The sequence below is a fragment of the Molothrus aeneus genome, chromosome 1 (assembly GCF_037042795.1).
Source record: "Molothrus aeneus isolate 106 chromosome 1, BPBGC_Maene_1.0, whole genome shotgun sequence".
NCBI lineage: Eukaryota > Metazoa > Chordata > Aves > Passeriformes > Icteridae > Molothrus > Molothrus aeneus.
The window spans coordinates 104,883,811-104,955,899 of NC_089646.1; the positions used below are offsets into that span (position 1 = coordinate 104,883,811).

Here is a 72,089-nt window from a genome sequence, read left to right on the forward strand (position 1 = left end):
TCAAAAAGAACCCTCCGCATCCTTGCTAGAAGTATAATATGCATAAATAATTAGAGATGTTATGCAAGATCAAACAGAAGTGCTATTTGAGAAAGAACAGAATATTTAATCTCACAAATAGATGCAGGCACCAAACACAAAGATCCTGACCATTTGGAGATGCAGATGCCTTTTAAGGCAAAATGGGACAAGTTTAACACGAGGCTTAAATAGGATACTTGCTTCAGAATAGGAAATAATTACAGATCAACCACACAGTGACTTAGCACTCCATTTCCTTGAACTACTGAACTACTATACTGGTATGTAATTTGCATTATATCTAAGGAAGATCTTTCACTTTTAAACATCAATGATTTTATTAATAGCTTCTGGAATATTAAATAGAAATTACCATGACAAGAACTACCCACTTATTCAACTAATGCTTAGAATATTCAGATTCAAAAGAAATGTATTAGGGATTAAAAAGAAAAAACTATGTTTTGCTAAACACCATGTTCTTAAAATAGTGATCCAAGAGCTTCAAAGTAAGCAAGTGACTAATACTATTTCCAATATTAACTACTTTTTTTAATATGATAACAGAGTACAACGAGCAATGGGAACTTTGGACATGAATTTTAGGAGGTGCTGCTATAAAATACCATTGTTTTCTACACTTTCAAAGCGCAATAGCTAGGATGAGGCCTTGACTACCTCAGTTATTTCTCAAAAAGAGGGAATTCATTTAGGTCCAGAAATATTTTTTTACTTTCAAAACAAAAAAAAAAATTTTGTCCATGAACCACTGTAATGTTTTTTTTATTTACTCTGAATTGCAGAATCCCACCAAGTGTTTTCAATAATGTGTTGATGTTTTCAGGTTACTACCAGGCGTACCATAGATAAACTTTTGGAATGTACTGGCAAAGCTCTTCAGGGAATCAATCTATCCATCTCCTTCAATATCTCAGGATGCAAGTCCTGTATGCCCCAATTACAAACCACTGAACCCACATCAGTGTTTGAAATATTTTAGTCAGCCTGTCTCCATCTCTATTCCTCTGTTCCTCCTTCTTCTTGCTCTTACACCTGTATTCCCCCATATCACCCTAAAAATACTTTATTTGGCACAATATGTATTTGATCCTATCATATATTTTTGGATTTTTCAAAGTACTCAAACACATTAAGGATTGTATAAGTATAAATGATCACTTTAGAAAGTAATTCAAATATATGAGAATTTTCAAGGATACTACATGGAGAATGCCTGCCTAAACATAGGCTATTTGCATAAATCTTCAAGATTAAATTAATGACACACAGATGAGGAGTTAGTGAATGCTGAGCCTGTCTGAAGGGCTGTTTGGGAAACTGTGTTCAGCAAATGGTAGCAATGAACCCCTGCATCAGTAGCTTCTTACACTATACTCCAGCCATGCTAAACCATTCAAGGGCAGCTCCTCCCTTCTCCTTCCCTCACAAGGTCAAAAATATTAATTTAAAACAAAAGAATGAAAAAAGGGGAAATTCCTAAAAGCTGGCACTTGCCTTGCCTGACTAGTAGGTGAGACTGGTAGTTTTGGCTGATCCATTCAGTCTCCTGAGCGAATACCAAGCAGTGTCAGTCCACCTGCTCTGCAGCACCTTTGAGATCCCACTCAGGAACAGCCCTGGGAAGGGGCTTTACCCAGGTATCATGTGGCAGACATTTTTCAGGCTGCCTGACTGGCAGGCAAAAGGTGGCAATGACACTCCGAGTCCCATCCTGTGCAGGATTAATCAGGCTGAACTACCAACAGTTTGATCATTTTAAGTCACCTGTTCAACATTTCCTTATAAAAGGAACGCTGTGAGGAACACTCAGACTATCAGTGACAAGTGCAAGACAATTTAAGAAGCAGCCAATTTTTCCACTGCAATGAAAGCATGTCTAGCCTCCAAGACTCCCGACTCAGACCCTCATCTCTTCTTTCACACCCATATGGTGTGAGTCTGAGCCTGCTCTCAGCGATGGGACTGGTCAGCTCGTCTTCTCCCCAACTGCTCCGCTATTTTAATCACACTGTGCTTGAAATTAAGCGTGACAGTCTCTCCACTACCGACCAAGTCAATCACTGGTGCAGCCCCAGTACTGTCTGTGGCAGCCAATAGCACACATACACGTAAGACAGACAGCAGAGGACAGTTAGTAGCTCAGCCTTTCAGAAACTCACCAAATCATTCCTTACATTGGTCTTTAGGAGAGAAAGCAACAGGAGAGGTGTGATGAACTGAGAATCCCAACAAACCTTTTGGTACCACACGGGCATCGCCAGGTGCCGTGAGAAAGGACTACTCTATAATCCCGCCCAGCAACACCGAACCTGAAACCCAGACATCAAATTACAGTGACAGCTGGCAAGAGCCAGGATGTCTCTAACTATGAAGCTTTAGCCCAATGCCACAAAATTTCTTAGGTGAGTCATTTTGAAACGTCATGAAGATGGTAACAAAACTAGGTCTCGTGTTTTTCAGGTATGCAAATTTTATCATTGTGCTGTAGAACTAACCAATCAGCAACGCTTGCCTGTGTATACAAAACACCACAAATGATACTGGAATTCAAACTTCGCTCTCACTCAAGACCCAGTTGGAGTTGTGAAGCCATGGCTGACCCAGAGCTTCAACCAGTCTGCAAACTGTTAAGTAATTCATTGCCAAAGTCAATTTGTAAAACTTACAATTGCTGTTTAAATTAAAAATCAATTCTGTATAATGTGAGTTAGATTTCTGACTGAACAGGATATGATGAATTTCACCACTCTAAGAAGGTTACATGAGAAGCATTTATGGTATTGAGTCTCCAAATCTAGAACACTTCTTTTTTTGTATTTTGTTAACTGCTTAAGTGTATCTATGGTCCTCTAAGAGCAAATATATGTATATTTGCTTTATCCGAAATTAAAAAACACAAATGGTTTTATTCTGCAGCATTGCTTGCATAATAAACTGGACATCCTGACTCAATTATTTTTCTTAAGAACAAACTATATTATCATTAGTGATCAACACAACTCCTATTATCTGATCAGCCTTTAAAGAAAATAAAAGGGGGGGAGGTGTAAATTTGATTATTAGAGAGCTGAGAAAAATAAAAAATAATGCTAAATGAGAACTGCCGATTTGCCCATATAAACTTCGGGTCTTTAGGTTCATTTTTTTAATGTTCTTCCACTCCTTCCTGCAGTCTGCAGCTCTGAAGGCTAGATGCATTTGAACCACCTTTTCCCACGAAGCCCACCTTGACAGAAACCCAATTTTTTATTTCTTAAAATACGAAACACTGACTAATGGAACCGCGATGAGTGGGAAACCCGTAACGTAGAATTCCCCGGAGTTCCTGATGCGTAATGTACAGGCTCGTTCATCGCTCGGTGTTCGGCGGCAGGTCTGTTCCGCGGTGCCGCCCTGGGCACTCCCGAGCTGCCAGCGCTGCACCCGCACTGCCGGAGGGCCATCTTGCTCCTGTTTGACCCACAGGAAATTAAATACACCGAGCCTAAGCCGTGGCCCACCTGAAGACGCCCAGGCGAGGAGTTTTAAAAGTTATTTTTGTTCGCTTTTCACGCACAACGCCGAAGGGCTCTGCTGCCGGAATTTTTCACATTCAGCTTCTCTGGCAAGAGAGCCTCACCGAACTCACCAGCCCGGCACGGCACGGCAGGAGGATCGAGCCCGACCGGGGTCCCCGCGACCCAAGGCCGGGAGTAGGCGGCCGCCCTCGGGCGAGCCGCGGGGCAGGGCAAGCCCCGGCTCCCTCCCCGCCGCCCCCGCGCCGCTCCGCACGCCTCCACCATGTTGTCTCGGTGCGCAGCGGCGCGGAGGAGGGACCGCCGCCGCCAGCCCGGCTCCGCGGGGGCCGCCCGGCTCCTCCCCACGGCCTCCGGTTCGGGCGCGGAGGCGCTACCCCGGCCAGCAGGCGCGGCGATCCTGACCCGGAGCGCATGGAGGGAAACGCGGTGCGGAGGAGGGGCCGCGGTACCCACCGGAGATCCCGGCCATAGGGGCGGGGAGTCTCCTCCTCCTCCTCCTCCTCCTCCCGCAGCGAGGCTCCAGCTCCCCGCACGCACCGGAGCGCTCGGCTCCCTCCTCCTCGTCCCTCCTCCCTTCCCCTCCTCCCCGCTTCCCTCCCCGGGTCGCCGCGGCTCCGGGAGGAGCGGGGGGGCCCCCGCTTCCTTCCCTCCCCCCCTCCTTCTCCCACCCGCCACGCCGAGGAGAGGCAGGTGAGGCCCCGGCCGTGTCCCCGCTCCACCGCCCCACGGGAGCGGCGGCCGCGATGGCGGCGGCGATGGAGGCGCTAGGCCCCGGCCGCCCGCCCCCGGCCTCGCCCCGCCGCCGCGCCCCGGGGGCGGGGGGCGTCCCGCACCCCCGGCCCCTTCTCGTCCGCAGAAACTTTCTCGGCAACTTTCTCCCGGGCCCGAGCTCCTGCCCGCGGGGCCGAGGGGTCGGGCGGGCGGGAGCCGCGCTGGGCTGGGCGGGCTGCGTGGGGCGGGCTGCGGGCAGTAAGTTTGTGGGGGAGGGCCCCGTGACCCCTGCTCGGCCCGGGCCCCTCCCGGCCCCTGCCCGCCGCGCTGCTGCGGGCCGGCTGCTCTTCCCCCGGCGGAGGCGGCGTTCACCGCCCGGGCTGGTGCTCGGCGTGAGCCGCTCCCGGCTCCGCTCCTGGCGCGGGGACGGAGGATGTAAAAGGGCAAAATTCAGGAGTCGCCTGTAGCTTGGCCTGCGTGGTTTTATATGCTATTAGGTTTTTTTCCCCCCGCCCCACTGTTCTGGTTTATATCCTATTATCGAGCCTGAAACATGACCGCTGTACGTTTCTGAGTCATTAATTTAAATGTTCAATCATCACACTTCATCAAGGCTCCTTGTCTTCCTTACAATTTAAAAAAAAATGTGTTGGACACACACAGGCCCCTGTTCCTGTGGAGGCTGCACATAACTTTCTGCTCTCTGTGGACCCGCAGGCTTGATGTGCTTAAAGTTGTGTCCTCAGACCAAGGGCTAGTGTGACTTCTCCAATACTCAGTATTACAAATATGTGAAGTTTATGATGTGGTTATTTATTATATGAATATATGGGCTACTACGTGTCGTGTATGCATGTGATTATGATCATCTTGGCACTGGGAAAACTAGGACAGAAATATTTCTGAAGCTCATGTTGTAAAGGTATATTCAGATGTACCTGCTGGATTTAACCCTAGGCAGAGGCCAGTCATTAATTAAAAATTAGGTGTTTGGATTTACTTTAAGTGGCAGAATGTTCCAAAACCAGTTTTGAAGGTTGGAGTGTGTTGACAAGGAAAGTGTATTGGTTTTCACTTAATATAACTCATAGATAGCTGAATGATTTTTCAGCAGATTTTGCAAATGAAATTGATCTTAAGTCGGGAGCCAGATATGAAAATTTACTTCAGAGTCTTTTTCTTTCCTTTTTGGAAAGTAAGCATTGAAGAGGGATAGAATTGCCTTGTCAGTTACCTTTGCAGTTCCTCTGCTTGTAGGTATTCCTTGTTTGTAGCCATGTTTTTGTTGGCTTCATGGAAGTAAGAACATTTCCTTTCCAAACAACAAAACCTCGCACTTCCACTCTTATTTCTGATGTGTATCTGTAAATCTAGTTATAGAAGGCTCCTACTGAGGATAAGCATAGAGTGGAGACTCTGTGTGTTTTCTGCACAGCCAGGGTGTTGTGGTTAATTTTGGGACAAGGTAGCATCTGTGATGGCAACAGGGACAGCAGCATGGGCACTATGTTTCCACTGAATTTCGAAGAAAAAATCCTGTGGTACCAGGTGTGACAGTAGTTAGTAACAGCAATTGCCAGTAATTAATTATTCCACGTGCTTTATTAGCTTTATTTCTTTAACAGGTGCAGCTCAAATAGAGCTATAATCTCTGTGTGCCTTCAGTCTCCCTAATAACTCTTTTGGCTGTTAGAAGATTTCAAATAAATTTGGCAGCAGAGGTCTCCCAGGTGAGCAGTTTCTACAAAATTTCTGGAAGTAAGGAAGGCAGGTAGAACGGCGCATTTAACCTGCACTCCAGAGAGTTCACAGCAACACTTACCTCAAGCTGGAAATTGCTGCAGGAAATGGGGCCTCCCTGGTTTTGCTGCTTGCAGAGCTACTGGTCCAGTTTTCAATAGTTATTTAATAACTCAACCACCATACCATTCTATCTGGAATGAGACTGGTGAGCCCAAGGTAGCTTTAATCTGTATTTTGTATTACCATGAGAGATTTTCAAGGAAATTCTTGTTACTCAACGACAGTTCTTTGGGTACAAAACATATGAGTGGAACTAAAAGTATACTTAAATTGCTGTATTATTTTGAAATAGCTGGAGAAATACTTAATACATTTTTGGTGTGCTGCATACTGTAATAATTCTACTGTAATAGAATTATTGAAAAACTTCACATTATAGGGGTTTTTATCAATATTCATGCAGCAGAGCAGAGAACTATTCTTGTGCACCAAAGAAATGTTCTTTATTTTGTGCTTTGTGCACTTCTGCAGCTCCTGAAGGATGAAATTGTCACTGTGTTCAGTCTGATAAATCATGGCGTCATGTGACAGTGATGCAAAAGTCTGCAGTGTGGCACATATCAGATTATGTGGTCAAAGTTTACTTTATGAACGAGATAGCTGCATGGTTTTACTTTTCCATATGCGCTACCTGTGGACAAAAGCTGTACATTTTCAATAGATAATTCCTTGTGTTCAAAACATTAGTTAAAAGAAATACGTTCTTTCATTCATGTTCCCTACTTGCATCCAACTGTTTTGCTGCGTAGTTTGATCACAGTTTGAGTAAGATACCTTGATGTTAATTTAAAAATTGGTGTCAGTACTAACACAAAAATTACTTTAGGAACGCGTCCTTATTCTGCTGTGTCGCATCAAGCAGCCTTTTTCAGGTAGGACATGTTCTGTGCATATGTACACAGCCTGTGGTTTCTCTGAAGTCCTCCTGAAAGGTTTCAGGCTTCTGATGCTGCAAGTCCTGTGCCTGTGGATGGAACAGATTGATCCATGAGGGAGAACTGCAGTTTCTCTAACTACTATAGCAGAATGGGTTAGTTTTTGTCTTGGAGGAGTCACCTCCGAATACAAGTAGGTAACTCTAGTCTCAGGATTTATTTCATTTCTGTTCTCCTTGAGAGTGCCAGTAGGAGGCTGTTTTATAGTGATGGATTTTATTATGTGATAATCACTATTTTTTATATTTTTTTAAATACTAGCTGCTTTACAATTGCCATATGGGAACTTCTTTCAATCACTACAGTCCCTGGCTGCATTCACACCAATGATTAGAGCTGTAGGGTTCCAGATTGTATCACCAATTGCCAGGTTTTGAAGGTAAACCTGGATAACTTCCCATGTATATGCTTAGTTTACTAGAGAAAATATAATACTGAAAAGATGCTGTTAACTAACTGTAGGACAAGTTTAATTTTAGCTTATAAGAGGTCGTTCTTACTGCCTTTTTCATTTATGGGGGTTTATCCTTGATGGTGCCAGTACATCAAAACAGGAACTGGCACCAAAGTAATTGAAATGAGTGGGACTGCACCCTTAGGTAAAGTTAACACAAATGTCTGATTGCAGGATCAGAGATCAAGATGATAGTAACTTTAATGCTAGAAATTGAGTAAGTAAGCACTATTACTTATGCATGAGTTTTGTTCCTTTTAAACACATATTCTTTGAAAATGTAAAGGGTAGCTGGAAAAAGGATAGAAAACACTCTCTATTGTCATTTTAGATAGGCGCCGTGTAGAGCACTGGGCTTCATGCTGTGTCCTGTAAGTCAGTGCACCAAAGCCTTGCACAGCTGAAATCAAGCCCTCAAGCTGGACTTCTAGCTAGCCCTGGCTTGTATCCCAGCCCCAGAGCTCAGTGGGCTACTGCTGTAGAGATCATCACTAACTGCATTTAAGGCTGTGTTGACTGTTGTGGCCAAGACTGGGGTTTTGTTTCGATTTTTCCTGACTGTAGTATTAGGTAATGTTATAGGGCATGGTTGGAGAATGCTGAGGAAGTAAAACCTCAGACTGGAATAATTTGTATTTTAGCTTCTTGAACACCGTTAGTTGTTGAGTAGGAAATTGGATAACTTTTTTTGTTAACCTGGCTGTGTTTTATCTTTGTATTTTTGGAAGGCAAATGCTTTTATAGTAATGTTACATGAGACTTCAATAAGTAACAATATTGACTGCACCTATGTCTTAAATGTTTATGTCAATTTTGAATTCTGATGGTGATATTGAACATCAAATAATTTGTCTTTCAACTTTTCACTTCAGGTAGATGAAAAACTTCTATGGCTTAAAATGTTTCTGTGGTTTTCTTCACACCAGAGGTCTAGAGAAGTCTGGGAAAAATAAATGATTCTTCAGCAGTGATGAACCCTTTTAGTTGAAATTTTAGTTATCTACATCAGGCTTACAAGAATGAATAACTTTGTTTAATTCCGTTGACACTGAAGTTGAGTAAACACACCCACATAAGTAAATCTTTGTAGATCAGGGCCTTTAACTTTGTTTTAGAGAAACTTTCAGGAGAATTTTGTGGCATTAATCGTACATTTAAACTCAGTCTTCATATTGGAGGGGTTTGATTTAGTAGGGTTAAGTTCCTTTGCACATGCCCAAAGTACTCTGTAGTGTTGCAAAACTGAGACAGTAGTAGTGTTTTATTCATGATGTGAATTATGGAGTATAAATGCAGTCAGGCCTCAGGTATGCTTCCCAGGACTGACAGCCCCTGTAGAAAAGAAGCGTTGGAGTGGAGGATGGTGTTCATTTTCCAAATGTTTGCCCATAGTTCAGGCAAACATTTTGATATTGCATGCAAACTTCAGAAATAAAATAAAGTATCTGGGCTAAAGATTTTGAGATTTCAACCCTACCTAATGGCCTCACAGTTGTAAGAAAAGGCAGTGCTTGTGCGAAGTATTTAAAGAGTAATTAGAGGGTGCTATGGATCTCTTGTGTATTGCAATTGTATGGCATTATAACTGTTTTGGCAGTCAGCCAGGAAAGGGAGACTTAAAACAAATTAATAGTGAACAATCCAGTTTTAATAAGTTATTTTAAGTATGGTTAGATAACAACATTAATATTTATGCTTGAAGTGTGACAGAGAAAAAACAGGTCTCAGTTGTTATGTGTATCTTCTTGCTTTTCAAGAACATTTGATTGGAAACTAATATCATGACTGACACTTGTAACCACAGAAGAGTAAAAGAAAAACCCCCCAAAGTCCTCCTCTTTCTTTACATACTCTTCCATACTGTTTCTGGTTGATTTTTACCAGCTCAGCCTGTTCAACATAAATACTTTATTTTGCCAGTAGTAGTACCCCAAAGTCCAGAAGCTAAAAGACTGCACCAAGGACAGCATGACCACAGGCTTTCCTAATTCTTAGGCTTCCTTCCTGAGCATCCAGTATTGCCCAACATTTCAGATGGTGGGGGCCCATGGTGAACTTCTGGTCTGACTCAGAGGTCTTTGGGCTTGATGGGCTTCTGGTCTAATTTATAAAAACTGGCCTTTTAATAGGCTTAACTTAACATGTGCCTCACAGATGAACAATGTTTTTAAGGTTTTTAAAGTATGCTTCACTGAAAAATGAATATAGAATTAATGTCTAGAAAATATTCTTGTTTTCAAAGTGCACATTTATATGAAACTAGCATTTGTTTGCCAAACTTAGGAAAGAAAACATTATCAAAACTGAGGTTGAGGGAGGAAATGTAAAAATATATACAAAAGTTCTGTATTTCATTGTAAAGTGTTAAAAAACAAATCACCACAATTAGTCATACATCTTTTGAGTGCTCTTGTACCTCCTTTCTTTGCCTTGATTTTGATCTGTTTTTCTGGAGGTCTGCAGTTTGAGATAAAAACCTTGCATTACTGATTCCCAAACTGAGGTCTTCAGAAGAATATTAACAGAAAAAATATGTAGTGCTTCAGTTAGAAGTTGATCAGACTTAGTCTGTGCAAAAAACAGAGTTAAACGTGACATTTATGTCTGAAATGTGTATAAAACACGGGACTCCAAACATCTTAAAAAATTACAGATCTGCACCAAACCTAGTAGCAAAGTTCACATTTTAAAAATCTGTAGAGTCACGGCATTTATATTCATATGAGGACTAAGCAAGGGTGAGATGAAATGGGAGGAAAGCTTATGGTGATAAAAGCAAGTGGTTTGTGTCCTTCTTCCTGTACCTGGAGCTGAAAACAGACCATGCCAGTGGAACATTTTGCAACTTGTGGTGTTTTATTGGTCCCTGGTATTTAATGTTTGTGACCAGCTCCAATTGCAGTAGTTCAGTTGAAACACTTCATGTTTCCTTAGAGGTGTGAACTTGTAGTGATACTCTGATGAGGCTGTGAACATACTTAGTGATGCATCTTATGGGTTCATAGGTAATCTCTCCTAATAGAAAATCCTACAATACTTCACTGACAGGTGAATGTGAAAATACAGATTTTGTCTTCTTTTCTCCTAATGCAAATTTATGCAAGGCTTAAATAAGTTTTGCAAGGCAAAGACCATTCCCTGCTCTATGTGAAGGCTAGCCCAGGTGAGTTGTGTATTATTCTAAAAAGAAGACTCTCCCTTACTGAATGGGGATGGAAGACTTTTCGTTTTCTTGATTGTTTGAGGATTTTTATCCTTAATCTGAACAAAGCTTCTCTTTGATGCACATGTTCTTTAGCTGAAGCCTACTGAAAGAGGACTTGTTGTAAATCAGACCAGAAGTCTATCTAGGCAAATATCTGTTGTCTTGATTTTTTTTTTCAATCCACTTCATTCAGGATAAATTCTTAATGTTTCAAGTAGAAGTTCTTGGAAGTTCAGTTAGAGGCTAATTTTCAGAATGGGTTCTTTGAGCAACAGATGGTACTTCTTATTCTGCCTGTTCAAAATAAAAAGTATTCAGGTTTTTTCCAACAGCAGTGTTTTAAAATATGACTGTGCTCTCTGGCTTCTGAGACATGTGATATGTGGGATTTTTGCCAAAGTATTTTCTTTGGTTTTGTTTTTTTTTTTGGGATTCTCCCTGTCATATATTTTAGAGTATAAGTTGCATTATAGAATGACAAAGCCCTTAAAGCAAAGAGAGGATGGGCTTGTTTAGCTGATACTGGTGTTAAATATTTGTTTAATGGATGATTAAAGGTTATAATAGCATTGGCCACATCAGCTTGTCCATACCTCACTGAAAAACATTCACTGGTAAGAGAAAAAGGGTATATTAGTCTCACTGTAGACAGCCACGTTGAATTCTTTTTTCATAGTAAAGTTATTGTGTTCAGGAACACTTAGAGCATACAGCAAAATACTATTACTTTTGAAAACAATTATTCATGAAGAAAAGAGAAAGGAAAACAAGGATAATTCCTGAGATGTTACTACTAGTCGATTGGGGAAATTTTCTTGAGTAATATTTGTTTTCTCAAGCCTGAGAAGTAGCCATTGTATTAACATTCTGTAGTTGGTGGGAAAAAAGAGTTATATGTATTTATTTGGTGGGGTTTAAGGGGTGTTTTTTGGCTTTTTTTTGCTGTTTTTCTGTGGTTCTCAGTGAGAGAGCAAAATGCAAGTACAAAATTTTCAGGTTCAGATCACACAAAAATTAAATGCTAACTGTATATGGCTAGGAAGCAATAGTAATATGGGTACCTTTTTTTTTACTTTCAAGTACAATTCTGTACTGTATTTTAAGCACAGCTACACACTTAAAACACAATTCATAAATCATAGTGATTGAGGCTATTTAAAGTGATAAGCTTTCAAAATATCTTGCTGAATAATTGCACATTATGTAATTTGCTAAAGATATCAATCTTTTTCATTTTGGGAATTATTTCTTATCTTGTACGCTGTAGAAATCGTAGAACTGATTGATTCAGGCTATCATGATGTACGTAAAATGAGACAAGTGTTAGTTTATAGATGAAAAATTATTTCCCTGGAAACGTTTGACTTGTTCATGCATAGTAGGTGTATTTAAATATTCTGGAATTCATTTGCATTGGTTATGAAATCTAGGGCTCTTTGATTACCTCCCCTTCCCTTTTGCTTAGGTCTGACATATCATCAGAATACTATTTAAATCTGGTGCATACATGGTGAAGTCATAGCCAAGTTAATATGTGACTTACATTAACAAGCATGACACCTTTGTTTTATATGGTTATTTTAAATTACTGTTTTACCTCAGATTTATACTTGGGCTTCTTCGTTCTTTTCCCAAAGAAAGAGGTTGAGCCTTACTAGTCAGTAAACTGTATTGACTCTCCATATTAGGTTTACACTAATCCTGTTAGCTTTTTGCCAGGGGCATGGATTCTCTGTGTGTATATTTAATGTAATAGTAAAGTGTCTTAATAATTCTCTTAAGCTATATACATAATTATTTAAGCAATGACACTGCAATTTCTATGCAAGACATTTTAATTTCTTCCTAGTGTGTGTTCAGTGGCATTTGAATGGAAGTTCTGATTGAAACTCATATAAATAACCAGTGTTACATTTTAAAGTACAGATTAATGCATTGCTTCCTAGATAAGGATATAGAAGGCAATAATTCTAGTGCAAACCACATTTTTCTTTAAATCTGCTAGATTTATTTACAAAAGAGAATATTAGCTTTAGTTTGCGAATAATTTTTGGTCACTACAGCCTCTAAGGCATTAGAATAGATAGATCCCATACTTCCAAGTTTTTATTTTCTTTTAAAATAGAAACAAAACTCTCCTCTATCATTTAAACTTGTCTTTCCTAAATGTGTCTTAAGATTCTAGTGAACCAGTATCTAGATAACATTGGGGGGTGGAATATTCTTTACACTTGCAACAGCTTATGTTACTTTATATATTTGGGTATTCAAATTCTGATTTCAGGTGGTTATGAATTAGCTCTGCCAGTTTGGTGATTTAAATTTGTTTAAAGTTTTGGTGGCTAGCATCATAGTTTGAGTATATTTTAAAACTCAGTATAGGTTTTCCTGAAAGTAAAAATTTTCTTTCTAAATTTCAGTTAAATTTTTTTTTCTCCACATTAAATATTAAAAAAAAGCCATCAGAAGGGTAACTTACTATTATAATTATATATGACGTGTGGTCAGTCTGTGTATGACTTAATTTGGCTCCATATGTCTGTTGTACTCTATTTTTGCTGTTATACAAATAGAAGTAAACATTGTTTGCTGCATTATGTGCAGTACAGTGTAGCCAGGTAACCAGGTAATTTATGTAATGGAATCCAGTCATATTTAGGCCAACAGAGAGTAACCTGCAAAAACTTCTGAGCCTGTTGATTTATCACAGCATAAGAAGTTCTTGAGGAATCCCTGATTGCTCTGATGGAAAATTGAAAAGTTTGTTAGTGTTACTGCTGCAGGATTTCTACAGCTTGGAAACCATGCCATTAAACTGTTGCTTCTCTTAAAATTCCTAGATTTGATAGATTTTTACTTTTCCCTCGAGTTCCCCTAAAACTGAAAGCCGAAACAGATGCAGAATAGTACAGTTTTACAGTCAGAATATCCGAATGGAATCATTCTCTTTAAAAACATTGCCATGTAAAATAACTTCTCACATGCTTTAAACTGAAATGGAAATTAGATTTTTTTTTATTTATTAAAAGGTTTGTTTTAGGATAGTTTGTTTGTTTGTCTGGGGCATTTTTTGGCTAATTAGGAACTGGAAAATCAGAACCTGTTTTTATTCACAGATGTTTTAGCGTTGCTATTCTAGGATGTGATCCTTTTTCACACTGAAGTCAAGTGCAAAATTCCCCTTGACTTCAGGGAGAGCTGGATTAGTTGTACACAAAAGAACTAAATCATCCTCTGGGATAAGTGGAGGCAACTCTATTGAAGTACACTTCATTAGAGTATAAAATGAAGACAAAAAAATGTTGCCTGCCTTAACAGGCAGTGAAATTGGATCTGTTAGCTCAAACAGCTAGGTTAATTTAGCAGTTGAATCAAAGATTTTAGCCCTTTTTCAATTAGATTGTAGTTATATTACTTCACTGCATTGAGCAGTGAATAACATATGTCACTTAATCTTGACTACAAATATTTTACAGAAACTAGAATCTCTTTATGAACCTTTTTTTGGCATAAGAATTATCACTTGGTAAATGTTAAGCAAACTTTTGAGGAGTTTATCCTTAAGTAGATGAAAGGAATCTGTTTGAATTGCTGTTTAAATCTAGGCTTTATATGACAATTTGTGTGAGGTTTGGGGAGCCTTGTTTGTATTACTTCAGCCTCAGGCTGGCGTCTTGAGTGTCTTTATGTAGTCTTGCTGAGGTGAGAAGTGGGTAATTCATTTACACCGAAAATTGAACTGGATGTTATCTCACGTGTTTGCTGGTGGTGTCTGGAGTAATCCCATTGAGTTCCATAGAAGACTGTAGTGCCTTTGGCATCTTCCACTAATGCTTTACACAACGGTATCTGTTTTGTGTACACAAATGGTGAAGAAGTAATATTTGACAAATGAACTCAAATGTAGTGATTACTTATGTAATAACTTTTATACTTCTCATAAAATGTATGATTTGCACTCTTGCCTATCAAGTTTTTTTCTGATGCTTCTGGTATCTTTTGGAATCAGGAATTAATTCGACTGTCTGTGGTGATTATGACCTGAGCAATTTCTGTATGGGTTTCTTGTACTTTGAAATTTCACAAGGGGAAGGGGGGTGGGAGTATTGTACTCTCCTTAGAATAATTTGAGAATGAGCCCTTAAATGCTGCCCCGCATTTCTCTATTAACATTTCAGAGGTTAATAAAATCCGCTCCCTAGGAAGCTTCACAGGGCTCTTTGCTGTTTAGCATACATAGCTCTGAAAAAAAAATCCTCCTCAAATAACTGTTGCTGCAATATTTGGCTGGTGTTAAGGGGTTAAGTAGGAAACTTAAACTCTCTGAAACACTTGAAATGCTAAATTTACAAAACAAGACACGAGAACTGTTTTAAGATTAGTCATAGTTAGGAAGCTTATTGAAGCACCGGCATCTTCCTGGATACATCCTGTACTTTTGTGTCTTCAGCATGCTTCATCTATTCATGGTCCTGACTGCTTTTTGGGTTTTAGAAACTCTTGCTGCAACTTCTTTGTGACTAAGATGCATTGTCAATCAGTCCAGTCCTCCCCATGCCAGCCAACTGCCCCCTTAATGCAGCAATTCACTTGGATGAATAGTGCTCATACTTTAAGGAGACAATTGTCTACCAGAGAGAGAGTGCCAAGTTGATTTAACTTGGTATGGGTGTGAAAGAGTTTTTAAATGGGTGCTGTCAACTAGCATTGGCCCAGAGCATCAGCTGCTTGAAAATTGTTATAATTGTTATAATCTGATTTCACATGAAAATTTGTTCAAAATATTTTAGTCAATCACTAGGCTGCAGAGAGCCTTAGTACCCCAGAAGTGGTTGTCAGACAGTCGCCCGTGGCCTGTCAGAACTGTAGCAGACGTGTCCTGGCTGAATGTACAATACAGCTTTTAAAATGGACTCCTATTTGGCAGCACATCACTAAATTGGTGAAAGAATACAGGATTTATGTTGTAATCTGCTCTTCCAGTTCCATTTAATGCCACAGCGTGTGTTTGAAACACTTAGTTGGGTGTATAATACAGTGTAAAACCACAACTGTAGCCTGTCATTACTGTAGTGCCTACAGAGCTGAGCTACCGTTTAGCCAAGCCAGCTACTTGGATTATCCATTACCTGGAATTGTGTAAAAGTGGACAGAATTTATGAAAATTGCATCGCTGCTTTGCTGACTAAAATTTTTTGATGCATTTTTAGTTTTAGGTATGCAGGTTGAAAGGATGCATACCTTCTAGGTACACCATCACTTGAGTGCAGAGGGTTTAGTGCTGTGCTTGATAGTGTAAGGATTGACTTTTCCTAAGCATAATTTGGGCCCTGATATTTCTTCACTGCACTTTGGAGGGGAAGAGAGAGGGTGAAAAAATTAAGAAAAAAACGTGTGGAGAAAATGCTTCCTGAAATTCTTCATGTTTCTTTTTCAGGGAGGCCAGGAAATCTGAGAAAATAAGTTATTTCGGTCAAGAGCCTGACAAAATGTGGTTATTATCCTAAATGTGTAGAAAGGATGCTGTTAACAAAATACTCAGTTTAAAGGAGAGAAAATTTCTTACGGGCATAGCAGTGAGTAGTGAGTATATTTGGGGGCAGGGAGGAGGGTGTTTTCCTTGCTTCTCTGAGGTCATTAGGCCATTACAGCTGCAACAACATTGCTACTAGCTTACATATATTTGTGGAGAAAAAAGAAGCATTGTTGTTTCAGTGCCTGGCTGGAATAATAGTTTGTTAAGCAGTGCTGTTAGTTGTTTTAGGGACAGTTTGTTAAGCAGAGATTGTTGGTTGTTTTAGGGACATCTCCATTAGTAGATGTGCAACTGTTAGTAAGTGTATTGTAGACATCAAAAGAAAAAAACCAAAACAAAAGCTTAGATTGGAGAAGATGAAGAACAGGAGCTAGAATAATTTTCAAATATGAAAGACAAGATGTTGATTTGGATCTGTCAGCATAGCATGGAGAAGAAATCATGTTTAACCACCTTGTGTGATGAGATTGGCTGGGTAGATGAGAGCAGAGCAGTGAACATTGTTTATCTTGTCTTCAGTGAGGTTTTCATCGTCGTCTCCCGTAGCATCCTTTTAAACAAACCGATAAAGTTCATGCCAGGTGGGTGAACAGTGAAAGCAACTGGAAACTGTCTGATCTGATGGGCTCAAAGGGTTGGCATCAGTGGCACAATGTCACAAGTGGCTCAAAAGCTGGTGGCCAGTCACTAGCAGTGTACCCTGGGGCTCAGTACCAGGGACAATTCTGTTTAACACCTTTGATACTGACCTGGGGGTCCCACAGAGGTGCAACCTCACCAAGTTTGCAGGAGGAACTGATAGACCAAAGAGGGTTGTGCTGATATCCAGAGGGACATTGACAGAGGAATTGTCTGATGGGAACCTCCAGAAATTCAGTAAGGGGAAATTCAGTGATCCTGGCGAGGACCAACTCCAGGCTCCAGTATGTGGTAGGGTCTAATCAGCTGAGAAGAAAGTGCAGAAAAGGACCCAGGGGTCCTGGCGGGAAAGATTTGTGTGAGCCATCTATGTGCACTTGCAACAAAGAAGGCCAGAAGTGTTCTGGATATATTAGGAGAAGTTACCAGCAGATTAAGGTGGTGAGCCTTTTCCCCTACTCACCACTGGTAAGGCCACGCTTTAAGTGCTGTGTGCTTCTGGGCTTCCCTGTACAAGAGAAACATGGATATACTGGAGAGACTCCAGCAAAGGGCCACTAAGATGACTAAGGATCTGGAGAATTTCTCCTATGAGGAGAAGCTGAGAAAGCTAGGATTACTCAGCCTGGAGAAAAGAATGCTCAGGGGCACCCTATGTGTGTAAATAACCTAATGGGGTGGAATAAAGAGGATAGAGTCAGGCTGCTCTCCCTAGTTTCCACTGATAGTGGATGAAGTAATGGGCACAAATTGTAATACAGGAAATTCCATTTAAACATCAGAAAAAAGAGGGGTTTTTTATGTTAAGGGTGATAGATTGCTGGAACAGGTGGTCCAAAAAATGTTTTGGATTCTCCATCCTTGGCAATAACTCAAAACCCAGCTGGACACAGCCCTGAGCAAGTTGCTGTCATTGACATGCTTTGAGCAGGGGGGTTGGGGTAGGCATGTCCAGATGTCCCTTCCAGTTTCAGCTGTTCTGTGATTTTCATTAAATTATTTAAGAGGGCCAAACCAATAAGTGTGGCAGTTGAAATGAAACTAAATACAGGTGTTGAAAGGCAGAATATTTTTGTTTGTATTCACAGACAAGTTTGTTTGTTTGTTCCTCCCAGCTTTATTTTGACAGCTTGGGAAGAGGGGAGAGAACTCTTTGCAACTGCGTTGTTCTCTTGGGTATCTTAGCTTTCTGCTATTAATACCAAGGCTGTGTATGGCTTTATTGACAGCTGTGTCCTCTCACTCCTGCAGCAGCAGCAGTGAGGCTACTGTTAGCTTTCCTGCTGCCCAGACCACTGAGCACCACCAGAGGCTTTAAGACAAGGGAAAGTTTTCGTCTCATATCTGGAAAGATGTTTTCTCAACATCTGTAATTGGGGTAATTTTTTTTTCTTCTTCATAATGTAAAAACATAGGATGTGAACACTATGCTTGCTCCAATGGTCTTTTTACCAATCATTATGGTGTTTTTTAATTTTATTGTCTCCTTACATTTGATTTAAACATACTGAATTGATTCACCCATGCTGCTTTTCTGTTGGTATTAGAGCTACAAGCTTCTATTAGACTGATGCAAAATACAGAGGTGAAGAAGGAGATTAAACAGTTGCATATGGATTTAAACACTCTGTTATGTGTAACTGTAACATCCTGCCAGTAGAAATACGGTCACAATGAACCTAGTGTTTGATTTTGCACCACAGAAAGCACTTCATCCGTTTGTAAGACTAATTTTCAACTCTGTCTTTGGATATGTGAGTTAAAAGAGATGAAAGTTGGCACTATGTTGAAGAAAATTTGTGTGAATGAAAACCTGAAACTTAAATGGCACTTAAAAACTTTGTATTGTAAAACTTCAACTTCACACAAAATCGGTGAGCCTAAAAACACCTGTGTACGTTTTTTTAGTCCTTATCTCGAGTTGCCTGCTTGTTGGTTGTAATTTCCACAGAAGTTCTCAGATACAGAAAGATGTTAAATGCTGTCTCATTTGCAAATGAATAAGTGTGTCTTCACAAGCTCATTTGTATTTTCTGGTAATTAGGACAGCTATTACATAGTTGAATGGCCACTGCTGCACAGGAGCATGTATTTATGGAACTATTGTTTACAGACTGTAAAGATGAGAGTGACTTTTTGATGCAATTAAATATTTGTAGTATTACTGTTACAGTAAATGTTTATCATGTACTGCTCTTCCTAAAGATAATGCTTAAACCTCCTATTGAAAAAATGAAAACCACTTTCATGTATTTAGGAACAGTGCCTGCTTTGCACTTTCGAAGTACAGCTTTCCAAACAGCAAGCAAGCAAGGATCATTGTACTGTAGACAGTAAGAAACAAATATAACACCTAGCTGAGATATAAATCCGTGTGTGTGTGATCTATAGTATCCTAATCTGTATGTGACACTATTTTTAAAAAAGGCTTCCGGACAGATCTGGGCAAGTACAGATTACTAAGCCTGACATCTGCTCAAGTATATCAATGAAAATAATAATAATGAAATATTTGAATAATGAAACATGGATAAACATGATGTATTGAGGAAGAGTTAGAAGCCTGCTGTGAAGGGATGTCATGTTTTGCAAACTCGCTGGAGGTTTTTTGAAGGCAAGTACATGAATAAGCAAGATCTGACAGAAGTGGTTCCCTTGGATGTCCAACAAGCATTTGACAAGGGCCACCACCAAAGAATTTTGAAGAAACCAAGCAGGCACAGGATAGGGGGAAAGGATTTTATGCAGTTAAATTAATGACTAAAATAGAAGAGAAGGGTTGGAGTAAATAGAGTAGAGAGAGGCCCCAGGTAATAATTCTCCAGGGTTATGTTAGTGGAGCGTGTTCAAGTTAATAAGGTGTATAGAAGAAAAGTGAGCTCACAGACTTCACTGATGGATAGCAGATGCAAAGGCAGACCCCAGCATTACACAGGGACCTGACATTGCTCAGCAACCAGACATTAAAATGCGAGATGAAATTTCTCATAAATTGCTTCATGTGTTCTATTTGGAGGTAAGGAAGAACAAGCTTGCCTTCTCATCTAAAAAGATGACTTCAAAGCTGACTATTGCCACTAGAAATGGTTAGGAAGGAAAGGGAGAATAATGATTATAACTTCTAAGAAATTTAATCATCTTATGCAGTTTTCCCCTGCTATCCCTGTCATTGCTGTAAAAAGAACATAGTTGAAGTTTCAAGGAAGAGAAAATCTGAAATATGGGACAATGTCTGTAAGAGGAGCCGCATGAATTTGTTAAGGTGGAAAAGGTGACCAAAACTGGTGTGACAGCATCCTGTTAAGTGTTCAGCAACTAATGGGACAAAAACAGGGGATGTTTATTCACTGTCTTTTTTTAGTGCATGCACGCTAAGAGGTATCTAATGAAAATAGCAGCTAGGAATTGAAAACAGACAAAAGGAGGTAGTTCCCAACAGAACGTGTAATTAAGCTATAGAATTTCTTGCCTCAGGAATTTAAGGAGTCTAAACATTACATCACAAAACTGCTGTTTCGTGGAAGAATCATCAATTACCTACCTATTCTTGTTCAGGAAATCCTGCTTCTGCAAACCATTGGGGGATCAAAGAATATTCTTGGGAAACACTGCTATGTATTCTTGCATGCTCCACTCTTGGCTGCCGTTAGTGAGAGGCTATTTGAATGGACATGGACCTCTGGATCTTACTTAGTATAGCCATTACTTTGTTTCAAAGCCTGCTCCTTTTTTATTTTTATTTCTGTTATTAGTTTTCCAGAATCCTTTCTAACAGTAGTACTCAAACTTTAGCCCACGGTGGGGTGCTGAGATATTAAAGGAGGGTTTTAAAGCCACTGGTTACATATTCTTTTCTTTGTGAGACCTTGTGCGTGCAACCAAAATATAAAATCTCCAAAATATAAAATCTGATCATGTTCAGACCAGGGATAGGACTGCAGGTACGTGTCAGTCAATGGCTTAATTTCATAAGACTTTATCCTCTTACTGGTGCATAGAACATTTTGTTCATGTAATGTATGTTCTAAGGAAGAGGTGGTTTTGAATGTGTACAGGTTGAACAAATGCATGGCCTGGGCTAACTGTAGGCAGATTATTTCTGCTCTCCCTTCTGACTCTGTTGCGGTGATTTTGTATTGCACTTCCTCCTCCAGACATGCTTATTGGTAAAAATATACTTCTCTGTGTCTCTCATGACTATTGAAATAATCAAGAGATCTTGCTACTTGTGAATGAAGAAGTAATACTGTGTTGGATGGCAATATTCCATTTGAGTATCTTCACACTATTTGAAACAAGAGACTGCTATTTAGTGCAGCTGCCCTGTTCCTTTTGTGAAGGTGGCAGCTCTGCAAATAACTGGTTTTAACTGTTTGGTTCAATCATAATGGATTATTTTGATTTAGTAGTATACTTTACTATGTAGCTGACTATTATTTAGTTTCTGCTTTCTGTAGAAACATTTTTGAATTTTAGGCTGAGGTTAAGGAATTAGTAGACTTCATGAAATATTTTCATCCAGTTACACATCATTATCTGAAGATATGGATTTCCTGATAGCTTTCCTTATATAGTTTCCTTATTTTAAAATAATTATTTTATATTCAGCAGATATCAAGATTTGTACGAAGATGTCATAAGCATGTGTAGTTTTATTTGAAAGGTGTGATTATTTTTCCATGAACAAACTCCTCTCTGTTGTGCAGGGGGAAAATAATGGATGCTAATATTTACACATGACTTTAGCTACTGGAATTAGCTTATTTGTGGCAGTGCTGCTTCTCACCCTGTTGAAGGACAACTTTTCTAGCCTAATTTTTTGAGACTGTGGAAGGAGATGGCTATTAGGCATGCCATACCACTTAAACTTGTGCATTAGCTGTCAGGAGACAGGTTGGTTAACACCAGCTTTGGCTGCCTATACGTGAGCTGGTTCTGTAGGCTCCCGTTATAGTCAGTGGAGAGAAATAAGCACTTTCACTGCATGATTCATCTCACCCCCAGATGGATGTCTAAATTTGGAAGATGAATTCCACCTGAAGTCCATTACCGAATATAAATGTCATTAGTTTAAACTAGGGAATTATTTTTAAAGGACACTAGCTTGACTGGCACAACAATTGAGTGAAGTCTTTTTTTTTCTTACATGAATTGTGTTTCAGAGGTTTAAAATCAGCACTCTGAAGCCTGTTTCATATTTTGTGTTGTTTGAAGATGCTCTGCCTTTACAGCCGATTTGAAAGTTACAGGTCAGATATATTCACATTCCTTAATTTCTAAGTATCTAACTCTCCCAGGCTGTCTGACTCTTCCTGACAGCTGATATGATTGCTGGTATAAGGAGATGACAACAGGGTTATGTGCCCTGCTCTTCTCATTATGCTAGTCCCTGTTGTCAGAAAGATGTCTTTCTGCTTGTAACTTTCTGCTAAATGTTAGGAATTTAAGAAAAAAAAAATCCTGTGTCCTTAAAATCATTGCTCCTCTACAGGAGCCTGTGTCTCTACAATGGTTATAGATGAAGTTTGAATGAGGTATGAGGTGATCCAGCCTTCAAATTATCAGGAAGAAAAGGTAGGCAGTGCAAATACCTTTTTTGTTTCTGTTTGTCTGGAACAGACACTTGGTATGACTGGTATTCTTTTAAAATACTTGTCATGCTGTGCCATGCTTACACACACAGAAATCATCCCCCCCCTCCCCCCCCATTCATTTTTCCTGTTTATACATCTTGATTCCTTTCCTGTCATGGGCAATCTCCTAGACCTTTTTTTTTTTTTTTTTTCCTTTTGGAAACACTGCTTTTTATGTCATGATTTGTGGCAACTTTTTCCTCATGATCACACTGATCAAGTCCTGCCATCAGATTCTATCCTAATACTTGAATCAAATATAAAGAATTATTACAATCCCATTGCTACTGTACCACTTTTATTTTCCTATACCATTTACTATTCTTATGTCCAGTTATATATTAAGGATGGTAGAATTCTGTCAGGTCTGTTGGGTTTGGGGATTTTTTTTTGCATTGAAATGAGTTTTTTTTGCTTTGAAATTTTTTAGTTCCTACATCAACCTGAAGGTTCTAGAAAAGTAGATTGGGGTTAAAAAAATCACAAGAACATTTGAGGTTATGAGTATAATAGAAAAATATATCCTTTGGACATCTTACTCCACCAGATACAATCATGGTGGGAAGAGGAGTTCCTCACTCAGAGCTTAGAGGAAATCAGAGGCTGGCAACTTGGACCCAAAAGGTTATTGATGTTCCTAACTGAGAGAACTGGATGTTGTACAGATATGGTTTGAGCTCCTTACTTGTACTGACAAGTATGTAAAGCAGTTCTCAACTCTCTGAACAAAAATAGCAAAAGTCAGAAGTAGTAGCTATGTCAAGCTATGGAAAGATATGAGGGCAGGTAAAACAAATCACCAGCCCTTAGCACTAGCAGAGAATTTATCAAATAGAAATTGCCAGGCACTTTTAGAAAACAATATCCCCTCTAAGCTGGGACATAAAAAAGCTCATTAGTCTCTACCAGGTGGGAGTGGCTGGGTAATTCTTCCTTTTCCTAGCCTGGCAGTTTAATGCTGGGTGTTGTACGAGCAGAAAGTGCAAACCTGTCAGTTTGTCTGATAAGGAGCAATTGCTGAGCTCTCCATTGGATGTTGAATAGGACTTTGCTTGGGGACAATATCCCTTCTCCCTGTTGAGTGCTTCTACCAGTACTTGGTAGAAATATGAAGTGCTACCTACTGCTCCCCTGTAGACAGCTGCCAAGGGGTTACTTCCTTCCGTGTATTTCTCCTTTCTTCTTACTGTGTATTTGGGGTTTAATGTTGTATTGTGTATATCTTACTTTAGACCAGTCACCAATGAACTGTGTCACTCCTTTGGTGGCTGCAGGTCCAGGTATTTACCTCTAATTCTGCTCAGGCTCAGAGTTACCCCTCTTAGTACTACTCTTTGTGAATAGCAGTAGATTCTGGCCAGCAGTCCACAGATTGTTCCAAACAGCTGGACCCGTTTTTCAGCAGATCCATTTTGTGTTTAGTCCAAAAGACAGTGTTCAAAAATATGCAAAATTAATTCTTAAGGCTAACCTGTGGCATGATAGTATTGCATTGCTTCCTGCTGGAAAGATGATATTTAGAAGTATTAAGTTTATAAAGCTGGTAAGGACTTAAGGAATTTTGGAAGTTTAGGAGCTTAGCAAGGAAATCCCATTTCTGCTGGATAGGGATGACACATAACTTTCTCTCAGATACATCTTTTTTTCTTCAACTTATGAGAAGTGACAAATGCAAGTTTTTACACATCTGTAAACCATCAGTATAATAGGAATTAAAACACTGAAATAAGTAAGAAAGCTACATAACATATGTCTCCCCCACCTTCCAGAAGAGACATAGAACAATGGGAAGACTTTTTCCTTTTTCTTGTTTTATGGTGACATGATAAAATTATTATATAAGTTATTTTAAATGCTTATATTTTTATTTTGTTTTCAATAAATCCTTGGGTTTATTGAAATTTTCAGTCAGACATTCAAATCTGCAGTGAAGTGGTTTTCATTTAAGCTGTTTTAATCATGCTGCTTATTTTTGAAGATCAGCAGTTCTGTCATTGAAATATCTCTATCAGGCAACATTAGTTATTTTTGAATAGTGTAAATTTGTTGTTTCCTTGTTACTCATGACTGAGATCATTCTGACCTGTGACCAAAATTTTAAAAACTCATGCAGGTTACTGAGGAGTAAGTTGTTTGGCGTGCATGCTTCTGCTAAATCCCTAACAACTTCCTTCCACCCTTCAGTTTAACATTTAATTGAAATGGAAATTGTCCTTCCTTCTGGCAGTACTTCTAGAGTCAAAAAAATATTGCTAAAAGCCCTGCTTACTGGTTATGAACAAGAAAATTTGTTACTAAACAGCAGTTAATTAGCCTAAAGAGAATTCTTAAACACACTTTTTGTTTACTTCTGAAAACAAGGTACCAGAGTGATTGAGAATACAAAATGGCCAAGGCTTTACTTACCTATTTAGAAAAACTTTGCCTGAACTGGTCAATAAAAACTGAAGGGTATCTTTGTGCTGTGGTGTGCCCTTTTGGAAGTTAATAGTATTTACTTACATGAAATATGTCAAAACTATTTCCTATTGCTCTTTGATTATTAGTGGTTTGTTTCTCTTTTAAAGATAACTTTCAGCCCTCTAGTAATTGCTCCAGCATATCTTCTCTCCTTTACTCACCCTTCTCTGCTCTATTACTGTTTTATTTGGTATCCTCTACCATGGCTAAAACTTACCAAAGTTATCTGTTGTGCTCACTTTGCTCATGTTCAGGGAGTAGTGACTGATGATGTGTTTTATGTGTTGTTGGCCAGTCCATGCTTGGAACATATATTAGAGGGAACTATGTCACAGGGAAGGCCCATTGACTAATATGGAAAACCTTTTAAAAAGGGAAACAAAACTGATGTCATCTCTAAAATATCATTAGAAGACTTCAACATTGTTTTTGAGCTGTATGTTGATAAAGTCCATCACAGGAAATACTAAGATAGTTTCCCTCTGTTTCACTCCATCAAATAAGAACACCCTTAGGAAATGGTAGTCTTTGACATATTCTGCAGAAATGCTTTTATGAACTGTGCTTAAAGCCCTTTCAGTGGTTTTAAGTGGTAGAGTGAAAATCAGCCGAAGGTGAGTTGAAACAAAAGCCAACAGGAAGCAAACACTGTGTGGTTCCATGTCACATGCCGTCATTGCAGGCTTGGTATGCTTGGTACAAGTCTCTCTGATTGCTAGACTGGGACTGGAAAGAGTTTAATATTTTGATCCCTTAAGCAAATGAAACTACATGAATGTAAGGGAAGGTAATATCCAAATTTTAGAAAGCAAAGATTGATTTTTTTTTTTCAAGCAAGTTAATGAAATCACTAGTTTAAGTGCCTGCATTTGGAACAAAACTTTTCTGCTGGAGACACAGGATACACCTACTTTGCAGGAACCAGCCCTTGTTTAGGACAAGTGGCTGTAACCTACAAATAAGCCAGTCTTGATTACAAAGACAGGAAGAATGTGAGTGCTTTCCTGTGGTGTGCTTGCTGAGGTGCAGCAGCAATGTCTTTGTCCTGCAGAAGCAGATGAACTTGGAAGGTAGAACTGCTGCATAGCTGAGCTCCATGCACATTGCACAACACAGTGCCAGGTGCTTGCAGGGCAGATGATGAACAAGGCAATGCAGTATTCAAGATAAGCATAAGAAACTCACAGAGTAGTGGTGAGACTCCTACTGTGTCCTTTTGTCTCTGCTTTCAGATGAGTGATAGAATTCTGAATTTTTTTTTTTCCAAATTTGTCCTGCAGCTCCAGGATTAGAGTTACCTGGATTAACTGAGAGTCATGTCTGTTTAATACAGAAAAATTATTATTTACTTTCAGCAAGAAGGATGTGCATCATGCTTTCAGGATATGGAAAATTCTGTGCAAGAGCAATGCTGAAAAGGACCTAAGAATCATAATGCTGCTGTCAAAATAAATAGTAAAGATCTCAAATGGGCCCAGGGAGCATCATGATTTTCCACAAAGTCAAGTGCAAAGTCCTGCTCCTGGATCAGGAAAATCCCCAGCAGCAATACAGACTGGAGGAGGAAAAAATTGAAAGCAGCCTTGCAAAGAATAAGATAGATGTTGGTGGATGAAAAATTGGGCATGAGGTGACCATGTCCTGGGCAGCATCAGAAGTGTGGCCAGTAGGTCAAGGGAGGTGATTCTGCCCCTCTGCTCTGCTCTGGTGAGACCCCACTTGGGGTGCTGTGTCCTGCTCTGGGGCCCTGACCATAGCAACAATGTAGAAGTGTTAAAGCAGGTCCACAGGAAACCACAAAGATGAGCCGAGGGCTGGGGCATGAGGACAGGCTGACAGAGTTTGGATTGTTCAGTCTGGAGAGGAAGTGGCTCCAGGAAGAGTTGTTGTGGACTTTGAGTATATAAATGGAGCGTGTTAGAAGCACAGAGAGAGACTTTTACCAGGGCCTGTAGTGACAGATCAGTTTTAAACTGAAAGACCATAGCTTGGTATCACATAATAGTGGGAAATATTTCAGGATGAGGGTGGTGAGACACTGAAGCAAATCACTCAGAGTTGTTGTGGATGCCCCATCCCCAGCCAAGTTGCATGGAGTCCTGCTCAATGTGAAAGATATCCCTTCTCAGGCTCATGTGGGGCTGAAACTAGATGATCTTAGAAGACCCTTCCCAATCCAAAACATTCTGTGATTATATGAAAGAAGGATTAAGGAATATCCCCTACTTTGAATGCCATGTGTGTTCCTAATGATCACTGTTAATGAGAGTTTTTGAAAAAACTGAGGGATCTTGGAGATGATTTGATGAGGTGATTGAGTGACTGAAGAGGCACTTGATGGACTGGAGCCTAGTGGGACTGCATGAGTCTTGTCAAAGGGAAGGTTTAAGCAAGCTGTGATCTTTATTACACTGGAAACAGGAACAAGGTAGCTGTAGGGCTCCAAGGCAAAGGTGTTTTCTGGATGTTGCCATTAAATTCAGATGGGATGTGAGGCATGTACTTGCTGTGGTTACTGTGCTCAAAATGTAGGACTTGCCCAGACAGTGGGTAACAGTCATTTCAAATGAGTTTGGGCATGTGTGTGCATTCAGGACCATAAAAGGAAAAATTAATTTAGGGCAGCCCTATGGCCTCTATTGTGCAAGATGCCTGACTAGCTAATTAAGATAATTTCTCCTGGTCTTCTTGCCTATGAACACTATTATAGCTGTCAGTAGAGAAACAATAGAACAGCACTAATGATAACTATTAGGGTTATAATTCTTGTTTAAAAATCACCCAGCTCTTTTCATAAGGGTGTTATTTAGCAGATGTCATCTTTTTTGTTTGTTTCATTTTGAATTTCTTTACAATTTAATTGTACTTTTCCCTTTTTTTTAATACACAAAGGAAAAACACTATTGATTAAAGCTATTGATTAATGAAGAACAATGTACATATGTATTTGTAATTGTTTATACATACTTTAACTTTTTGTTTTAGTTCAAAGGTTGATATTTTCCAGCTGTCTTCTTGGAATCATTGCTGTTGTTCAGCAGAGAGCTAATTGAAGGAGGTCTGGGTGTATGGTCCTTGAATAAATGATACTGCAACATTTTGTCAGTAATTTGACTTAATAATTGGACTTAAACACTTTATTTACTGATTTTTCTTAACATGGTAATCGTGTCAAGCATATTAGGATAAAACAGCATTGAGAATAAAGGAGAATCTGCATTCAGCTTAGGGTGATGTTTGGCAAAGAGTAGATGGGAAATTCATGCCTGCAAAGCAGGAATGTGCATGTGTAAAGTACAGTGTATCAAACACATGGCAAATAAATCATGTCTTAAGTTCCTTGAGGTTTCTTATCAGTGACCATGTGCTATAATTTAGATGAATATAACATTATAGGGTCTTTCATTGATTTATCGCTTTAAGTTGCTGCAACTGTTCCTTTCTGTTATATTTCTAAGTTGACTAATGAAGTTGCAAGAGGATTCTTGCTGATATTGAATTCTTCTGTCATCTTCAAGTATGCCCATCCGACAAGATGAAAATTATTCATAAGAATTTAAGTGTCTCTGAGTTTCTGGGAGCTTGCAAATGTTGTCATCCCTTTTTCATATGTAGTTCATAGTTGAACTTTGAAAGAAATTGCTTCTTAAATTATCTTTTCAGAACAAAAGTGCAATTTGTTCTTCTACCATGTAAGTTTTATGTTGGTTTTTCTGTAAGGCAGATGTCCCTTGGGAACATGTTTTGCATGCCTCATGCTGTGAGACCCAGAAAGCCAATGCTAGTTTAATTTAGTAAACAAAATTTAAAAGTGGCTTTTTTAATAACTTTTGGATACTTTCTTTTTAATATCCTTAAATAGAATGTCTGAAAATTGATTGAAAATGGTCTATGGTACGAGGCATAGGTATCATAGGTTTGTTGTTTTCCAAATAAAATTTAATGAAAGCAAAATATTTCTATTTATAAATTGATTCCAGCATCCTGTCTAAAATATCCTGGATATCTTTGACAAGGTATGATGTGCCTTAAAATCTGAAACGATCTTTTGACCAGGCTTTTTAAACATATCCAACTTTTAGCTTTTAAGATACTTGTAATTATTTGAATGTTAATAAAAATAGCCATTGCACTATTAAAAAAAAAACAACAGCAGAATTGTTCTTTTCTGCATGTATTTATTGACTATCTACTTAAATGTTCATGACAATACAGCAGCAGTAATATTGTCTAGACAATATATTGGTTGTTTTGTCTCTAGTATCATCTGTTGTCAGAGAAAATGTCTTTGTGTGGTAAGGGCTTGAAATTGTATGGCTAGACATTGTAACTCTAAATTTTAAAAATGGTCTTATCTATATGTATTATGTATTTCATCACATAAAACTGGGTTTGCAATTCTGATACTTTAGTTAGTCTCTCCCTTGTGATCTTGATTGTTGGAATAAAGAAAATTATTCCACCAGTGTTACGTATTTTGCATCGTCTGCCTTTTCACCCTTTCTGAAAGTGAAGAATATGTTGACTTCACTCAAAATTCAGTATACATCCCGAAAACAAACTTTTTTTATGTAGAAGCTCTATTTGGCAGTTGATAGGGGTTTAAAAAATTAACTATTTAACTTTGCTGTATTTTCTCTGCTCTGCTTTGGAAGTTAGGAACAGCTCCCTTGTGATGTCAGTCAGGTACCCCTGACTGACAGGTACCCCAGCTAGGCTCTGTGCCTGCTGCAGCTGGGTTTGGGGTGTTTGGTACTTTTCCGTTTGCTTGGGGTTCTTTACCATCCAGTAACTTATTTCTTTTTGCTTTCCATTGTCTTGCACACAAGGTAGGCAGCTTCCAGCTGAAGTGGGGATTGTTTCTGTGGGCAGATGGAATACCAGGAGGTTGATGGTGGGAATGTGCTTTTTTCAGATGTTGAGCAGTTTGGATGAGGCAGCCTTGCACTGGTCTATCAGACTGAAAGTCAGGCTGCTACAGTTGCTCTTTCAAGATCTTAGTCCTGGCCCTGGCTGTGATATTCACCCCCCTGTGGGCTTTCCTAAGCCTTGTCTAGATCAGAATGTTTCTGATGTTTAAGTCAGTGTCAGTATAGTAATAACTACTTCTATTTTCTTGGATAAGATTATTTTGACTTAAACCAGTAAGCATAAAACAATTCAAGTGAAGACATACTAGAATGCAAATCCTGTGCAGATGTTGCATCAACAAATTCATAAGCTGGGACATACCTGTTGGAGTATTCTTCAGGTAGCTGAGTCCTTAGTCTTGGGGTAGAATTTCTGAGCTACAGGTTGATGGAAGTCAGAGCAGTCTGCCCTCATCCTGCTTGTCTCGTGTTCCAAGGCATCCCCTGCTGATGCCTCTTTATAAAAAGAGACAAGTCTTATTTTATGTCAGAGCCCATACCCACAGTGAGGAGTAGAACTCCTGCTTAGAGGCAAAGGCCACTATTGGAGGCAGAATAATAAGCTAGGTCTTCTTTGACGAGAAGTGTGTTAAGAATTACAGTAGGCTTGCTTTCTTCTACCTCTAGTCTGTCATTCTTGGCCACTTCCTAGTCTAATTGGAAGCACCACCTTTTCTTACATAAAACATCTGATCAAAGAAAACCTACTACCCTAGATAGTGTAGGTGAAACTTTGACTATAAATAAGCACAAATTTATGAGTATGTCTGTTTTGCAGAGCCAGCTGGGTATCATCCATGACATGGTCATTGTCTCCAGTATGCTCTTGAAGCCTTTGCCTGTCTCTAAATTGAAAGACACTTTAGAGGAACACAAATCTGCACCTCTACAGATTCAGCTGTCCAGGTGCGTGGGTGAAGATCCTACATGTGTTTGACCCAGATAAAAGGAAGAATGTAACAGATAAAAAATAAGAGAGTGTTCACATCTCTCCTAATTTTGCCTCACTGATAACCCTTAATTCCACTTTTGTTTTTAGAACTTTTCTTTGCCGTAGTCAATTTTTCCTTCAACTTTGCAACCTAGCATCCAGTGGGACCTTAGAGTTGGATTGCTAGGGCCTGTTGTGGACTGGTGTGAGGATTGTATTGCCTGCTGGGGCAGTTCCATCTCCTACCTGTTAGTTCCAACAAGGACAGTAAGTGTTTCCTCAGTAGAGAAGCCTTTGTTTGGGATGATCCAAATTGGAGAACTGTAAATCCTTAGACTCCTGCATAGGTACAGTGTTCAAAATCTGACACATCTGGGCAAATCTCCCATATCTAAGCCATTCAAACCTCAGAGGAAACAAACTTCCATTGAACTTCTTCCATTGGGGGGAAAAAAAAAGTCAGGAAATCATGGAAAGACACGAAGGATTGAAGGACCTTCTTCTTTTAGCAGTTTCTGCTTATCCTTGATTTTAGGTAGCATTTTAGAATCTCATATTCCTTCAGTGAATTACTTCAGTATTCCTTTGTGATCTTGTAAGCCAGCTAACTGGTTCCTCCACTAGAAGGATCAGTATCAATCATTAATTTAAAGCAAATTCAAAATTCTGAGTCCTGTAAAAAACACAAACCAGAATAGCAATATGTAATATTTCCAATATCTCTTGACTCTAAAATGCAAAATGTCCACCTAAAAAGCATTTTATTCTCAGTTTTTTTCTCTGTACAGAATCCTCTGTTTGCTACACTGGGTTTGCTAGCTGTAGCTTTATTAGAAAACAATCCAGAGTCTGTTTTGTTGCTGTGAAATCAAAATCATTATCACGGTAGCCCCTCATTTTTTTGTTCAATATGTTTGTATAGTCATGATCAGAGAAGCACTAGGTCTGTACAGTCATTAGGATTCAAAAGTTCAGCTTGCCTTAGTAATAAAGAGGATGGTTTTAAATATCTATTTTAGTGTATGGGCAAGATGAGATCCAATAGTACTGATTTGTAGTTATTTTTTCGTGTAGAACTCCACAAAGATGTGTGGTAAACATTGAAATTCAAGTAACATAAATGCTTGCTTCAGTGGGGGTTTTATGAATGCTTCTTCCTTTATCTTCACTTTTTGTTCCTTATTAGATCATTAATTGCAAGGTCATGTCAGTTGCACTTTAAATGCATAATGATGCAGACTCTCTAAGGCCTCATTGCACTAATGTTGCTGCTAATTATAAAACTGAATACAGTAGAACATCATTCTTTGAAATGTCATGGATTGTTCATGGTAAAATAAGCAAACCCTGCAATTTATGACAGCTCATAAAAGATAAATTCTATCCCATGATAAAAACGGCGTAATTTTTTAAAACTGTATGTACTTTGCAAAGAACAGAGGGCAATTCTTTAGTACACTGTCCTTTATAAACAAGGCAGGTTGTTTTGTAGACAAGAGAGCCCACTCTTGTTTTCATACCAAAGCACTGACCTGTTAAAGATGGACTGAATTAGCTGGATATTATCATAGTGGCTAAAGACTTGTTACCTCTTTACTACTGGTTTTCAGTTTTTTCAGTCTGTGTCACATCTAATAAATGATTTTTCAATACCACCAGCTGAAGCCAGCTGTTTGGCAGATGCTCTATGCTGTTTGTCCAGTGTACAAAAAGCCAGTATAGGTTCTGTGTCTCTGTTGACATGTGGAATCAGCTCTACACTTGTTTGAGCAAATAGACAGCTGCCAGCTAATGGATCCATTAGCAAACTTCCCACAGAATATCCTCTCTTTATCGCTGCATGAAATTTTAATAACTTTTAATCATTACTTTAGTTGAAAGTTAAGAAGACCTTTTTGTAAGGCATTTGTTTCACAGAAGTGAAGGCATGTCTTTTCTTGACAGAAACAATTTCTTTTTTATGCTAACACTGAGAAGTCAAGCTACAGTAGCAGTGGAAATCTTCAATGTTTTTTTCATCTTTTTATTAGCCATTTGTGAACCTCAAATTATTTTTCTGTATTAGGTAGCATGGAGAGTTACTTTATAGTTAGAGGATTTTTTGTATGTTTTAGGTGGGAAAATATTTGCAGTCTTGCCTTATCCTTCTGGGAAGAGACTTGATTTGCTTGTTCTAACTTGACTTACTCTTTGTAGTGAAAAATCACTTCTATGCTCTTTTTTAGCTGTATGGACAATTTCAGTAATCAAAAGTAATGAAATCAAAATGTTGAAAACTGCTCTTCCCTTAGTGATTGTCTTTTTCTGTACCTCTTAGTTATGGTACAGTACCTGGTTTATATGAGAGGTTGAAAAGAGAAGTCCCTAGAGCATCTTGCCCTTTGTGGTGCCTGGAAACTGCTACATGTGACTGTCACTCCTGGCCTTACTCAAGATGTAGTCTCCAGAAGGCAATTGGGACATGCTGCATTGTAACACAAGAGCAAAATCAGAGAGGTATTCAGTTGGCCCCAAAAGGAAACACCAGTTTTCTTGGATGTCTTTTGTTTGGTTGTTTTGGTTTTTTGGGGTTTTTTTTAATAGTGATGGGTTTTGTTATCAAATGCATTACAGCAAGTGAAACAAACATGAGCCTGTTCCAGCCTTTGGTTCAGGGTTTCAGATGGTAAGACCCAGCCCTCAAAATCTCTGTGCTGATGGGTAGAGTATGGGGGAAAGGCAGCGCAGTGTTTAGAGCATTTGCAGGCTGCTTTGCTCTAAGGCATGTGGCTGGAACACAGTCAGTTTATCCACCCAAGTTGAAATCCGCTCTTTCAATGAAAACTTTTTCTAATCTTCCTTCATGCCAGTAGGAGACCTTCATTGAAGCACTCCTGACAATCTTGCATCCCAAGGAACCAAGGAATAACTTATGTAACTATCAACTGGAAGGAGCAAAGACACATTAGATAAACAAGTAGGTTCTTTGTGACAGCCACCTCTCTGGGCTGGATGGACAAGGCTGCAGACACCCTGAGGGAATTTGTCAGTATGCTAAGATACAATTGCTTTAGAAGAAAAACTTGTTTTTCTTGGTCTGGTAGTTCATCCTTAAAGGAAAGCAGCAAAATGCCAACACGAAGACTTTACTGGCCACACTTTTCAATTGTTGTTGAACAAAGCTTTCCTCTCGTCTGGGACTCTGCTATAAAAAGGAGTTGGGATGATAAGAGAGCAGCATTGACTTTCCTGGAGTTCTCATCTTGTCAGAGTGTTTATTAAGGGTCTTCTTCATTGTGTGAGGTATTTGTAGGGTATTGAATGACAATTATCTGTTGCTCTTTATATGACTTCCCCAAAAAGCACAAATCCAGTGAGATGCTACTAAAATTTCATTTGATTCCGACTTCCTGGGGTACTCTCATTCTTCTTTTGATTTCTGTGGGCAGCCTGTTAACCTTCAACTGTCCTTAACAGTAATCATTTTAGTTTCTGTTTCTACTTGAGAACATTCTAACATAGGTTTGTTTTCATCTAGAAGGCAGAACAAGACGGCTGGATTTATAATCCATGCCTTTCTGAACATGGTTTCCTGATAGACCTCCAGCAAGCTGACTGCCACCTTCTCCCACCCAAAATGTGTGGCACAGTGATCAGAATCAATAGGTGAATGTTCGTTTCAAAAAAAGAACAAGGTGCTGAAGTTACTCAAATAAATTGCCTCAGACACCAGTTTGGCGTGAAACAATGATCTAATTAGTGGGAAGTTAGAGGCTTGTGAATAAGATACCTTGGGCCAGCATTGCTTTAAATAGATTGACTTCTGCAGTGAAAATAGGAATTTCCCATTTGAGTCTATTTTAAAGAGTTCAGTGCAACAGAAAGAGAGCTGTTAGCTATTTATGACAAAAATGTATTCCTTAATATGTTTTTGCTGGCCAGGCAAAGGTTGGTAAAAATAGGTGTAAAGTTATTTCAGTTACATACATTTTTGATAACAAATGTAATACCAGAATAATCAAATCCAGCATTGCACACCAGCTGCTTAGGGATCTTTTGTTCTTTATCCAGCAATTTATTATAAGACTAAACAGTACTAAGTCGTTGGGGGTTTTCCCCCACAGGATGGGCAGTCAGGGATTTTTTACTGCTTGCTCTTGGTTTATATCATCTTCTCTCCCCTCATGCTTCTAACTTGTCTTCACAAATGCATATACAGAATTTTACTGCAGTTCGCACCTATATTTTTTTGCTTTTGAAAGCTAGGGAGTTTGCTCAATTTTCTTTTGTGGCTATGCAGTTATAAAAGTGTTTACATTTTTGTCTGCTTATTTCTGAATGTCTTTCTCTTTGAAGTGCTGATTGAATCTCTGCTGTTAATCTCTTTAACCCCTGAAAGAAGATTACCTTAACAGTGAAGTGGCTGGGGAGGGGAGAAGCAAGGGAGAGGTTGATTCTGTTTTTCTCGAATGAATTCAGGTCTTCAGTAAGGGCTTTTCTTTGTGACACTCAAGCATCCCAATAGTGAGTTCTTGCTGTTAACACAGCCTTAGTGGGTGAGCAGGTTGGGGTGATAGTAGTTACCAGCCATTTGATCAAATCAGCAATTCCTTGGGCAGGATCCAGCAGTTTTACTGGACTTGGTAAATTGTTTGCTATTTTTTTATTACTTTTTTTTTTTTTAATCTTGAGGTCTTATCAGCCTGCTACAAGTTAGGCAAATGGCACAAGGACGGAAATACATTTGTGATGGACATTTGGACAGATGTCTGTGTGCTTCCCTTTTAATCTACTTGATTAACATTAGTAGTGTGCTGGACTTTTGAATTGTGTGCTCAACTTTCAGCCAAAGGCAAGTAATCAGTGCTATTAGAAAAGACATTTTTGTAAAGGTGATTGGATTTTTGTTCAATGCTAGCAGAAAACAGAATTTAAGTTTTTTAAAAATAGTCAAGTAGGCCTCAGAGGAAGACAAGAATTCACAATAGGCAGCCACATGGCCAAAAGAAAGTATTTGGGATTATAGTGTCTGTTTGCAGCAGTAGAGAAATTAAAAGGATGGGATTCTGGATGTTTGACTTCTATTGTGAATTAATAACTGGCTTTTCTACTGTGTATAGTAATGTATACTTTTTGTAAAGTATTTAGGCACATTGCATTCTTATTCACATATTTGAGCCTTGCTCTGTTAACATTTGTTCATAGTTAATAAGTTGGCAATAATAGTATAAGAAGTAAGAATAATTGAAAAGGTGTGCTTTGTGATGATTCATTATTCTGTGGAAAACCTTAAATGTGATTTGTAAAAGGGCAGTTATTTGACTTTGTTGCTGCTTGTTTCTGCATCAGTAATTGTATTACATTGCAGTATTAGGGGCTGAAATGACAGGGTGAATATTATGTTTTTGAGCATTAAATTTTATAGGGTGTTTCGCTGTCTGTGGACCTTGTTCCTTCCAGGAACTCTGATTCATGGTTCTTGAGGAAATTACAGTATCTTTATTATTGTAACGGTTAGTTATACGGAGGGTGTTATTTTCTCTCAGTGTGACTGTATTACAGCAGTATTTGTTTAGTAAAATTTACTTTGTTCCATATTTCTGTGTCTAATAGTTAACAAGGTAAGAAGGAATTGAGAAGGAAAAAAAGATTTAGACACACATTGGGAAATACTGTATTTTCCTAATTGTTAGTTAGAGTCCATGAAATTGTTGTTGTACTTATAAAAATATGTGGTTTTCATGCTTTCAGGCTCCTGCTGTTTATTTTTTTAATTGATTCATTAGAGAATGTTGAGCAGTTGATTTCCTGTGTCTATAGAGGTTTTACTTTTGTAGTTAAAGTAGATTTTTAAACCCCCTCCTGCAAATAACACAGGGATTTTAATGCCAGACTTGTGCTGCATCTAATAGATGCTGCTGTTTTCTTCCTGATTTGTTTCCTAACTGGGGTAAGCCAGAAAATGCCTGCTACCAGTTGTCACACCACCTGATAAATGACAGGTGGTGACTTCTTAAGGCTCAGTCGGTGTTAATTGCGGGTGACAGGTCTCCTCTGATTGCCTTCAGCAGCAGGTAATAGGTGCCCCCACGGTAAAGAACTCTGGCACTGTCTGCCTGTTGTGGGAGATGCAGGCACTCTTGGGCCATCAGTTGTCACCTGGCCAGGCACGGTTCTGTTTCTAAATCCCTTAGGAATTGTAATTACTTTTGGGTTTTTTGCAATTGTAGTTACTCTAGAGCTTAACCCTATCCTCTGACTGTTGAAGATCTGAGGTTTGTTTGTGAGATGTATTTGGGGGACTGGCAATGGATGAAAACTTCTTTATGTCTTTAAAGATGTCAGCAGTTGGTCAAGACTTCATTGGCAGATCCTTAAAAAAGAAAGCAGGAATGCCCCATTCATTTTCTTTGTAGAATTGCTTTGGATTTGCTTCCTATAATTGAGTCTGGATTTGTCACATCTGTTTCCCCCTCCACCCTGGTATAGAAGATTCCAGTGTCTTTTCCTCATCTGTTGCCTGATTCCTCCTTATTTTCTTTGTTACCATTTACAGTCTGTCAAGTAACCAGGATGAAGAATAATTCAAATGTGCTGTTATTATGTGAAGTTGTAGAGGAAAGTAATTAAGGCTTCCTTAGTCTGGTAATAGTTTAGGTTTTATTCCAGAACATTTTTTCATCGGAGTTCACACTCTGCATGGGGTTTAACAGTAATAAATTCGCATTTGGATTAACTTTTTGGGAATATCCTGTGTTGGCTATCTTAAGACCACATGAAAGTGAACTCTTTTTCTTTTTTTCCCTTTCATCCTCACAGAAACAACGATGGGGTGCATTAAAAGCAAAGAAGGTAAAGGCCCAGCCATGAAATACAGAACTGAAAATGCTCCAGAACCTGTTATTTCCCATGTCAGTCATTATGGATCAGATTCCAGCCAAGCAACACAGTCACCTTCAATAAAGGGATCAGCAGTTAATTTTAATAGTCATTCCATGACTCCTTTTGGAGGGCCTTCAGGAATGACACCCTTTGGAGGAGCATCATCTTCATTTTCAGCTGTGCCAAGTACATATCCTAGTACTTTAACAGGTGAGTGTTACATAAAATGATGCTATTATTATTTAGTATTATACCCACAAAAAGTACTATGACACCTTGCCACACAGAAATAAATTGCAAATTCCTGATTTTCAGTATCTTTACTGCTCATGTAATAATTCAACCTGTATTCACTAGTGACTGGGGCATAAAGGTTGGGTGTTTTGGCTTTTATTTTTGTGGAGACAGTTAAGATCACAGAACAGAGAAATTTAAGAGTTACTAAAGACAGTAATGGGAATAGTTGATAAACTTACATTAGAAGTTGTAAGCTGTTGAAAGGATGTGTATGGGATAATGGCTTTAAACTTGGAGGTATGTACAAAATGAAAAACACTTCAGATTCAGGAAATTGGTTTTTAAACTGGTTTTAAGTCTGACTGCTTTTAAGTTACATTAATACAACATTGAATGAATTTATAAAACTAAACTGGATTTGCATTATATTCTATGTACTTTGCTGTGGGAACAATATGTGTGAAATGAAAGAGTGGAATTCCCATTTTTGGTGGTCATATGAAAACCAGAATGGAAAATGTAAAGATAGAATTTGCAGCACACGAGACCTTTTTGGCTGAGGTGTAGAAGATACAGCATTTTAAAGCAACATGCATATTTGATGTTATAAACCCACCTTGATATTAAAATCTTAAAACTTATAAAAATACTGATTGTGTCCATGTTACTGATTTAATTGTTTTGATGGATATTTTTGAGAGGAAGCTGTGATTTTTTTTTTGAGAGACACTAAGAAGACAGACTAATTTATTCTAGAAGCTCTTTACAGAACTTTCAGAAAACAGAGTAAATAATTCCTTAATAGTCTATTTCTAGTTTCCCCCAAACCTCTAATGTTAGCACAATTACAGTGCTGAAGTGTTTGCATTGGTCCAGTGGCATTTAAAGTCTTTTAAAAACACAAGAAATCTGAGATCCATGAAAATACATTCTGACCTTGGCATTAAGCAATTCCGGAAACCAAGTATGAATTGTCAGGTAATGATCACCTCATGGTCCTTTTCTTGGGAGTACATTAAAAACCAAATAATTAAAATGAACATCTAGCCTGTATCATTTATGAGTCAACTGTGAATCCCTCTTTTGGATGAACATATGCAGAAATTAAATAAGGGCAGCATTTGTTTATTTTCATTAGCTCTGCTGAGGAAAGTTTATTGTATTTCATTTCCCCCAAGAACCTTGGAATATTTCTTCTTACTAGATCTGGTTCTTTGGTTATGTAGGAATGTCCAACAGTGCATGCAAGCACTCCTGGGCATAACCAGACATCAGGGATGTAGCCCCCCAATGGATACCACAAATCCTTTGCTGCAGAGACCAGAAGGGATGTTCTCTTGCCTGCTCCTGTTCCTGCTGGTTGTTAAGCGTGTTATATCTTGAACCAGAGTCAACAAGAGAGATTTCTCATGAAAAGAGAGTCTGATATCTCATCAGTGTGAAATCAGTTATCAGCAGGCAGGCTGATTTGTGTGAACGCTTCCATTGTTTTGCAATTAGGCAAAATGATACTGCATATGAAATTATTCCTCCTTGTTCTGTAAAACCAGCCCATCCACAAAAAAACATACATACATAAATACATACATACATAAACAGAATTGCAGTAACAATTATTTGGTGCATTCAGTACTGCCTTTCAGATCAATCAAAATTGGGTGGTTTTGTGAGCAAATGAGATAGCCTTTATCTGCTGTAAGCTTTTTGTATTTGTGACCAATAAAACACTGGATCACATTCTGTCACCCTTTGTTTCACAAGAGAGGAGAATAGATGGGCTTGTCAAACAGGATGTAAATGTCAGTAGTACTTATCCAGTTGATCAGTGATGAGTGACAAGAGGATGATATGGTTGTCATCATGGCCTGTAGTGAGGCTGAAAAGTTGAGCCATCTTTTATTCCTCTAGAGCAGAAAAGAAGAAGAAATCTGAGTTAGTCACACTGCTCCTGTATTACACACTGTCTGTCTTCAGATACGCTGAATTCATAGAATATTGCTGAAAATCAAAACAGAAAAATGGATTACTGTTCCTGTCTTCCATGAAGCTGTGCTAGTACTCTGTAATCCCCTTGCTGAACAAGAAGGTGAAGTCTTCTCTCCAAAAGCAGTCACAGATTGAGGATGGCATATTGACCTAATAAAAGGAAAATCTTTAAGGGAAGTCTTGTGGCTGCAGATAGTTTGAGCAACTAAACTAGATCACCTCACAGTGGTTCACAAAGAAAACAGCTGCAAAAGATTTGAAATATCATTTGTCAGTATCTTTGTTTAAATCAGTCCGTGCTGATGCTGTTCTCTTCAAGTATTTTTTTATTCTTTGCTATGAAAAAATAGCACTTGTGACTGAGAATAAAAAGAGGTTTTATGGTAGCTGAAGTTTTTCAAGTTTCTTTATATGCAGTTAAAAACTTTTGTGATATTGTGACTTGAGAGTATTGATTGTTTTCATCTGCTGAAGAACTTTCTGGAGATGGTTTATTTCCATAACTCTTGCTTTCTGTTTGTGTGAATACTGTTTGTATCCTCACTATTTTCTTGCTCCACTTATCAGTTTGTGTCATCAAAATAATGTAGTAATATAGAGAAAAATTGGTAGAACTGTTTTGATTTTTAACTTAAATTAGGAACTGCTAACTTCTAAGGAATATTTTCATTCATTTTGAGTTCATAAATCACACTTAAAAAAAACCCCCTCAATTACTCTAACCTCCTGTGGGGATTTTGTTCTGTTTTTCCTAGCGGAACTGTAAATTCATTTCCAGCTGAGGCCTGCTGAGAGACTGTAACCACAGGAAGACTCCTAATCAAACTATTTTAGGTGATTAGGAGGTCTTATGTCAGAAAGTACACATTGCAAAAGAATATTGCATATAGACTGTCCCCATTGCATTATGTATTCTTCCCTTCTGATCATGATAATACTAATTTTAAGACCTAAATTAGATGCAACATGTTTCTCTTGGTAGGCTTTCATGCATATCCTGATATGTACATGTGCACATTAGAGATGTAGTATTATATGTTTAAAAATATGTTATTGGTTGGACCATCATTAGGCTTCCTAAATGTTAATTAGACTAAGAAATAGCATTTCTAGGGCTTAAAAAGTCTTTCTGAATTGTCTATTTGCAATTTTCTATTTTAACTTTCTCATGGTTATGGTACATGGTTCTTTATTTTTGCTAGTAGCTTGTCCATCTCATACAGCCTTTCCTCCTTTCCCTCTTCCTCTTCTCTGTCTTCCCAGTTTTATAGATTAAGTCTTTGAAGTATAGAAAAATGTTTTCTGCTGCTAAGTGTAGAAGCCTTCCTACCATCCACCTCTCTTACATCTGTCTTATTTAGGGAACATGTTCAACAGCGTGCACTATACCAGCAGTGGGATGAGACAGCAGATTCCTTAGGGTTGGTGGAGTGCAGCTGTTCCTCATGTGACCTGCCTTGGTCCTTGTTCTCTGGAGTCATGCACTGATGGATCATCCTCAGCAAGGGTCTGCTTCACGGGTGGGGAGACTTGGTGGCATCAAAAAAATCATCAGTGCTAAAGCAGAGGAATGTCTTTGTCCCCAAGAGAATACTTTAATTTCTGGTTCAGTTCCTTGGGTAGGTCTTGATGTGTAACCTCCAAAAGTTGGGAATGCATCAGTTATTTATAGCTAAGTGCAGCAGGAACTTTCACTTCTGTGAAAATTAGTGGCTGATGGTTCACTATTGTGGTGGTGTAGGTTCTTCCAGAATTGCATTTCTTAACAAGAAGCAAGCTTAATAAAGAAGCTAAGGGTTTGGGTTTTTTTACCGATGATGTGTCATTGCAGGTTTCTGTACCAAAGTGCTGTAATTATTAATGTGGTTCCAGTGATGTGTCTAGTGGCCTTTCGTGGTGCGGAAGCATATTTTCAGAATGTCTGTTTATGGGCATAGCTCTCTCCTAAGAAGTTAGCAGGTTATTGATCTGTCTTCCAAAATGAGATGCAACCCAGAGTGTTTAGGTGCTTCCAAATCAAAACTGATTTATTGTTTCATGGACAAGTCCTTAAATCAAGTGTTGCAACATTACTGCTATATCATACAGGATTTTTTTTCTTTTTCCTAAGGTGGTGTTACTGTATTTGTGGCCTTATATGATTATGAAGCTAGAACTACAGATGACCTTTCATTTAAGAAAGGTGAACGGTTCCAGATAATAAATAACACGTAAGTGTTCTCATTCACAGACCTCACTAGGTTGTTTGAAATAATTAGATCCTTAGTTCCTTTGGAAATCTGTGTATCCTATTTCAGTGAAGGGTAATTGATTTCTTTTTTGTTTAAATACATTCAATATTCAACAAGCATGGGGTTAAAATACATAATACTGCTAATACAATAATTTTTCTGGTTGAGATCAGTGTTTGGGTGCAGATGTAGAACTGTAGCAACTGTGGTAGCCCCAAGCCTTTTCTCAGTTGGGTGACCTCCTTCCCCTCCCTGCCCCAGCAAGGCACAGCTACCCCCTTTGGGGCAGCAAAAGTGGGGACAGGTGCTGCTCCATCCCAGGCTCTGCACCTGGAGTTGCTCTCTGATCTGGAGAGGCAAATGAAGACTAGATAACTCAGAAATTTACTTACACATCTCTGCCATAAAGCATTCTGGGTTTACATTAAAAAAAAAAAGCCCCAAATCTTTAAAATATTAAATTCCACTAAGAGGCATTTGTGTTGCTCACAACACAAGATATATGTAGGTGCAGCACAAACTATTTGAGATGCCCACATAATTAAAATAACGTGTTACCTAAATTTACCTGCCTTTCATATGCAAGTACATTACAGGTGGTATAGGATTATGTGTTGTGTTTATATGTGGAAGAGGTAATGATGTTTCATTGCAGGGAAGGAGACTGGTGGGAAGCAAGATCCATTGCTACGGGAAAGACAGGCTACATCCCAAGCAATTATGTAGCTCCTGCAGACTCCATTCAAGCAGAAGAGTAAGATACTGTATTCTGTCAATTTTATACACTTCCTACCCTGTGGTGATACTGGTTTTTAAATTCATTATATGTAACATTTAAGGGTAAAATAGGAGAATACTATTAATGAAAGGATAGCAGTGCTACTTGGATTATGTCAAAGGTACAATTATTGGTAAGCATGGGGTGGACACTCACGCAGATGTTTTCTGCGTGCTTGCTACATGCAGGGCATGGAGAAAGGAGAAAGGTTGGGAGAATTCAGTAATGATAAAAATTGGAGGGCAAGCCTTGTGTATCATATAAAGCAAAAATTTATGAGTTTTAACTAAAGAGTTCACACACCATCAACTCTAGGTTTTTATCCCTATTTTTACTTGCCAGACCCTGAGTCAAGGTCAGCTATATACTTGGTTTTACCTAACTTTACATTCTAAAAAAGCATTTGAGTGCACAATTATTGTTAATTTATTAATCTGTAAGAACTTTTTGGTGACACAATTGTTTGATATGCTAAGGACTGCTATGAATTTGGAAAATTATACTGCTTTGTGTACCAGTGCTTCATACATTCATTTACTAAAATCCTGGAGTGGTAGACAATCACATAAAATGACTGTGGATCCCGTAGGTTGGAGTAGAGTTTTAGGTTATCCTTGTTCCAAGGGATTGTATTTGTTGTACTAGAAATATAAAGTTGCACAGCCCTTGTTTCAGTGATACTGCCAATCAGCAGTTCACTGATATGTGCACTTCTCTGTTTGCTACTGCATGTCTGGGAAAAGTGCCTTATTTTCAAGATGTTTGCTGAATCTCAAGCTGAGACTTCAACGTGTTGATGCTGCTGCTCTCACTTGGCTCTGTGCTATTAAGAAATGATTGCATCAAAGATACTCTGTTATTTTACACCCTTGAGTTTCATCTGGTTTTAAAATTATTAACCTTTTTTTATTTTGTGGGGGAAAAAAGTCAAAGATTTCTTTTTTTTTTTTAACTATGCAATAAAAGCTTAGGCTATTAAAACTGCAATGGTGGTAAAATGGAAATGATAGCCCTTTTACAAAGAAAGCATAGCTCTTAAAACACTGGCCAGAACAAAGTGGTGGGATTTGTCTTAAGTTTATGTGATGACTGGAGGTGAGAGTAAAGAGTGATGAATGAGGAACCTTCTAAAAAGGTTTATTTAAAAAAAACCTAATTTTATGAAATTAGTTTTATGCTAATTAAATTAATTACCTTTTTGATCTTACACAACCCTTTAAAAACCCCATACAAACAGGAAAAAAGTGGATGCATAAACCCATACATTTGTAGTGCAGTAATAAAAAATATATAAAATTATAATAATATACATAAAATAATATACATAAAAATAATTTTATGCTAATTAATTAATTAATGCTAATTTTATGAAATATCCCCACAGCATTTGGAATACAGTTCATTTGCTTTGGAGTTTGTTAGCCCTGTGCTTTGATAGAGTTTGTAGATTTTGTGTAGTGACTGCAATTAGAGATAAAAGTGCAAATGTCATACAGAGCCCCAAGTTGCTAAGAGTTTGTCTGTGGCCTTTTCTAAGCCTGAAACTGCTTTTGACAGGATCCATATTATTTGTGTGCTTCTTTTAATGGCACCATAATATAAATGTTTAATTGTCTCTAAAAAAGAAGCAATTAAACTCAACTATTATTTTATAGGTAGTGAAATAAAACAGCACTTTACAATATAGTTTGTAAATTGTTGTAGTCTGAGGAAGAGGCATTTTTATGTGACGTTATGAACTAGGTTCAAGTTTGCTTCTGTAAGATTTTAGGTTACATTCAAATTGTCTCTAGTGTGTATACGCTCATATCCATTTCTAACTTTGCACGTCTCCTTCAACACTCAAACTGCAAATACAACAAAATGTAAGAAAAAGTTTCAAATTCCCATGTGATTGCACAGGCCATTCTGTTCATGGCCAACAAAGTGATCCCTCTTTATCTACATTTTTCCCCAGAAAATATTTCACCCACAAAACCATTGTTTTGCAGCAGTTTGCAGTACTGTTTTTCCCATCACTCATGAAGCCAAATTAGCTTGACGATAAGATAGTGACAGACAAAAATGTTTGAAATTTACACTTTACATCACTTGTAACTTCTGAGGCATTTAATAAAAACAGATGTAGTTAGAAATACATCTAAATACTTCCAAAGTCTGGGGATTCATAGGAAGATGGACCTTAAAATTATCACTGGCTCAGAACAGCGCTGTGTGGAGGATGTTCATCAGGATGGGCATGCTGTGGGAGTATAGAAGAAAAAACTCCTTATGTGAAAGAGCTGAAGGCAAGAAAAAATGCAAGTCTTCTAAAACATCTGTGTTCTTTTTGGTATCAGAATAATTCAGCAATTTGTAAATTGTAAGCTTCACAAAGAAGTAAATGATGTCTATCATAGGGTTGTTCCTAAATGATCAATATAAAAAAGAGCTCTCTCTGCTGAGATAGAGAAAGATGTGAGGCAACAGAAATTGAAACAGTAGAGTTTCCAGCTGAGTATAAGAAACATTTTTGTCGTGAGGACAGCCAGGAAGGGGTACAGGTTGCCCAGGTTGGTGATCTGTCCTTCAGGGTTTTCAAGCCTGAAGCAGACTACATCCTGAGCAACTAGGTGTGATGTCACTGCCTACCCTGCCTGCAGCAGGAGGCTGGACCAGAGAACTCCAAGGGTCCTTCCAACCTGAATGAACCTGTCCTCCAATGATACTTATGCACACTCACTTTGCATTAAATATTGTTTTCTAACATAAAGCCAAAACTTTTTAAAGAAGGTATTTCAGCTGCAGTTTTGATTGTGCTACCAAAGTGTGTCATTTGATTCATCTTGCCCTGAAAACTTAGCCTGAGGAGAGTGTTTCTTTCAACATTAAGAACAGCTGATGTCTGTTGTTAAACCAGCAGGAAACCATAGTGTTTGCAGATACAGGCCTCTTCGCATGTATTTTGTAAATAACAGAAATGAGAGTCATACAGAAATAGGTCATTTTAATCTTTTGTCTATATGGATGTCGTTGCTTTTGTTGATCTGTATCTGCTTTGGGATTTTTGTAGCCCAGCAACTGTTTTGGAATATTAGTAGTCCAGTCAGTGCTTGAGATTTCTAAATCCTTTGCTTATATGTGTACCAAAGCATAGGAAGCTTTTATTTACACATTTCCTTTTACATTTTCTAGGTGGTATTTTGGTAAGATGGGCAGGAAGGATGCAGAAAGGCTACTTTTAAATCCTGGGAACCAGCGTGGTATTTTCTTAGTAAGAGAGAGTGAAACCACTAAAGGTATGTATGTGTCTGTGTATCTCTTCTCTCTCCCCAACACCAAGGTGAACATTGTTCTGCCTGTCCCGTGATACACATGAATGTGCACACCATGTGTGTGTGCCATGACACTTGGGGAGAGACGTTAAATACCTTTTTCTATTTTGGTGAAGAACCAGATGTGATTTTTTTTTCCTAGGTGCTTATTCCCTTTCTATACGTGACTGGGATGAGGTCAGAGGTGATAATGTAAAACACTACAAAATCAGGAAACTTGACAATGGTGGATACTATATCACAACCAGAGCACAATTTGAATCTTTACAGAAGTTGGTGAAACACTACAGAGGTAAGTCCAAGTTCCAGTGTCCCAATGTTACCCTGTGCCTACTGTGAGGAAGAAGGACTGCATCCATAGCTTATTCTTAAAATTCACAACTATAAAATTTCTTTCTGATTTCAACAAAAAGTAAATGGACTAATTGTTTTTTATCAACATTAAGATGTTACTTTTCTTACAGTTTTAGCCTTGCTTAACTGTGAAGCTGTTGACTATTTTTTCTGTTTTCCAGAACATGCTGATGGGCTGTGTCATAAGCTAACAACTGTGTGTCCCACTGTGAAGCCACAGACACAGGGACTAGCAAAAGACGCTTGGGAAATTCCTAGAGAATCTTTGAGGCTGGAAGTTAAGTTGGGCCAAGGATGTTTTGGTGAAGTGTGGATGGGTAAGAGCTTAATGTGACACATTTCAGTTGTTCCTGTGAATGTTTCAGTAGTATTTTAAGTAAGTCGGTATCGGGATCTGAAAATATAATATCGTAGAGAAATGAAGGGAAAAAATACCAGTTATGATCATGTAATCATGCATGTAATGGTAAAATTAATATTCAGTATTGTTCTAGTTTATTATTATATCTAGTTTATTATTATTTCTTAGCTAAGAAAAGGGAAGCAAAAAAAAAGTTTCAGCAGAAAATCTCTTCAGTATTACAGTGGGGAATAAAACCTGATCTGTTTCTCTAGGAACATGGAATGGAACCACAAAAGTAGCAATCAAGACACTAAAACCTGGCACAATGATGCCAGAAGCTTTCCTGCAGGAGGCTCAGATCATGAAGAAGCTACGACACGACAAGCTTGTTCCGCTGTACGCGGTCGTTTCTGAGGAACCAATCTACATCGTCACTGAATTCATGACAAAAGGTGTGGGACAGAATAGTTAGAAATGCTACATTTGAAAGGTTATTTAAAACCTCAGCAACAAATCAAATGTTTAATTAATGTTAGGTATAAGCTAACTGGAGTATAAGTGTTAATTTTGATTAAATTAAAATGAGCAACGCTTGACCTACTTGGAGCAGTCCTGATTTAGATTATGGGCAGAGACATGATTCTTTCGCACATCTGTGTCACCCTTTCTAATCTTCCAAGTACAAGACTGGGGGGTTTTCTCCTCATTTTTAGTGTGTACTGTCCATCACATTTAAATGGAACAGCATAGCTGGGAGTATTATTGTGAGATTATGCCTGCCTGTAGACAGGTCATGCTAACAACAAAACATGTTGTGCTTTGGGTTTTTTAGTGTTTCTTTCCCAGCAGTGTAATAGTAAATTTTAAAAAGGTTGAGTGGTTTTTTTTCCCAGACTCCCTCCTTTATCCCTTTGTTTTCAGTCTTTGATCCTTCTTCCTTTGCTCTGTGTCATTTCCCCCTCCCCCTGCTGCTGAAACAGAGATTTAGAGATTTAGGCAGAATGTAGAAATAAACATCATAAGCATATGACTGTTAAGAAGCAGCAGATTTCCAAGTCAATTATTCCATTTTTTATAAAATGCAGACTTCTGTTCAACTCAGAGAAAAATTTTGCTATCCTCATAAGCTACAGAAGCAAGGGAATGGCTAGTTGTGTTCAGTACTGCACTACAAATGTATGGGTTTACTTTTTTCCTGTTTGGATGGGGTTTTTAAAGGGTTGTGTAAGATCAAAAAGGTAAAAATGAATAGAAAATGTAAAAACTTCCTTCTGCATTTTTGTTCCTAAATAACACTAGACAGCCATGCAAAGTCAGTTTTTATTGTTCAGAAATCAAGTTTCAGCAAGGCAGTAAGGAAAAAAATATTTATAACTGCCTAAAGAAAAGCAAAGTTCACTACCAGAACTGGTTACCTTGCAAAAGCAAAAGAATTGTAATTTGTCAAAGTTATGGATTTAAAATGCTGTTGGAAGCTTCTCTTTATAGCTTTCCTTTGACAAAATTCTCATATTTTACAAAACCCACAGAATTTCCTTGTTCTAAGCTACTAGAACAATTTATTTTTATTTCCCCTTTCACAAGGAAGAGAAGCAGGTACAAACTGCAAAGTATCCAACTGTTTTTTGCAGTGTGGACAGGTTACTAGAGATCAGTGTGAAATCTTTGCTCCTCTTCAGTCCTTTGATCTCATGAACCAAGGTCAGAAAAAGTCTGTGCAAACACACACAGCAAACAGCAGCAGCAGTGTGGGTCTGACCTGACACATTTTTACTTTCACTGTGCAAAAATACAGCAGGTCACTAAATTTATGTTGGAGAAATCTAATTCAGAATTACTGCTATGAACTGCTGTGAATCCACTTCAGGATATGCAGTCAAGTAGTTTCTTTCCCCACCTTGGCCACACTTGTAATTTTGTTACTGTAATTTGGACAGTGACAAGAGTGATTAGTTACCAATTTTCACCAGTTTCTTAGGAAAGAGATCCTATTCTTACCATGTGTGACATAATGCCACCTGTAAAAACTCATATGTAGAGACAAAGCTTTACTGCTCAAGTAGAGGTTGGAGTCTTAACAGAAGCACAGGTCCTTGGAACTGGTTTCAGATACTGCTCATGTAATGTTCTGGGTACAATTGCATTATATAAATGGGAGAAAATAAGGTATTGTGAAGAATGGAAGATAGTTTTCACTGTAAGAAAGAAAAAGCCACAAAATAAAAGCAACAATTTCAGAATAATTTCTCTAATATAAGGGATAGAGGTTTTTTTGTTCTGCAATTATAAATCTCACAGAAGAAAGCCCAGCTAGGAGGAGCACTGATACCAACAACACTGGAAAAATTCCAGTGGATTGCCAGAAACAGCAATCTGTTTTCTTATTGTTTAGTTATTTGCATTATTGAAGTGGATTCCAAACCACTTGGATAGAATTGCACTAACTAGTTACCACTGCAGAGGTAACTATGGGCATGATCATTGGGTCACATATTCTAGTAAATGATGGATTTTCAAATACAGATTTCATGAGATAAATGTGTCAATCATAATGTCTAAGAAGAAAATCTCATTTGTGTTTTCAGGTCAAGTTAATGTTTTTGTTTTTTCCTCTTTTTTTTTTTTTTTTCTGAAAATGTGTTAATGTTTTGCAGGCAGCTTGCTAGACTTCCTTAAAGAAGGGGAAGGGAAATACTTAAAACTCCCACAGCTGGTCGACATGGCTGCTCAGGTACCAAAAAAACTTACAAAACACATGTTTTGTGCCTAGAGAAGAGGTATCACATAGCAACTAAACGTAAATATCAAATGCTCTGGCTGTTGTGTGCTGCTCTCTTACACCTTCTGTTGTGGGTTTGTAATTTGTCAGAAAGGAAACAGTCTGGTTTGCAATTAGTAGATACTGCACAGCCAGACACGCTAATCAGTGCCAAGCTCTTGGTTGCTATAATGTCATTCCTATACTTATACAATGGGAATTGAGCTAAAATAAGGGGGTGCAGCTTAATGCTTGGGAGAAATGTATCTAGCCATGAAAAATAACCTTTTATAACACTTTTCTTTTTAAGATTGCAGATGGCATGGCTTACATTGAAAGAATGAACTACATCCACAGGGACCTCCGGGCAGCTAACATTCTTGTAGGAGACAATCTTGTGTGTAAAATAGCAGATTTTGGTTTAGCAAGGTTAATAGAGGACAATGAGTACACTGCAAGACAAGGTAAGGCCAGTTAATTTATTTAATAAGACTGGTTGCCTTTCAATTGCTTAGAACTATTACATTTAGCAGAACATGCCTTTGTGTTCTGTGTTCATGGATAAAGATCGTGCATAGAAGTGTGATTTCACAGCTCTGTTTAGGTGAGCCCCTTGCCTAAGTGTAATCCTAGTAAACTTCCTTTGTTCAAAAATATGTGCAGTTTGTTTGTGATTTCAAAAAGCAGTTTGAAGAGAGATGAGATTCCAGAGAAGTTGTTCATCAGTTTCACTTTTTGAAACATATTTAAGTAAGACTCTCAAATGTCTTTAGTGCTTCCAGATATGTAGCCAATAATTGCTGTCCTAGTTTGAGAAATATTAAAATACTATTCCACCTTGAATTTTGTCCTAAAGTATAAAAATATTTTTAGTGCATTATTCTTTTCAAAATATTTTGAAGTGTAAGCAAATTGTGGATTAGCAAGGGAAAACTGAGCATCTGTCTTTCCAATGTTTGTAGGAGCTAAATTTCCAATTAAATGGACTGCTCCAGAAGCAGCGTTGTACGGCCGGTTTACAATCAAGTCGGATGTGTGGTCATTTGGAATTTTACTGACAGAGCTGGTAACTAAGGGGAGAGTGCCATATCCAGGTAACAGGAAGATTTAATCAATTTTTCTTTTCTTTGTTGTATTCTCTGCCTCTGAAGTTACCTTTTGTACTTTCTCCATTCAGAGCCCACAGTTGACAAGCAGAGACAAAAACTTAGTCACACCTTACTGGTTCCTTTGTTCACAAAGATACTTTGGTTTATGTTCAGATTAAATCTTGCATATTTTCAAATGTTTTAAGATAATAGCGCTTCTAAATGTGACTGACAGTTTATTTCAGATTAGTGGATATCCTTATGTTTTCTCTCTGTCTGTTCCTGATATTTCTACTTTTGACATTTTCCCAGACTACAGAGAGCATCACTACACTGAACCTGCTAAACCAGTTTTTGAAACTAAACATTTTTCAGAAGATATTTTGCTGGATCTGGAATGTGTAAGGCAGTTCTGTTAGGGATATTTAAAGCCTTTTTCTTGGCCTGATTTCAAATTAAGTTGTCCTTGAGTAGAACCTAAGGCAGGGAAAAGCTATTTGGACTTGAGTCTCCTCTATGAAAGAACAGGTCCAAGGCAATGGGAAAGGGAGAAAGGGAAAAGGACTATGTTTTGAGGAATTACCAGTGTACTGAAGTAATTTTCAGAAAATGTATTTAATGCAAAATGTAAAAATTTCATTCCCTATAAAGTGTGTTCATTAAAGGTTCTGTTCTGGTAGAACCACATGCATTGCAGCTGCAGAGGTTCTTGAAAAACTTTGGGAAACTGTTCTTTGCATAATGTCATTCAGAGCTAATATGCTTTCCTTTTAGGAATGGTGAATCGAGAAGTTCTGGAACAAGTAGAACGTGGTTATAGGATGCCTTGTCCGCAAGGCTGCCCAGAGTCTCTCCATGAGTTAATGAAACAGTGTTGGAAGAAGGACCCTGATGAGAGACCAACATTTGAGTATATACAGTCTTTCTTGGAGGACTACTTTACTGCTACAGAACCACAGTACCAGCCTGGAGACAATTTATAAGCCAACAGTCTATATAACATGCACAAATCTGCCAAATGTAAAAGACTTGCAAAGAATTCCTGAAGTCTCTAAGGAATCACAGGAAAGAAAATCTTCGCTACTTTGCATGCTCTTAATGGCAAACTGGAATTTCATAATGCAGTTGCACAAAACCACTTTTAAAGTGTTATACTCTGATTTACCAATGACATATTTTTTATTTTTTCCTCTTTCCCAACTTATTTTCAGGGTCCAAAGGAAGCTTACTGAAAATATGGGGCAGAAAAAATGAGTGTTGGTGTGAACAATAGCTGAAAAACCAATGTTTCAAATCCTTTATTCTCCGAATATTTGCTAATCATTGTACTATTGAGGGAATTGTGTGGAATTTGTGATCTTGGGGTAAGGCCTTTTTAAAGCAGAAGAACTTTGTGGGACCAAGCAATTCTATTCCAGTTCAGTAAAACTCCCTGTGTTTAAAACTACGGATGTGTGCCCCCACCCCCGCAAAACAAAAGATGGTACAACTGTATTTGATTTATAGTCTCAATCTTTAAGCTTCCACTTTCATGGACTTAATTAGAGTAGGCAGGTAAAAAGAGAAATTGGAACAGTGAATGAGAAACTTGATCTAAACGGTAGACCTCAATAGTGAGATTAGAGAGCATAATGCACTGTGTTAATACTTGTGTTAATATAACTGGAAAGTAGCATGAGAGATTTTTCCTTTTTTCTTTCTGCATAGCTAATTAAGAATAATGAAGGTAACTAGAAAATGAGGTAATATTTTATAAAATTGTGTTGATAAAGTATGATGATATTTGAACTTGAAGCTGTGTAATACAATCACGGGGGGAAAGCCTTTAATCTTTAAGCTCCAGTGGAACAGCGAGCTTTTGTATGGGAAGACTACCTGAACAAAGTTACAAAGTTCACCAGGAAAGCAAGACTGAAGCTGGTAAATGGCCACCTTTTAGTCCTTTTTCAAAGACAGGTTTGGTACTGTTGTATGTGGCTTGTAAGTGTTAATGAGGATGGGTGCCACAAGTGCTATTTGTCACTAGTTCAGGGATTTGATTGCACTTTTGCTTTTCTTGGCTATTAAGACACACACACCATTGCTCTTCCCACTTCTGCCCTTCCTACAGAATTATTTAACTAAAAATAAGTGAAAGAAAATGTGAAAGTTTAAAAAGTAAAGGGATAAAATATATTTAATATTGTCCAAGTAATGAAATTTGCTGGTATTCAGCCCAGCTGACACTACATCTAGATTTATTTTCTTTGGCTACTGACATATCAAGCAATAACGTCATGTCTTTTACTCAACAATTTGCATGAGGTTCTTGAATTTCTGATCAAGCTTATATACTTTAATTTTGAAACACTCTTACTTAGTTACTGGCTTGGAATTCATATTATCATTGTAAAACTATCCAACAAATGAATTCAGAAGAGCTGGTAATTTAGTTCTGGTACTAAACTTAACATTCATGGGTTTACACTACATTGAATCCAACTACCAAACAGATCTGTGTCGGAACAATGCCATAATTTTTCATTTTCCCTCATCATTGCTCATCAACTGTACATCTGTGGCTATCAAATTTTAAAAGGGCTTTCTGTAAGAAAAACAAAAACAAAAAAACACATACACAAAATACTTTAAAAACCCAAAAAAGATGATGAAATTTTAATTTTTCTAAATATTTTAAAATAATAACACAATCATATGAGTTTATGTATTAATACAGTCATAACAAAAAATGCCAACAATGACACTGGCATTGTATGGATTTTTAATTACTGAATGGAACAGTTCATTGTAATAACACTTGTATAGTAAAGGAATAAAACACTAACTTAATGAACGTGTTCATTGTAAATGGTTGTGTATTATAAAACTTCTCCAAAAGAGTTTGTATGTTTATGAAAATTTATTTGTTTCACCTGAAGACCTTGATGTGGTTCTTACCCTAACAGAGTTTAAAATTCACATTCACACTTTTTATATAAATAGTAATAAGTTTAATTATGTAACTAAGTATTTTTATAAAGTATGGCATTGTTGAACTGTTTTGCAGAATTGGTTCAAAATAAATTTCACCTTGATTGCATCTGCTTATTTGAGGTGGCGGGGGGAGAAGGTGGGAGGGGGACAAAAGCAGAGCAGCCTTCAAATTGAGGGGAGAAGGACGGGAATAAAACATTCATGAGGTTCTTTTTATCCTCTGTAAATTGTACTTCCATGCAGGATTGTGAGTTCATTGTGCATTATTGCTGTTAAAACAGACATTTTCTAGACCAGTTCACAGGTCCTTGGCAGGAATGGGTTAGAACAATTCTGCCTGGGCATAAAACAAACCCCTCTGGTGGACAGACAGACAGACTTGGGATTCTTGTGAGAGCAACTCCAACTTAAACTCTCAGCTGGCAGTCACTGTCATGCTGTAAGGCAAGCACATATCCTCCCTCTTGCTTTCTCTGGGATTAACAGCCACTGTTCACTTCTGTCTAATTTTTCAGGGAATTTTATACATTTGTTCTTGTGACAGCCAATGTTTTATCTCAACCTCATTGAATGTTACCTGTCTCAGCAACCAGTACGACTCAAAGTGCAGATCCTGGCATGTATCTACAGTGCCACTGTAGGTCAAGGAGCTAGTACTGTTTGAGTTTCAATAATAACTAACACAGCACTAAAACCATTCTTCTTACAGAACCTACAAACTGCAAAGTTTGCTGTATTTTTAGTATTTCCTGTAATGTAATTAATGTTTTACTATTTTTAATGAGAACAATCATGTAATTTATGGTAATCTGTGCTCTCCCTGTTGTCCATCCAAACCTTGTGATTCCCATTCTGCATGCTAGGCCTGCAGACTGTTTCTGTCATGCATTGTTTCAGGCTGTAGTATTTTAAGAATATTTTCGTAGTATTTTTGAGTAAACTTCCAAACATAAACATGTGTGCAAGCCTACTATTTAGATAAAGTACATTCCTACTTCAGCATAAAGCATTATGAAAAGAACCTTATGTGTTCTTATCCTTGCAACCACTGAATTGTCATTTCACTAGGCTTGTGAGTAGCCCTTACAACTGAAAAGTAGCCTTGGAAAGGATTGGACGGGTTTTTGTTGGGTTTGGTGGGTTATTTTGGTTGGTTGGGTTGTTTTTTTGTTTTGTTTAAAGAAAGACTTCTAGAGTTTGCTGATGGGCAGAAACAAGGCAGAACACTGTCTTACCCACACTCATCTACAATACTAATGTTTGTTCTAAAACACATTTTCTGCAGCTGGAGTGAGTATAAATGAGTATAAAGAAGTAAACTTAATGAGCCCCACTTTTGTTATTTATTTTCAACTGTTCAATAAACTTCTCAGTTTTTAAGTTTTCCGTGGAGATGCCGTAGATGTTTGTATTTGTGGCAACATTCCCCCGACACGCCTTTGCTTAGAGCTACACAGTCAAGTTGGGTTTAAACCACAGGAGCACTCAACGTAAGCTAAGCATTGCAAGCAGGAAACTCAAATTCTCACACCTGGCTTTAGGAATTTAGGGCTAGATTGGAACAGCTGATCTGGGCACCAGAAGCAGGTCTGGGTGGATAAGTGCCTCAGTCCAGAACTGTGATTCACCCAATAACTATTGCCTTGTGCAAATGTCTGAAAGTGCAGGTTCCTTCATAGACACACATCTTGTTCCCACTTCAGCCTCATTGTAGTACAGGAACAAAACTGCCTTTGACCTTCCAGGCACTGCAGGAGAGTGAATGTCAGTGTGGGGCTAGGAGCATCCTCCCAAATACGCATCTCTGACAGACACCTTTCCAAGATAGGGTGGGAAGAGTCAGGAGAGGGAAGTGAGGTGGTTGTATCTATTTTTGATGTAACAGCCTGGAGTGTAAAACCTGGGTTCTGATCAAGAATCCTGGCTAGCTGGGTGTCAGCTGTGAGAGACTTATGAGGGTGTTGAGAGTTGGAAGCAGAACCCACAGAGGAACTTCGCCCTCAGCTGCAGACTTTAGCATTTCCTCAAGGACCAGATTATTTTCTCAGCACCTTTTTCTAGTGACACAGAGCGAGCGTTAGTTACAGAAACAGCAACAGCTTCCCTGCTTCTTTCTCCCTTAGCATAGGGGAGGAAAAGGGGGTGAGTGGGATAGAAGGATGGAGGCAAGCAGCTGAAGTACCACACTTCATCACTGGGCAGAGGGAAGCAGGCTGAGGGGTGTGGCATGGCAGATGTCATATGTTCTTGTCTCTGTCATATTTTGAAAAGGAGGTAGAAATGCAGGGGAACTGAAGAGCATCTGTTCCCTTGTGCACAGTGGAAATGGAGCAAGGCTAATGCCAAGTGCTGCTTCTGTTCTCTCTGGTAACTCTGGGCAGCTCACCCTGGCTGGTTTCTAGCAGATCGACTTCATATTAGTTGAGGAGTCCCAAGCATTGTTTTGCTCTCAGAAATTTCTAAGAATGAACCTTGATCAGCTCTTAGCAAATTAAAAAAAAAAAATCCACAAAAAACCAGCAAAAAGATACTGAGAGCCTGACAAGAGAGTTACTGGCCCCTGGACCCCAAATAGACAGCATATCAGACTCTGGGAGGTAGTTTAGCATTCATTTCCTAGTGAATGTATGTGAATGTAGGATTTTCTGTCAGGTTTCCCTCCTCTCCATGTCTCCTCTCCATATGGTGTGCCTAAGAACTTTACAGAGTTCAGACATTACCCATAGGACCCATGTTCTTCTCTGGTCCTGCTCTTTGAGCTTATTTTGTTAGTTCTGCATGCAAACGTGCTTTCTGTAGGTAGTACGTTGATAATATTTTTTTAACATTCTCTTTAAAGGCATAGGTTTTGTCAAGTTGTAACAACCACTGTTGTTGGGGTATAAAGTATTTCTTTTTTGTGTATTTTTACAGAACACTGTCCATCTTCTCTTAGAATTTAATTTACTGTAGGTGAGGAGAAATGTGTTGGCCATTGTGTTGTTTTTGTTTTTTTCTTAAAGACAGGACAGATACCCAGTTAAACTCAGCAGGGTCTAGAAACAGACTGGAGATCTAAAAGGGAAACCTGAATACAAGCAGTCTTGATGAATTAGTCATGTACCAACTGGAAAGCTGACTGCTGTGAAAGCATTCCTTTCTTTAATCAAAAAGTTACTGCCAGTAGGAGCACTTCCTTTGTGCCCTGCTGCTAGGTTATTGAGTCTCTAGCTGAGGCTGCTGGTAAGTACATACTGGGAAATGGATAAATCTGGGCATTTTACCTTTGCTCCTGAAAATCCATCCCAGGCATATAACGATGCACCTTTTTTCCTGCACCTCCACAGGTGCCAGCTGCTGGATTCACCATTCATTCAATACCTCTTCCCACACATTTATTAAACACATTTATTCACATTTGGGGCAGTCTTCCAGGGGCTAAATGATTGTTGATCCTTCTCTTGGCTTCAGTGTTTGGCAGTGCCAGGGGTGTATTTGCTGAAGTAAGGAAGGGTAAGGAAGCATTTCTGCTCTTTCAAAAACAATATATGATAAATCTCAGTTCAGTCTGACTGCTATGATAAAAGTACCACATGTGAAGAAAACATCTAATCATTTGACTGCTTCTTCAGTGAGGACTTTTCCCTGCTTCTCCAGCAAGGGTAGAAAATGCCACTCAGGGGCAGCTCATGGTGTGCTGTGGAAAAGGGAGTGACCATGTTAAATTGCAGCCCCTGTTTAGTCCTGCCAAGGGGCCAAGTCAGGGGTTCTGTCCTTCCAGAGAGTTCCCAGGAAAAGGCAAGAGTGTTGGTTCACATTCCTAAGAGTGAAAGCTGGTGACTAGATGACTTGGGTTCCTTAGGTGGCCCCTATCCACCTTCCTCTCCTCTCAGTTCTAGCCAGGGTATTTACAACCAATCAGCTTTTATTTCTCCATTGTGGCTGTGCAGTAAAAGCATGGACATATGAGAATTCACAGGTTGGTGTTTTCTCTTTTTAAGTAAAGGGTGCCTGGCAAATTAAGCAGCTTTATAAGAGCAAGGTTAGATCTGTACCCCTTCACTGGAGTTTTGATTTTGTTTTGTATTATCCTCTTCATTTCTGGAATGACTCTGTCTTTCAAAATGGCTTATGACTACCACAAATGTATATTATTTCCATTGTGCTAAAAGATTAGAAGTGCAATAGAAACAATTTCCAAATTTACATTTTAGTCTAGTGTCACTTGTTAAAGTGACTGCATCAAAATCTGTCCATTGAATTTTCTTGACATCTTTATCAAAGAACTGCCATTTGCAAGGAGAGGATTTTTTTTTTTTTTTTTCCACATGGAAGTGAAGTTCAATCAATTGCCTCAATGAGTTAAGGGTTATAATGAGCAGATTACAAGTAGGCTAAATATGAGCTCTGGCGCCACTGTCATTAGAATGGCCCCAGCCTGTTCAGACTGCTACTAAGTGTTCTGGAGAGCAAGTGTGTATATACTTAGCAATAGATATGCCCCTGATTTCAATTGATCAGTAAAGTAGGAAGGAATGACCCCTTTTTCAACCTGGAGATGACAAAGAGCAGTCAGGAGGATAGTGGGATGGATATCCACTATGAAAGGTCAGCCTATCTTGTGGAAATGCTCTTGATCTATTGACGAAATAGCTTGGGTTTCATTTGTTCTTTGTTCCAAGACAGACACTGTTATGCCAGGCAATAAACAGAAATCTACTGAGGGGCAGCACCTCTCCCAGGGGTTTCCAAGGCAGTTACCATCTTGCCCAACAACCCTTATTGCCTAATACATAGCATTTCTCACACGCTCTCAAACAAATGAGATCAGTGTCATTATCTCTGTCATTATACTTTATCAAGAGGAAAAGGAGTGTTTTGACTCCTCCAGGGTCAAATTGAAGACCATGATCAAGCAGCATCCAGAATCTAGCATCTGATCAATTGAACATTTCCTTTCAGATGGGCAACTTTTAGCATCATCTACCGACTTTGGCCCCTGGTCCTGAGCTTGGAGAAGAAAAGCTGCAGTAATTTCCCATTATTGTTCACAATGGACACCTGAGCTACTAAAAAAAAAAAAAGCCAACAAGAGAGAAACTTGTATAAAACCTGTGGGCCCAGTCCTGCACAGCAGTTTGGCTGCCACAAAGCCAGTGTACCAATTACATTATGAAGACAGCCTGGAGTGTGGATCTCTAGCCTGAGGTTTGCCCAGTGGTCCTGGATGCAGCTAGCCACCTTTCAGACAGCCCACATGTGGGTCAGTGCTGGACCTTGGCCTCTGAGAAAGGCAGTGACAATGTGTCAATGAGATCTGCCTTCCCAGGTCACTGAGCTGCCACATCTCAGACACACGACCAGGGGGCAGGAGGTTTTTGTTAGGCAGTTTGGACAGGACACAGCTTCTGTGACTGTTCCACAAGCACTGTCCAGTGAGCACATTCACGAGTTTCCCTACAGTTCTTATTGCTCCCTTCTTGTATCTTGGTGTGGGTTCCAGACATCACTGGTTTGCAGCCGTCCCCTTTCAGCCCTGGACCATAGAATAAGCACTTCCTTCTTTGCTATTCCAGTCTGTTTCACTGACACTTCAAATATGTCAAAACCCTCTAAGCACTCAGCTGAACACCCACAAAACCTCTGGCTTGATGATATCATGCCTTTTCCTCCTTCAATCTACCTCTGCAATTATTTCTCACAGAAGTAATTTCTCACAGGAATGTCTCATTTGTTGTTTGGTTTTTTAATTCGCTTAGGATCTAAAAAGTACGTACTCAGTTATTTTAAGCTTCTTTAGGAACAAACCATTATCTTTAGTCATCCTAAGACTTGAGCCTGTGTATCACCTGGTTTGTTGTAAGATGCTGAAATCCCTCCCTGTTGTCACGGGTGAAATGTGCATAGTACAACCTGCCTAGATACATAAATGACCTCAGGCACTGGAGTACATGATTCATCACATCCAAGAGAAGTGGGATGGGATGTTGTTCCCAAAATGCAGGTGGGAACAGCAGAGGAACTGAGACACAGGCAAGGAAAATGTCTTAGCCAGAATCACGCAAAGTTCTCACAAAACTATTTCAGGCATCAGTTACTCGTACCTCAAGCAAATATCTTAAGCAGGGGAGAACTCACAGAGCTGGAATCACTGTCTCTTAGCTCTCAAGACTGAATATTCCATGCTGCTGAAGAAAATGATGGCTGGCACAAGGCTTATGCTCTGTCTGTTCTTTCTCTGACACTCTGCAGTTTGCTGAAGAAGATTGGCATGCGGTTTACCCTGGCAAACCCTTTGCTCAGAATAAATGTTGACATTGAGTAGTGGTATGTGGGACTGGAAAGAAACAATTCTGGTATAGCCCTGAGTCTTAGGGACTTGAAACAGCTGGAGCACAACTGCCATTACCTCACTGCCAGAAACAGAATGCCTTATGAGGAAATGAGAACTTGAACATGACTGCAAGAACCAAAACAACTCAGGGAGATGCAGCAGTGGCTGGAAAGACATGGTATGTAAAGGCTGCATAATTTGAAGAAAAGCTGTTTTCCTTACAGCCTCTGTCCCCTTAACAGTGTTTTGGACTGCCAGTCCACGGTGGCTGTTTTCTTCCTCTGTGGAGTGGGAGGTGATACAAAATAACTTTCATCTTGAAAGCCCTTTTTGACTATTATTATTTTTTGAGGAAAAGGTAAGCATCTGGAAACAGGAAGTATAAGATGAAACATGGCCACTCAGTGGCCACCCAGGTCTGGGCACAAAATTAATGGCTCCATGCTGATACTTCAACTTCAGAGACTGTCTGAAAAGGCTAATTCTCAAAGTACCAGCTGAGGAAAGGGCCCACAGTCCTTCTGTTATAGGCATTTGGATGTAATGAGGCAGTAAATTCGGCTATGTTTGGCAGTCATATGTGCTGTCAAGGCTTTCTTTATTCATGTGGTCAATAGAGACATGGGAGAAATTGTCAACAACTTTGAAAGCTTCTCCAGAGAGCTTACCAGCAACAGGCAACTCTGCTGTAAGACACGTTTTAGGGTGCTGTTGTGAAAAGGATTGTAACAAACGTAAGTTGTGAATTTTCACAGAATAATTCCATTTGCATTCTTAGAAATTGGGAACACGTGGTTCTCAGACAAATCAGTGTGAAAGTGACCAGGCAGAATTCTAGGGAGGTATTTTATACAAGTTGCACATTTCTTCACCTTCTCTTTTTTTTGTAATTTTTAACCAATATGAGTTGGTTTGGGGTTTTTTTTCCCAGTATCAGTGACTTTTCCCCTTGCTGTGTTATCAACAGTGCAGTCTTTTAAACCATGGGGAACAAAATATCATTTAACGGAAGCTGTGAGTATCAAACCACTGAGGATGACACTGAGGGCTCAACACCTTTTTGTTCAGTAGATTGGACCAGAGAAGGGCGCTGTCCACCTGGCTATAGCTACTGTCTTGAAAGTTCTCTGGGCCAAATAAGAGGGAAAGGTGATGCCCATGGGACCTCAATGTAAGAATGCTCATTAACTGAGAGAAATCCTGGTTGCCCTCATTTGCATGTGGTCTTGATCTTGAAATAATCTATACACATGATTGGCTTTAAAATATCAAATAAAATAGTCATTGCTGAGTTCTTGGAGACTCTGCCCATGCTTAATTTTTGCAGGATGGAAAATTGAGGCCACTGCACAGTGCTTAGTGGTGGAATTGGTCGGAACATTGCAGAGTAATTCTGTAGAGCTCTGGCATTTCTGAAAGAAAATATTTTTGCTGAGTCCTGTTTCTTTGTACATCCTTCTCTTGATTTCATCTTTTTTACTCACATATTTTAATCTGAGATTTTCACCTTTTAGCCAGTTCCCTACTGAATATGCTGTTGATCTGGGAGCCAAATCTTGCATACTTAACATTTTGCTATTTATTAAAAACAGCCTTTTAGGGGAGTGTTGTGCCATAAAGACAGCCTTGTTAGAAAGGAAAATTAGTGAACGAAAGATATGTCTGCTCAAAAAAAGACTGACATAGAAAGAGCTCCCTGGAATTGCGAGCCTGGGGTCCAACCCTGTGAACTAGTGAAAAACATCCTTGAAAAGTGCAGCTGGCCTCTTTGAAGTGCAGCTGAGGTACCTAGAAACCAGAAACACACACAGATACCACTGATAAACACCAAACAAGGAGACTGTAACAACAATTTGTCACGTGAAGGTGGAAAACAGTCTGAAAAAAATAATAGCTCTGAAGGAACAGATGACAGGATCCACAATTGTCTGTGAAAAATAGAAATTAAACAGGATCTATTGGCTGCCCAATGTCCCGCTCCCCTTTATGACTATGTGCTATTAAACCACCTTACATTTATCCAAAATTGAGCCTGAGAACTTCTTGGTTGAATCCCACACAACCTTTCTATAAGCATTTGGGCTCTCCCCAGGGACAGCTGGCTAAAAAAAAAGAGTCTGTGATATGGATCATTTTGGAAATGGGACTCTATCAGTTCTCTAACTCTCTGTCTCCTCCTGTCTTTCAGGAAGGGTTGGTCCCCCAGGTTGTTCCCACATTTTTCCCTCCTGTTCCCACCAGAGATGGTTTTGCTGCTTTTGAAATCTGGCTCATTCACTTCATATCAATAGCATAAATATTAATATAAGTAATCATAAAAATTTCTGCTGTTGTGTCATTGATAAATTTGCTTCATTCATGATAAACAGTAATCTAAAATAGTATATAACTGCTTGGCTGCTGCTGTCATTGGTTGTACCACAGTACTGATTCATGTCATTGTTAATTGATACCATGCTCTTGTTTGATAATATATATTATTGATGGCAGATATTAATTTGTAATAACTTGATATATGATATTAATTTGTAATAACTTGATATATATTCATTCTTATTCATTTTATTAACCATAGATATGTTTTCCAGTGGCAACTTTTGTCATATTTGTGGTAATCTGTAATAAAGGAAAGAAATTTAGTGGGCAAAGCTTTCATGAATTACAGACTCTCACAAATCCACAGTCATTATCTCTCCACACCTTTTCTAATAATCACTCTTCCAATACTGCTTCCATAATGAAATCAGGTTAAGAAGGATACTGAATCCCTAATGATTTTCAGGAGAAAGTGTCAAATGTTCTTGCTCGGTATTGAGAACCATTTTGCTTTGGTGTCAGGAATTAACTTTGCACGCCAAATATAAATGTTACTTGCATTTTGTGATATTTCATCATGAAGAAAAAAGGTGTTATGGCACCACTGTGGCTCCAGTTATTTAATTTGTTTTGTTTTCTAGTTTATGTGAAAGTTACAGGTCGACATGGTCAGAAAGTCTAAAGGGACTGGGCCCTATTAGAAGGGTACATGTTTTACCTGGCGTCCAAACTAAAATGGTCTTACAGCTCATTTCAGAAGCTGTGTCACTGGCAGGGAGTGCTGCTTTCTGCCCAGAGAAGTCCTTCCCCTCCAACATGCCCTCTTCCAGTGTCTGCTCTCATGCAGAGATGCAAACCAGCCCCTCTCCTGGGCAGGCTCTACAGCTTGTCTTTGCCCTCCCTTGTATCACAGCCAGTGAGGACTGATGTCTGCAGCTACAGGAAGCTGAGTATTTAAAGAATGTGCTTTAATCTGTAGGTCCTTGTTTAGGGTTTGGACAAGAAGATGCTTTTCTTTAAGTCTGGATAACTGGGAGTTTGTTTTCATTTTTTTAATGGCTGGGGGCTTTTTCACAAAAGCAACTCCTTACTGAAAACTACAAACTTGGTAATTTAATTGCCTGTGCTACCATGGTCTGCTAGTAAATGCTTAGCCTTCATGTATTGATCTGTTTGCTGAAGTGATCAGTCATTCTGGGGAAGAATTCACTTCAGTATTAAGATCTAAAAGATCCTTTTCTAAAATAACTAGATATTTCCTTTTCTGAGAGCAGGAGGTATGAGAATAGGGGTGCTTCTCTGTTTAAATTTGACAGCTAAAATAGTGTGACTTGACTTTCCTGTTTAATCTTTCACTCCTGCTTGGATAGAGTTTAAAAAGAAGCTGAAAAGGGCTTTTTATCAACTACTCACAGCCATGAAATTAGGCAAACTCACATTTGGCAGCACAACACAAGCTGATGAGGGAGGGGGGTGTGAAGGTTTAGAATATCTGCTGTTTCAACTCCCTGATTGCTTCAGAAAAACGGGGAAAAGATTGACAGCCAATCCTCAGCTGACTAGCATTACTTAATCTTTTTTTCATCATACTGTTTTATCATGCTATGGGGATTTTTTTATTTTATATGTCATGCTTGAAGGAGGCTGCCAGCATTTGCTATTCTGCATGGAATACAGATAGATTACTGGTGTGCTACCAGAGGAGGAAGCGTGTGGTAAGTCATCTTTCCTTCAAAGCTGGAGTTTTGGTACCCTCCATTTTCCCAATCCTGGACTTGTCTCATCAGTTTTGATGGGAGTAACTCTGTCAGGAACACACCATCAGCCTGTGAGACTGACAGGCTGGAGGAACAATTGTAATGATGAAACCTGGAGTGTGAGGAGAATTTGATCCAATGTGTAATTTGATTCAGTGTAATTTGATATTCATTCTTGTTCCCCTACAGAAATACTCCAAAATAGTCTGCTTGGGAAAAAAAGAAAGGTGTGAGCTTAAATACATCTGCACCTGATGGAAACAGTTTCTTTGCATCTCTTAGAAAGTGGGAAGGGGACTGTGTGAGATGAAGCCTGTTGTTTGCTGGCATCTTCTTGTGTTTCCCAGGAGTGCAGTGTCAAACAGCAGGTTTGTGCCACAGTGGTGATGTTTTGCCATGTAACTCTTTGCATTGGGTTAGCAAGGAGCTTGTGCTGATCTCAGCTTCTTCCAAGGATTTATCTGCTTTGCAGTTCTTTTGCAATAAAATAGCTAAGGAGAAGAGGGAAGGGCTTATTTGGCCAAAGCGATCTATTTGATTAAAATGCCAGGTTTTGGGAAAATGTAAAGAAGTAAAAACATCTCCAATCCTTCAGTTTTCCCAAATAACATTCTTTGATGCATTATTTAACAAAATAATATGCTGTTGACTAAAATACAGCCTGATTTATAATTATTCTTATCTGCTTCAGAACAGAAAATGTTGAAGTATGGATATCTGGCTTATTCAGGATCCTATTTCTGGCTAGAACCAGACCAGCAGTTAAAACAGGCTTGAATGTTCAATTTTACAGCCATAAGATTTTAAATAGTATGTGAAGTGGGAAATGCTAACAGATGACGATCAATTCTCACTGCTTGCACCTAAACACTTACAAGTCTTGCTGGACTGACTGAAAATCTATCATTGGCATTTGGAGAGGTAGAAAAGTGGGCTTAATAGCATTTCAGTGATTTTCCCAGTTAGGCAGAGTGTTCATGAATGAAGATGTATCCATGGAAGTAACATAGAAATGGAAATTTCTTAGTTGGTATATTGTGTGCAACAGTGAGTTTGCATGGCTACAGCTGTTGTTGGTTTATGCAAGGGGCTTATGCACAAAGGGATTCTCAGGGGAGTGCTACAAATTAACCAAAAGTATGATCATTAGGAGTGTTAATGAAAGTACATGAAATCCGTGCTTGGATGGATACATTGAGAAGCACGGTACCCTTATCCTGTGGTAACTTCATGGATGAGAAATGAGGATATCTTCTTCAGAGTCAACATGAACCTCAAAATTTGATAAGTGCTGGTTTAATCTAGAAATTCTGGTTGCCATCACTTTGAGGGATACTCTGGAACTGTCAGTAGCAGAGGGCCCTTGGCTTCCTTCATAAACAGCATCCCTATTGCCAGAGAGAGCTGCACGTGCCTGACTCCCTGTCTCAGTTCGTTGGTGTCAGATCAAGTTATTATAGCTGGTATTTTTCCTTCGTAAAATATACACCTTGGTATACCTAGAAATACTGTTGCCAAGTTATGGGGTGTTCATACCTGGATTAGAAAAATGTATTATTTGTTACAGTTAGCTGGGATGAGGGGTTTGGTTCAGCTGTATGTTACTGATATATCTGATCTCATTTTCTGATAGTTTCTTCTAGCTACTTGTGAGGAAGAAATAAAAAGCCTATTCTAATTACATGTAAATTAATATTATTCTAGATGCAGTGTGGTGGAGTTATTTGGAGATGTATAATCAATTGATCTAACTTTGCTTGCAGTTGCACACACAGGCCTTGAGAGAAGGCTGGATAATGTACAGTAAATGCTTGAATTGGGTGTTCTACTTCTGTGTTTTATGCTTTGAAAGGACAAACTGGGCTTAGTCTAACTCTTGCAGGTCTGTGACACAGGCAGTGATGACTTTGCTTCTGTATCTCACCCAGACACTCCCCCCTTCCACTACTGCATAATGCTGCATTGCAGGAAAACAGGAGTGGTGCTTTTGGGAAAGCTGAGGGCTGATCACCAGTGGAGATTAACGCGCTTCCGCTGACTTACAAAACGCCATCGCCGTTTGTGTCCAGAGTAGGATGAAGCTCACTCACACGGGAGGAGAAGTACAGGAAGTTCTTTCTGTAAGACGGTCATGCTATGATTGTAAAATCAACTTTATGGATTCCACTTTATGGCCCCATTAATCATTCAGAAGTGATCTATTTCATGTTCCCAGTATGCATATACGTTCAAAGTAAAAGTGGGTGATTATTACAGGTAGATATTTACAGACTGAGATCTATGCAAGAAATGACTGGCCAGACAAAGTAATTGTGAATATCACTTTTTGCTACTGTACTGTTATTTTCTATTTAAAACCTTTAGATTAAATATCTCTTATATGCATTTATTGACAAATATTGGGTTTTTCCTTCTTCAAATCCTGAATAATGATATCAACAAATGTTGACATATTTCAACAAACAGCAATATTGGATATGACTGAAGTAGATGTATTACTATTTCAACCTGTATTTCTGTGCCAGAAATTTGAGTCTGCGGGGGAGCCCCACTACCAGGATTGTCTTCTAAAAGATTTAAAGTGGCTTTTATATCCAAAAAGGCTTCCAGAGTAAAGCCTGTTTTTTTTAACGGATATTTGGACAAAAATAAACTGGAAAAGAAGTTATTCAAACTAAAATATTTGAGTGAAAATGAAAAAGTAGATGGAAGTCACTCATTTTTATTTTGAAAGATTACTTTGCTGACTGCTGTGGGTCAGATTCTTTGCCCCATATGTTCACTGACACACTACAGCTGCTGACCTACTCTGGGTGCTGCAGTGCAGCACAAAGCTTTCATGGGATGCCATAAATCATGGAATTCTGAACCAGGAACTCTGTCAATATAGAATGGCAAGGACCTGAAGAGCCTGCAGAGGAATTATGATGTAATTTTCAGATGATTCATTTTTTATAGAAAAAAAATTTCCCTTGTGTGGGAGAGAAATGCTGCTTCAAAAACTCATCTTACTTAAACTTATGCTTTTTTTTTTTTGTCAGGAAGCTTTTCTGCTGAAAATTTCAGGCAGCCATGTCCATGTTTCAGGGTGCTTTACTTAAATATATGCTGCCAAAGATATACTCATTCCCACAGAAGACTGCTCTACTTCCTACAGGTCCTGATCTGCTTAGTTTGAACCTAGTCTGGATATTGACATAGTCATTGCAACACTGCATAAGTATAGCCAAAAGTACAATATAGACAGAACAGCAATTCCAACTTTTCATTTGCTTTCTATTTCCTGAATTTCTACCACTTCATAAAGATTTTGCAGTTTGTCAGGAAAAAATAGCTCTCTAGAAACCCTCACTGTATTTGATTCTTATTTTTCTTATCCCAGATGCTGAATGCAAAGCAAAATGGGAAATAAAGGAAGCAATACAGTGGGTCACTGAACCAGCTGGGTTTAAACCCTCATGTATTAAGAAGCCAACTTTTCTGAATGAGGATATACATATCCAGATGGGACATGCAACTGTTTCAAAGCTTGGAGGTTTAATATTTTATTTCAATAATACTACAGTGACTCCAGTACTGATGTAATGTTGATACTGTTCCTTCACATATTCAGAGTTCAGTTCGAACTAATGATTCAGAATACTATTAAATGTGTTTGCTACAGGATCTTAATACATATTCTGCACCTGTATTCCCTTAAGTTTAAATAAATAGCTCCATTCTAAAAAAATGTAAAAGGACTGCATTGCTTGCATAAGGAAGGCAGCCAGCATTAAGTATGAAATGGGAATGGACTTTTTGTTTTTTAAATGTGTGGTTTCCAGTGAATTTGGAAGTTTGGTTCAGAATTTGTGTTCCCAACATGCTATACTTAGCAGCACTGTTAAAACCCCAGATCTACTGTATGTGTATTTCTTTACTGTGTGTGCTGCACACACCCTGTTATATAATTCTTTACATTGCTTGTGGAAAAGAGAAAGCAGAAAAAAAATCAATAAAAAGTTTTATAACATGTGTTACATTTTCTATGAAACACATAGAAAACAGTGTCCTGTTATTCCATCCTTTGCACTACTGAGCAACTCCACCGGGAATTTGGAAAACCAGAAGCAAGTCTGGAATGTTTATTTCCTTGAAGGTCTTAACAGTGCTAGGAATTGGTGCAGTAACCAGAGAACATGTGACTATATGTGTAAGTGCTTTGAGCTTTTTCCTAATTACTGTTTGCTTAATGAATCTACTGCATAACCGTTGGAGCAGGTGCCAAAACTCCTTTGTGTGAAGTTAAACACTAAAGCTGAAAATTACTTGGTCTCTATTTCAGCTGTTCCCTACCAAGGCTGCCTTCACCTTATCCACCTTATCTCCCTGGTTCATTCTTCCCTCATGCAATTTCTGTGAACAACCTGGAAACATCTGGGGTTTTTTTTTCACTATTATTATGAAAGTAATTGGTAAAATTTCATATTCCTACATCAGTGAGAACATGAAAGAATGCATCCTGTGATTGCACATATGAAGGGTAGAGAAGCAAGGTACAAAGATGAAGTCCATGCTGCTCTGTGGAGCAAACTGCAGGTCCATGAGACAGCCTGGATAACACCTGCAGAGCAGTGCAGGATGGACAATGTGGTCTGTAGAGCACTGAAGGGCTGATGAAGCTGATATCCCCTGTAGCCCAAGGATGATTACCCAGCTCCCATTTTCATTTTGCTCTGTAGGTTTGGTGCTCCAGCCAGTGTTTGGCTGAAGCAAAACACTGCACAGCAGTGCACGTGTAGACATGACTCTGCAGTGGCTATATGAAAGAGCGGGGTTTAGAGGGGAGAGGTTCCAGACTCCTCTAATTGCACCAACTCTATTTGTGCTGCCCTAACTCAGCTGTAAATATCAGCATTCTAGCAAATCATGCTGTCATCCTCTCAGTGGTACCAGTGGCACTGCCAGGGGTGCAGGAGGGTTGGTGAGCCAGGAGCATGGCTGGCAGGGCAGGTCTGAGGGAACAGCCAGAGCTGGGAAGGTTACCAGACAAGGTTATGCTGCCAAGACAGCTCTGAGGGCAAGCTCTGTCCCAGTGACAGGGACCAGGATCAGACAGAGCCCAGGGACTGCCAGCCTGTCCGTGGTGATGAAGTCAGGCCCAGCTCAGGCAGGGCTCAGCCTGTGGTTCAGGGCCCAGAGCAGTGAGGTCCATGGCTCTGCACAGCTGCCATCACAGCTGGGGTAGCTCAGGCAGGGACTGGGGCCATGTCCTGAGCTGAGGTGGGTCTGAGGGCAGGGTTGACAAGGGAGGGCTTTCAGTGAGGCTGGGCAGGGCCAGCAGGGCTGCTCCTGCCTGGAACTCCCTCCCAGACAGATGTATCCGCTCATCCAAAAGAGAAGTGGGCTCTGATGAGATTCCTCTGAAGGGGAATTCAGTTGCTGTGGGGTGTAGGGGCCATTTCAGGGGACACAGAACCAGGGCAGGAACACAGAAATGGAAAAGGGATGAGGATTGTTGGAGCCAGGCAGGAGGCTCAGGCAGACCCTGTATAGCCCCAGAGCCCTAGCAGGCTTATGGGTGGGGGTCAAGTGGGGATTCTCAGATGGCCCCTGAAGATCATCAAGTGCCCCTTGTGAGGGGGTCAGTCAGACTCAGTGTTTGGGCAAGGCCTGCGCTGTGGGAGGGTGTGCTGGTTTTGGCTGTGCTGGAGTTCATTTTTTCACAGTGGCTAGGGAAGGGATGTGTTTTGGATTTGTGCTGAACACAGGGTTGATAATATAGAAATATTTTCGTTATTGCTGAGCAGGGCTTGTGCAAAGCCAAGGCCTTTTCTGCTTTTCATACTGCTATGCTGGCAAGGGAGTTGGGCCTGCCTGGGAGTTTGGGAGGAGACATGGCTGGGACAGCTGACCCAAACTGACCAAAGGGATATTCCAGACCATGTGGTGTCATGCCCAGTGTATGAAGGAGGGGAAGAAGGAGGAAGGGGAATATTTGGAATGGTGACAATTGTCTTTCCAAGAAATCATTATGTGTAATGGGGCCCTGTTCTCCTGGAGATGGCTGAACACCTGCCTACCCATGGGAAGCACTGAATTCATTCATTCCTTGTTTTGCTTTGTTCGTGTACACAGCTTTTGCTTTCCCCATTAAACTGTCTATATCTCAAACCATGAATTTTCCAGCTTTTTCCCTTCCAATCCCACCCCCGGCACTGATGGTGGGGTTGCTTGGGGCTTGGTTGCTGGCTGGGGTTAAACCCTAACAGAGGGTGAGAGCCCAGAGTCAGGCCAGGTTTGTAGGGCCAGCTCTTGTGCAGCTGCAGGCCTGGCTCTGCTGGCTTAGGGCTTGGGGCAGCCTGAGAGCCTGGCAGGCAGGATGCCACAGGGGCCAGCTGCTCCCAAGGACTGGGAGTTATCGGGGAGCCCCATGGGGGCAGCAGTCCTCCCAGCCAAGCTTGTCCCACCTCCAGGGGTGGCAGGGGACAATGAGGTGGCCCCAGCCTCCTCTCCCTGGGGATGGGGATGAGTAGAGGCCAGGAGTGAGGAGAACCATGGTCAGACATGGCCCGAGGTGTGTCCAGCCAGGATGGGGTGTAGTTCCATGGCCAGACACATCCACAGCTGTACCACAGCTGGAGGCAGGTACACCTGCCATGCAACCCAGGTAGAAACTAAGGCACATGGGCAGAAGGTGTGAGCCCCAGGTGAAACTGGTCATGGTGAGGCCTGTCAGTGCACTCAGTGCCCTGTCTGGCCTTAGGAGGAATTTGTCTGGTAGATGTGCAGCTATTTTAAAAGATGAAACCTGTCCTTTCCCCCAAGGAAACTCATTGCTAGCATTAGTAGTAAGTCACTGCCATCGGCTATATTTAAATACTTTTTGCATGAAATATTTTTAATGAGTACAAATACCAGAACTAACTCCCAGATATATCATAAATAGCAAGGTGCCAGCAGGCAGGCTGAAAGGTATCAACCTTTCAGAATACCAGTCTCCAGATTAAAGTAAATTGGTTTTTATTGCACCCATCTCTTTGTCAAGTATTGACACCAAATCTAGAGAGCCAAACAATGTGAATTAACAAATTCTTGGTTCTCTGCAGCAACTGGAAGCAACAGTGATGACATTAGCATAATTTCTCTGCTGCCAGTTTCTCATGCCAAGCCCTGCTATAAAAATATTTAATCTTACTTCTCCCTCTCAGCTGTTGTCTACCAGTAAATAGGACACTTTATTTGCAGAGGGGAGTGTTTTATAATGAATATCTAGTAGCATGGGTTTGAATTACCATTTAGTATAGCCTTGCTTTACAAATTAAAGGCCAGTCCTGAATTTTGGCTCTACTGGATGTTTTCTATGGCCTTTCTCTTCTTTTCACCATAGCATCTGAGGACCACATAAACATTTAATGTATTTATCCAGAGAATTCCCATGTGAATAAGGCGAATACAATTATCTGTACTAGAAACATGGGAAATTAATATGAGGCCTGAAACGACAGAAAAACTTAGTCCAGCTCCAGACAGGAAATCTGTAGCACAGCTAGAAATTGAATCCTGACTCTTATCCAAGTGTATCCCAGCTACAAGGCCATCTCTCATCTGGCTGGACTGGTCTCCAGGAGGAAGAATGATTTCCTACAGCAGAGTAACTGCTATTTCCCTTTAGCTGCCTCAAAATGGGAATAGCTGCTCATTCACATAGGCAAGCACATCCCAAAGCTGCAGTCCCAGGCATGCTGAATCCTGTCCCCAGAGTGCCCCTAGTTCCTGCCTGTGCACACAGTTGGGTGGCCAGAGGGGTGTGAGTTGGCTCCCAAAGGAGTCTGCATGCTAAAAAGATTTTAAGGGAGTGTGTGAAGCAATTATCTGGGAGAGCTGCCCAATCAGTTTGTGTGGGCATTACATAATATTTGAGACAATGTATTTGTCTCGCTACAAGCTCGGTGTGCCCTTGTGCACGCTAAGCCCGTGTCTGTGGCCTGGAATGGAGCAGCCATTTTCACTTGGCATTTTCA

At 39.3% G+C, this 72,089-nt stretch overlaps 1 protein-coding gene across 2 annotated transcripts; it reads left to right on the forward strand.

Annotated features, from left to right (window-relative positions):
- Positions 1 to 3,987: 3,987 nt before the first annotated feature.
- On the forward strand, positions 3,988 to 55,092 carry YES1 (YES proto-oncogene 1, Src family tyrosine kinase). Of its 2 annotated transcripts, none has more exons than XM_066562244.1 (12): positions 3,988 to 4,250; positions 37,576 to 37,848; positions 41,972 to 42,071; positions 42,748 to 42,846; positions 46,045 to 46,148; positions 46,327 to 46,476; positions 46,700 to 46,855; positions 47,154 to 47,333; positions 49,536 to 49,612; positions 49,950 to 50,103; positions 50,602 to 50,733; positions 51,502 to 55,092. In XM_066562244.1, exons 2-12 carry the CDS (start codon positions 37,584 to 37,586, stop codon positions 51,708 to 51,710), a joined length of 1,626 nt encoding a protein of 541 aa, XP_066418341.1. In that variant the 5' UTR covers positions 3,988 to 4,250; positions 37,576 to 37,583; the 3' UTR covers positions 51,711 to 55,092. The 2 variants fall into 2 exon arrangements, with proteins under 2 accessions (XP_066418341.1, XP_066418350.1); XM_066562253.1 differs by lacking the exon at positions 3,988 to 4,250 and adding an exon at positions 30,694 to 30,752.
- Positions 55,093 to 72,089: the final 16,997 nt, after the last annotated feature.

What these genes read in the sequence shown, in the direction of transcription:
- YES1 (XM_066562244.1), top strand. Translation starts at nt 37,584, where the DNA reads ATGGGGTGCATTAAAAGCAAAGAAGGTAAAGGCCCAGCCATGAAATAC. An exon ending in GTTGGTGAAACACTACAGAG is followed by an intron (nt 46,477 to 46,699) that starts GTAAGTCCAAGT and finishes TCTGTTTTCCAG; the next exon opens with AACATGCTGATGGGCTGTGT. An exon ending in TTTTGGTGAAGTGTGGATGG is followed by an intron (nt 46,856 to 47,153) that starts GTAAGAGCTTAA and finishes CTGTTTCTCTAG; the next exon opens with GAACATGGAATGGAACCACA.